Source organism: Telmatherina bonti (genome assembly GCF_933228915.1).
Source record: "Telmatherina bonti genome assembly, chromosome: 1".
NCBI classification, from domain to species: Eukaryota; Metazoa; Chordata; class Actinopteri; order Atheriniformes; family Telmatherinidae; genus Telmatherina; species Telmatherina bonti.
The window spans coordinates 39694807-39766895 of record NC_136619.1 but is presented as its reverse complement, the minus strand read 5'-3'; the positions used below and the strand labels follow the sequence as shown (position 1 = coordinate 39766895).

The window sequence follows — 72089 nt, the reverse complement described above, 5'->3', positions numbered from 1 at the left end:
GCGACCCGCCACAAGCCGGGCGGGAGGAGGGGGTCTGGAAGGAGGGACGAGAGGACTAGAGGAAACAGGCTTGAGTTGGGAGACATGGAAAGAAGGGTGGACTCATGGAACTGGGGAGTTTCAGTTTGACCACGGTGGGATTAATGATCCGCTCAACCTCAAAAGGACCCAAAAAGCGGGGGGCCAACTTCTTGGCATCAGTACGCAATGGAATGTTCTTTGCTGATAACCAAACCTCTTGGCCAGGTGCGTAATGGGGTCCAGGAGTCCGATGACGATCCGCCATGCGGCGGGTACGTACGGAGGCATGAAGGAGCGCAGTTCGAGCCTTCCTCCAAATCCGTCGGCAGCGGCGGATGTGTAGCTGGACCGACGGCACAGAAACCTCCACCTCCTGTGCTGGAAACAGGGGCGGCTGATATCCCAGGGAGCATTCGAAAGGTGATAAGCCTGAAGCAGAAGAGGTAAGGGAGTTGTGAGCATACTCTACCCAGTCCAGATGGTCACACCAGGAGGAGGGGTTGGACTCAGCCACACATCTCAGGGCAGTTTCCAGATCCTGATTAGACCTCTCAGCCTGGCCATTGGTCTGGGGATGGAAACCAGACGACAGGCTCACAGTGGCCCCGAGTGAGTGACAAAACGACTTCCATACCTGGGATGTAAATTGGGGTCCTCTGTCTGATACTATGTCTGTGGGCAGACCATGGAGCCGAAAGACATGATGAACAAGTAAGTTGGCTGTCTCCTTGGCAGTAGGAAGTTTGGGAAGGGCAATAAAGTGAACAGCTTTGGAAAAGCGATCAACAACTGTGAGGATGGTGGTGTTACCTCTTGAGGCTGGAAGACCAGTGACGAAGTCCAGAGCAATGTGCGACCAGGGTCTGCTTGGAACAGGTAATGGACGAAGAAATCCCGCAGGTGGCTGATGCGATGACTTACTGCGTGCACACGTCGTACAGGCTGCAACAAACTCCCGGACATCTTTATCCATTGTGGGCCACCAGAATCTGCGTCTCAGAAAAGAAAGTGTTCGCACAGAACCAGGGTGGCATGCTAGGCGGGAGGAATGTCCCCACTGGAGGACTTGGGAACGTACAGAATTGGGGACATAAAGGCGGTTACAGGGACCTGTGCCAGGGTCAGGCTGTTGCTGTTGGGCCTCTCTAACCCTGTCCTCCACCTCCCAGGAAACAGCGGCTACAACACAGGTTGCAGGTAAGATGGTATCAGGTGAAACTGCAGTCTTGGGTGGAAATTGGTGAGAGAGAGAGTCCGGTTTCTGGTTTTTGGACCCAGGTCTGTATGACAGCGTGAAGTGGAATCGATTGAAGAAAAGAGACCAACGGGCCTGTCGGGGATTCATTTGTCTAGCAGACTGTAGGTATTCCAGGTTCTTATGGTCAGTCCAGATGAGGAATGGCACTTTGGATCCCTCCAACCAATGGCGCCACTGCTCCAGGGCGAGTTTGATGGCTAAGAGTTCCCTATCACCGACATGGTAGTTCTGCTCAGCTGGTGTTAGACGTCGAGAGAAAAAGGCACAAGGATGTAACTTCTGAGACTCTGGGGATCGTTGGGACAAGACAGCGCCAACGCCGACATCAGAAGCATCAACCTCCACCACAAATTGATGGTTGAGATCAGGGTGGAGGAGGACAGGAGCAGTGGTGAATAGATCCTTTAACTTGACAAAAGCCTGAGCCGCTGGCTCAGACCAGACAAATGGGACTGTAGGCGATGTAAGTCTTGTCAGGGGAGCTGCGATGCGGCTATAATTGCGAATGAATCTGCGATAAAAATTAGCAAAACCCAAGAAACGTTGCAGCTGCTTGACAGAAGTTGGGACTGGCCATTCGGTAACAGCTTTGACCTTCTCAGGATCTGCTCGGACCTGCCCACTCTCAAAAATGTATCCGAGAAAAGAAACAGTGTTCTTATGAAAATCACTTCTCGGCCTTAACGAATAGGCGATTCTCCAGAAGTCTCTGCAGGACATGTTGTATATGTTCGGTGAGGTTGTGGGAAAAGATGAGGATATCGTCTAAATAGACGAAAACAAAACGGTTCAGGAAGTCTCTCAGCACATCATTAACTAAGGCTTGGAAAACAGCAGGGGCATTACAAAGTCCAAAAGGCATGACTCGATACTCAAAATGGCCGAGTGGGGTCTTGAAGGCTGTCTTCCACTCATCTCCCTCTTTTATCCTGACCAGATGATATGCGTTGCGGAGATCTAGCTTTGTGAAGATTGTTGAGCCATGGAGAGAGTTGAAGGCAGACTCAAGAAGTGGCAGAGGATACTTATTCTTTATGGTTATAGCATTTAATCTCCGGTAGTCAATACAAGGCCGAAGAGAACCATCCTTCTTAGAGACAAAGAAAAAACCTGCGCCAACAGGGGAAGAAGAAGGTCTAATTAAACCAGCAGCTAGCGAATCCGAAATATATTTCTCCATGGCCTCAGTCTCTGGCTTAGAAAGATTGTACAGACGACTGGCTGGCAACGGAGCCCCAGGTAACAAGTCTATGGCGCAGTCATATGGTCGGTGAGGAGGAAGAGAAAGGGCCCTCTCTTTACTGAACACCTCAGCGAGGTCATGGTAGGCTAGAGGAATGTCTGACAAATCCTTAGAAGTGGGACAATGACTGGTAGTGGTTATACCAGATGGGACGGCAGAGTGAAGACACGTTGCATGACAATAAGAACTCCAGTTAATAATCCTCCCAGTAGTCCAATCCAGATGGGGATTGTGTAACGATAACCAGGGGTGTCCTAAAACCAGGGGTGAATTTGGTGAGTTTACAACAAAGAAACTGATAAACTCCTGGTGATTTCCCGAAACAATTTGTTTAACCGGAACAGACTCTTGGGTGATGGAGTAAAGAATGCTGCCATCCAGAGCCCGGGCAGAAACAGGAGGGAAGAGAGATTCCAGGTCTAGATTAATTCTTGCAGCCCATTCCTTGTCAATAAAGTTTGCTTCAGCTCCAGAATCCACTAAAGCCTGTACTGGATGAGAGAAACCCTTGACATATAGCACCGCTGGAATGAGTGTCTTTGTGTGGGGAATTACCTTTGGAGTGGTGGTCGTCAGTACTCCCACAGCTACTGACGACCCAGATCTTTTGGCCGTTCTGTGCAGACAGCTCTCTGGTGTCCTGGTCTTCCACAATAAAAACAAACGCCGGTGTCCCTCCTCCTCTGTCGTTCCTCCGTGGACAGATGAGCTCGGCCCAGCTGCATGGGCTCCTCGGACTGTGTTGTGCTAGGAAGGGAAGGGCGGACCGCTCCGATGGTGGAGCCGGGAAAATACAGCTCAGAACGAGTCTGCCGCTCTGTCTCTCTCCCGTAAGCGGTTGTCCAGCCTTATTGAGAGGGAAACCAGGTCGTCCAGGGAATCTGATGCATCACGGGTGGCAAGCTCATCCTTAAGCCGGCTGCTTAAACCATTTGTGAAGATTCCACAAAGAGCCTGATCATTCCAGCCCGAATCCGCAGCCGCAGCCCTGAAATCCACAGCAAACTCAGCAACACTCATTTTTCCTTGTCGGAGATTAATCAGCCGCTTAACGGCATCGCCCCCTCTCACTGGATGGTCAAACACCTTATTCATCTCATCCATAAAAGCTGGATAAGACATGTGCCTGAAACCCTGCCGTTCAAACGCTGCTTCTGCCCATGACAAAGCCTTGCCCTCCAGAAGTCCGATGACGTAGGAGATCTTGGATTTGTCACTGGCATAAGTGATGGGCTTCTGGTCAAACACAAGTGAGCATTGGAGTAAGAACCTTCTACATTTACCCAGATCCCCGGCATAAGGTTTGGGGTCCGAGATGTGTGTCTCTCTTACCGGGGTGGCAGAAGCGGTAGGATGCCTGGATGAGTCCGGAACCTGTTGCTTATCGGGAGCAGGCTGTACCAGACCAGCCACATGACTGGTGAGTTGAGACAACTGCGTAAGGATGGTGTGGTAATTCTGGTCCAAAGTTAGAAGCATCTGCTCATGTCAAGCTAAGTGAGCATTCTGACCGGATAGGGCTTGCTGAAGTTGTCCGGCGGCGCCTTCTGGGTTAGAATCTGCTGGATCCATACCTGATGGCCTGATTGTTCTGTTGTAGTGTAGGACAAACAAGGACCCAAGTGCAGATTGGATGTGGATACTAGGACAGGTTTATTGTTCTCCTGGGCAGAATGGTAGGTGGCCAGGCAGGTTGGCGGGCAGGCAGGCAGGTTGGCGGGCAGGCAGGCAAGAATCATGCACTGGTGACAGAACAGACAGTTGTGAAACAAGCAGTTTAAATTCTTAAGCTGAAATGCTGCAATGGCCGAGAGCTGTTACCGCAGATGACACAACAATCAGGCGATGACTGGTGAACTGAGCTGGCCTTTTATCTTGCTGCTGCTGCTGATTACCCGATGAGAACCTGGTGTGGACTTGATTGCCAGGGAAACAGGCACACCCACTGCAGCACAGGTCAGAGCAGGAACCACAACAGCTGGACAGAGAAGCCTTCTGTTTGTTTTCCATCATAAAATGATGTTCCTGTTCCTTCCCTTCGCCTTCAGTCCTTCATTCTGTCCGGCTCAAACCGGACAAGACATGAAAACACCCCCCTGCTGTGCGTCAGTCCAGCTGTTCCTCTAAACGTGCATTTATTTCTGTTTTAGTGGCACGTTTGCTTATTACTGTCCTCCTGAAACCAAAGACATGAAAAGCTCATTTAACTTCTTAAATATTGCAGAAGCTTCCAGTTTGAATGTTTCTGTGTGACATTTCTGTACAGAAACGTTAGATTTTATCACCTGCCAGCTTCATTTCTTCCACCTGAGCTTCCCTGATTGCTTCCTGTCCTCTCCTGTGCCTTGGCCTAACTAAACCCTCTCCAGTCGGTTTCCTTCCCAGATGGTTGACGGCACCCGCTTAGTTGAGATCCGGTGTTTTTCTGAGGTCCAGCCCTCAGGTTATCCACCAGGTCACGTCTCCTCTTCTTATCCATGTCAGGTCCTTCTCACCTGTGTTTGCCTGGACATCAACTCCTCTGATCGACCACAGATTCTTGCCTGCTCCTGTCTGGGAAGTAGTCTGATCTCTGCTTCTCTCCATTGCCTGTCTCCTTGACTACGGTAATGGATATTGGACTTTATCCTCTGCTTGTTGGAGTGTTTTCAGATTCCAGAGTAATGTGTGTTGGCATCGACTTCTGGCCCTTCTCCACCGGACCGCTCCAAGCTTTCTCTATCAAAAAATTTTCATAGTTCTCAATGAGTCCTCTTCTGTCAAAATGTTTCCACCTGTGAGGCTGAATTCCTGGGTCTTCAGTGCTACAAGAAACACTGAATCTGATGTCTTGTCCACGTGTAGCAGGTATCTCACCAAACGGGGACATTTTTCTCCGATTTTGGCCTGTCGTCCACATGAAAACACAGATTTCTGCAATAAACAAACGATTGTTTTAAAACCTTCGACCAACGTGAAGATGGACAAAAAACCAGGGTTTTATGTGTTGAAACATCCCCGTCTGCGACAGAAAATCCCATGATGTCACATGTGCGACCTTTGTTTCCAACAACAGGAACATCCTCAGAACTGTGTTGGTGTTATCCTTTGGTGTGTGTTTTCACACTGCCGTCAGCACCGCTCCACGTAGACGACCAGCGGCGAAGGACAAGATGGACGGTTATTTTTCGTTATCTAACCAGATTACTTTGGAGGCGCGGTTCATGTTTTGTGGAAATGATGTCATGAGATGGAAAATTATTCTGATTGGATATTCTGATCGCATTGCCCTGCGATGGACTGGCGAGCTGTCCAGGGTGTACCCTGCCTGTCGCCCAAAGCCAGCTGGGATAGGCTCCAGCTTCCCCGCGACCCTGAATTGGATTAAGCGGTTTAGAAAATGAATGAATGAAGGATAGGATTAGAGGCGCTACTGCCGCCTAAAGGTTTGAGATGCGCATGAATGTGTTTAACAATGCGGTTGGATGGGTTTGTTTTTGGGAAACGAGGTCGTGGGGACTCTTTTCTTTTACTGTCTGGGAGGGGGGGGGTATTCAGTTTTCCAAAACGCAGCTACGTGTGGACAAGGTCTTACAGAGATATCCTGTATATACAGCACTGTGGAAACAGAATTTCTCACTTATTGCAGAGAAAATAGGAAATGGATCCTAAAAAACGTTCAGGTGCTGAAGGTATGTGAATTCAAAACCAGAATCATAATTCTCATAAATCATCGTATTGATCGCAACAAAACACAGAAAACAACTTTTGGATCCACTGCAGAAGATTTTTTAACAAACGTTGCAGTTGAAGAAGCAGTTAACGAAGATTCAGTCTGTTTTCCGTCAGCTTTGACGCGGAGATGATGATGATGATGATGATGCTTCTGAATCCTGTTAACATGTAGTTTCTTTTCAAAAGGAACTATTTCTTGAAGTGTCCCTGAACCTGTGCAGGTGTTTCTACGATGGAAATCAGATTAGATCAAAACCTAACGAACTGAAACGGTTTCTAAATGACCTACAGCAGGCAGAATGACTTCATCCATCCACAGGCTGCACAGCGTCGGGCTAAATGAGTCCAATCAGATGGTTCTGCTCCAGCTGCTGCATCAACAGCCTGCAGGCCTCCGTTTTCCTCGTCTCATCAGAGACGCTTCCGTCAGGCTGAGACGAAACAAACGCCTGAAAACGTTCAGGCGTGACTGAAGCCAGGCCCACAGACCTGCAGGCTGGAATTAAAGTTTTTTTTTCACTTTAGATGAAAGATTTCAGTTGGAAAAATGCAGAAAAAAATACATATACAAAAAATAACTTGGGTTGCAGGGAAGCTGGAGCCTATCCCAACAACTAGCACATGAAGGCAGGGTTCATCCTGGACAGGTCACCAGTCCACACAGAGAGAAAAGCAACCATTCTCACTGAGTCCTACACAGAATAGAGGGACCAGTTAACTTAACATGCATGTCTTTGGACTTTAGGAGGAAGCTGGAGTACCTGGAAGATCCACTCATACACGCAGAGAACATGCAAACTCCACACAGAAATGGCAGGTTTGAGCCCTGACCAGCTGCCGGGCTGACCACCGCGCCACCTTACTGTCCTAATTATTTACAAGGAATTTCCACTTTTAGTGTTATGTGATAGTTCTTTTTTAATTGGAATACTTCTTTCATCAACATCTAAGATGGGATGTTTAAGTGTCCCCTTTGTTTTCATGATGGAAGGCTCAAAGTCTCCAAATGTAGCATATACATTCTCTTAGTTTCTGTTGAGCTACAGCAGCAGAAACAAAATGATGGATTGGGTTTGTAAGAAGGTAAAATGACGTCTTACTCTGACCATTATGTTCCAAACATCCATTAAATGCAGTTTACCAGCACTCTGGAATCATTTCACCTCAAATTTCTCCTGATGTAATGATGCATAACTCCATTCAGCCTTTTCACATCTACTGAATGTGATACTGAAGATCACACTGCAAATTTATTTGCCTGCCTTTTGGTTTCTCTTACATGAAAAGTTTTATTTCTCTAAGTCTGTAGGAAAATTTTCTCTTAATTTGCTAGAAGTCAAATGTTTTCCTGATGAAGTTGAGCTGTGATGCAGCCCATTGTTGAATTTTGTGTGTTTGATATTCAAATGACTGCTCTGAAATGAGGAGCTCAAAGTAAGCAGGCATCCAGTTGGACCCAGTTTGGCCCATCAGGCAGCAGGAGTCGCTTACCAAAGGCAGAGTAATGGACCAGGACAGGTCCGTTCTCAGGCGGCATGGTGATCATTTGTAACGCAACAAACGGCATGTTAACAGCCTTCTTCCTCCACAGAAGAAGAATGATGAGGAGCAGTCTGTCAAGAGTCTTTCTCCTCCTCATCCTCAGCACTACTGGGTCTGGACTGGGATCAGTGGTGTCAAGATGGTACACATACAAGAGTGGATGGTACACCTGGGAGCAGGCACAGCACTACTGCAGAGGGTGAGCTTTTCTATTTATTATTATATTCATAGATACCATTCACAATGATTATAAACAGTGAATTACACGCATTATTCAAATAAAAAAAAGTTATCCAACAACGTGTTGCCATCTTCTGCACCTGCCTGTTAATGAGACGTTGATTTGGGTTGGGTGTGTCACAGCAGGGAAACACTAAAACCTGCAGCATGGATCGAAAAGAAGAAGAAGAAAGAAAGAAAAAAACTGCCAACAGTAAATTTATAACGGAGGAGCAGAATCAGAGTAATGGATGTTCCAGGGAGCAAATTAGTACAAACAAAAGATGGAAAAAAAGATCTGGAATAAACAATTAAACCCTTAAAAACCTAATCCACGAAAACGTGTTTAAACAAATCTAGTTTTTTTAAATATGTCTTTATTTGTCCCTTTAACAAAAATGTAATTAGCACATCTGAATTAATTACCTTGCGATAGTTCAAAATTTGTATGGTGTAAACTTCTTCTTTCTGGTGTCCATTAAGGGGCAGAAGACAAAACTCAGATTGTGTTTTACTCAGTTTTGAGCAAAGTTTGCACAATAAAGTGGTGCCAAATGACTTAGAAACGGTTTATCATATCTGTCACGCTGGATTCTTATGGGTTAAAACATGTTTGTACCACACAGAGGGTGTCTATCTAGCTGTAGCATGGATTTATGCAGATTCAGAAGACTTTATTCATCCCAAAGGGACGATTCAGGTTGCGGACCTGAGTTGTAAGGAGAGGACATTACACACAGATCAGCTGATGTACAGGAGCTCAAGGAACCAGCTGTTAGCGCAGCGATTTCATCGTCAGGCATAAACAAATAGATAAAGTGGATTTAAACCTAAAATAAACATGTAACATGACAGGGGGGTCGGATCACGTCCTCACAGCAGCATCAAGCCTCATATAAGGAAACTGGGTGTGTTATCTGTATGAGTGTGTGAGAGATAATGGTAAAGATGTGAGAGGTGTGTGTTTTAATTCAGTTAAGTTACGTACCTGTTTATGTAAAGCCTTGTTTTTAATTAAATGTTGAAATAATTTTAATTCTATATTTAATTGTTAGTTTTCTGTAAAGCTCCTGCTTTGCCCTCAGAAAACCACACATGCTCCACATGTTCATGCACATGTGTTTTCGGAACATTTCCACGTGATCCACATGTGAAGAACATGTAAATCACATGTGGGTGATATGTGGAAAAACTCTGAAACCACATGTTTTGCTCGTGTGTCACGTGAGAATTGCAAGCAGTCTACTTGTAATGCACATGTGAAAAACATGTAAATCACATGTGGAACATGTGTAGTCCACATGTGGTTTTTCTGTAAAGGTGAAAGTGCTACACTATAAAGTCTGATTTGAATTAAGCTGGAAAAAGAAAAGCATCACCAGTCTCTGCAGATAACCGCTAACTGGCACATGAGGGTAACCTATACATTATCAGCAGCTCATGCTTATTAATGTATAGGTATGTTTGATAAATACAGATTTATGTGTTCTTGCTCATTAAATTTAACTCATTAGAATACATTTAGAACATTTCCTACAAAGGGTTGATCGATGAGGACCCTTGACTCTTCCTGGATGATCTGATTCTTTCTTGACATGTTAACACACAAGCAGATGCTTCTACAGAGGTACTCACACTTTCTGCTGACACTTCCATCGAATGCACTTGATCACCTGGCTGCGTCTTAGCCTGTAAAGTCCTAATGCAAGCTGTCTGACAGAACATTCTGCATGTAAAAGTGGCTTTTTTTGTCCCGGTAGCACCTCCTACTACACCGACCTGGCCGTGTTCTACACTCAGTCAGAAGTGGATATCTTGGACTTGCAGCAGTACTTCGCCTGGATCGGTCTGCACAAAGACACAGGATTGTTGAAGGATAAGTGGGTCTGGTCTGATGGAGGATACTACAACTTCACTAAGTGGGGGGAAAATAAGACCAAGGGCGAAGACTGTGCTGTCATTGACTACTTTAACAAAAAGTGAGACTGTTCTTTAACTTTTTTTTTGTTGGAAAATTTAAATTTAAATAACTTTTAAAATGACTCCATTAAGACCCAGCTGATATTAAGTCTTTACATACTGAACCTGGAGGCTGAGAAAGCTGAAAAAGTCACTTATAGATCAGTATTACAACTAGAAAAAGTTCAATACATACACTTAACTGTCTCTAAAGGGTCGTTTGGTTTGGTCTGAAGTGCTCTCACGGCCTTGACAACATTCATACACAAAACAATAACAAGCCACTGTAAGCTACATAGAACCAGTGGTGTCGTCCAAGGTATACGGGGGTCCATGGGGTATACCTACTTGTTGTTCAGTCAGCATTGAGTGTACCCACTCTAAACCCCTGCGACGCTGCTTTTACAGTTATAAACGTCCCTACAAACGTGCGCCAACCAGCAGCTCAACTAATGGTATCAATGCTTCGCTGGTGGGGTTACCTACTAGCTTTGTTTAGCCTGAACATAAACATAATAAAGATATACATTTCTACCAGCCTTTTTTTTTTTTTTTTTTTTTTAAAAAAAAAAGCAAAAAATTTAGAGTATGCCCACCTCTTGAGGAACCACTGCACCAGGGAACCCCAACCCTGGTTTTCCAAGTGTTCCTGCTGGAACACACCTGACTCAGACTCAGACAAGCTCTGCACATGTCGATGCTAAATACACATTGATTTGAATCAGGTGTGGTGCAGCAGGGACACTTGGAAAACCTGCAGGACTTCGGTCCTCGAGGACCTGAGTAGGGATCATGTTGCATTATAATAATTTGGGAAAAGTGTAGAAGATAAACCAAGATGCTATTGTGCAACCACAACAGCTCCAAAAGAGACATTGCACCATCCATGTGGCCGTAAAAGATATGATTTAAAATTTTGATGGAATTGGGGATAAACACATTTTTTAAAACAGTTCAGTCAACATTTCAGAGCTTGATACCTTCCACCATCTGAGTTTGTCTTGATTAGAGGGAGATGTTCCCAGTTTTCCCAGTCATGACTGGGAGATGAAGCAGTTTTATTTGGTGCATCATGTGGACATCCTGTGAAAATATAAATATTATTTATATATGGAGATATTTCATGAATCTCTTGTTTGTCTTTCAAGGGGTTGGACAAGACATTGTGAAGAACATTTGTTCTTCATCTGTCACAAAGAGAAAGGGAAACATCTCGAGTACACTTTCATACCCGAGTCAAAAACGTGGTCTGAGGCCCAGCAGTTCTGCAGGATGAACTATGACGACCTGGCGAGTTTCACAAACTCGGATCTGGACACAGCTTTGGAACAGCAGGAGTTTCCTGTCTGGATTGGACTGCATAGAAATGGTAAAGACAAAAAGTTGCAACCTGCAATTCCTATGTTCCATAAATCATTTACTGCTACCATATGTAGCATGTGGTACGTCAACCATACCTGGTTAACATCTGTTTCAATAAGCTTCTCGGGGTCAGATTTTATGATTTTTGCAGCTTCATGACCAGACTGGAGGCTGAAAGTGCAGGTGGAAATATCTCCTGCTGATGCAGCCACAAGCAAGCAGAATATAAGCGAGAACTCACCGTCAATAAAAGCGCTGATGTGCTTTCGGGTTTCATCTTGTTCAAATATTCAGGATTTGTTGCTTTTCCTTCCTGCCTTTGTCTCAACACAGTCCAGCCTGTTTCCTTCTGTAAAGCAGGCCATGTGATGGATATTTGTCTTTCTTACAGCAGACTGGAAGCTCATCTGTGTGGCTGAACTTTTTCCACATGTTCCGCAGGTGGAACGTGGAACTGGAGCTCAGGATTCTCAGACTATTCAAACTGGAAATCGGATGAGCCGGGAAACAGCGGCGACTGTGCCTCCATCTCCTCCTTAAAGAAGGAGATGGCTACCCAAAGTTGCATCAGCTATTTTCCCTTCATCTGCATGTTCGAGAACGTGGTCCTGATCAGAGAGAGCAAGACGTGGGAGGAGGCGCTGGAACACTGCAGAGCCCTGCACTTTGATCTACTCAGCGTGCAGCCCGGCGAGGAGCACGACTTCTTGATGAGCAAGATGCTGCCGGCTCACACGGAGGAGGTGGGTTTGGGTTCGGATTCAACCCTCACACACACTTCACGGCTTGACTTGACACATTGGAGGTTCTCTCCTTTAATTAGTTAAGTTTTTTTTTCGCATAGTCCTCTATGCTTCGCACCATCAGTCCTAAACACAAAAGAGTTGTAGATCAGACCATCTGTGTTTTCAGATCAGAAGCATTTATCTGCATTTTCACAAATCATTTGAGGAGGCATCTCTTTATGAAGCCACCACTTTACCTCTAAGGTTCCCAAGTCATACTTGCTGTGTGTGGACCTGGTCCTTTAAAAAAATGACCGTTGAGTGAAACAATTATGCTCTTTTCTCACCGGTTAGACTAAGTATGCATTCACATCAGGATAGTCCGCTAGACTCTGTCTGATTGGGGACTTGGCTCAGTTGTTGGGGGGTGTATCCATGCAAACCAAGATCGTGTTCATTCACCAGCTAAGCCATTAGAATAATATATCCCCATTCCCACCAGAGGTGGCGCTGCACTAGTATTCAGCAAAAGAGAGGACAAGACCGGCGTGAAGAAGAAAACTTGTTTCCTCCATCTGCCAGTTAAACATGGAGGCAAAACTATGGCCGTTTTGGGTTTTTATTGTATCTTATGCAAGTATACTGCATAAATCCACTGCAACAATGGACGCAGTATGAACACCAGACGAGGCAGAGGACCCTTAACGCCATCGCGATGTATTTACCCACAATGCAGTGCTACGCCAAATGCAGGAAGGGACTTTTTTTGTTGTCCACTTCCTGTATTTGGTCCACTTGAAATGGACCGAGACCTGTGTTTGTTGGCGGATCGAGTCTTCTTTGCGTTCACATTTACCCAAACGAAGCGGACTTTGCGAGCAAACAGACTAGAATTCGGATCCAAAAGGCTGATGGGAACGTGCTCCTAATTCCCTGGAGTCTTTATATAATGAGTGTTATGTTACAACCCCAACTCTGCTGGGGGAGAGGGGCAGCACCATTAAAAGACATAAAAGAATGTTGTTTATTACCCAACAAAAAAAACAAATAAGACCAAGGACAAAACGGGCCTTAAGGTCAGAACAGCTAAAACTACAGAAACACCACAAGACCTTCCAAAAGGTCCACTACAATAAGTCCTAATACAGTTCACTACAAGAACTCTTAAAGGCAGCCAACACAAGAAACCAAGCTGTTCTAACCATAACCACAGCTGCCCTGAATCTTCTTCACCAGCTTGGTTAAATAATGGCCGACAAGTGGGCCAATCGCAGGCGAGGTATCCTAGATACAGCCAATCGCAGACGGGTGATGGCACAGTTGGTTGAGTTCTGATGGAGTCGGTCTGCTGGTTTTTCCAAATAAAACAAAAGGCCAAGACCTCCTAAAGTCAAAGCACTGCACAGAAACACTCAACCAGGTCCCTTTTTTATACATGATTATAAATATCAAGGCAATAATTGTAAATATTTTGGCACTATTTTCTTTCCGTGTCTCAGCGGTACCTGAGGAGATCAGTATTCGAGGTGGGATTTTTGTATCGACAGGTTCTAACAGTGTGGGATTCACTGACAAATGCAGAAACCATGTATAAGTTATGTTCATTTTGTATATTTTTGTACGTTCCATTAGAATGGAACCATTTTTGTTGTAAGTAATGTATCATCTATCCTGCTGTGGAAAATTTTGTCAAGTTTTCAATAGTTTTATAATATTTTTGTCTTTTATATTTCATAGTTAAATTGACTATTTTAGGCTCATTCTGACGTCCTGCATAAAAGACAGTGGAGAAACAGCGCGCTTCGGAGTGTGCATGTGAGCAGGACGAGAGGCTGCAGTTTTTCTGACCGTAAATAGAAGGAAACATTCTTGTTTATATCTTAAGTAGTCGCTGCAGTTTTGTGGATGCAACACGTTGTTTTTTTTAAATGCTTGTTTAATAAATGGAAATAATTTTTTGTATCCATTAGCTTCGTTTTTTGTCACGAGTTAGAAACCTCACGTCCTGCAAGAACTTAACGTCTGGCCAGAACAGGTTTTATTATGTTTAAGTTACGTTGCTACAACAACGATGAATAAAACGATGAATAAAACTCAACTAGAAAATAACTGAACAACAAGTTAAATTTCTAAGCTGGGAAATTAAACATTAAACAAAGACATGTCAGAGCATCATAACATAGTTTTTCTTATTAATATTAAAGCTGAAAGTCAGAAGTAAAACCATTTCAGGATAGCATTTCTGAGGCAGGTGTGGAGCTAGAGAGGGATGGTGGGGGGGGCACTGGTCACCTCTGAAACTGGACTGAACATCCTGGGACCAGTTCAGGTGATTGACAGGTCACTGGAGGAGACCAGAAACATCTTTCCAGACACAAATTAGTCTCAGTGTTTCTTTACCAGTTTCAAATAGATGTTGGTCATCTTTTAATAACATTTGGTTTTGTCATTTCTGGAAGAGATTTCTTTTATTAAACTTTTTTTTATTTTAAATTCTTTCTAGAAACATTCAGAAGTGAACGACTTGTGTTTTCCTGCAGGTGTGGAGCGGCCTGCGTTTCCTGGCCGGTGAGTGGCTGTGGGTGAACGGGGCTGATATGTTGCACGCCAACCTGACTGTCTGCCCCATCATGGGCCGTCACTGTGGCGCCCTAATGAAGAAAGACCCCGGCCGTCTGGAGGCCAGGGACTGCATGGAGAGAAAGAACTTTCTGTGTTACAGCCCATAACGTCGCTGTCATCTGCAGCTAGAAATCTACACTTTCACATGTTCTTCAGATGCTAAACTAAAACTACATGGAAGGCGTTGGAATATTAAATCGTAGTGGTTACATAATTTAACTTATATTTTAAATGTTTAAGCTTAGTAAATGCTTTGTAAGAGATTATAATGTTATAAAGTTACTGTTTGTGTGAATTAAAAGAGAAAAATGCTAAACATTGTTTTAAATAGTGTAGGATTGCATGAAAAATAAGCAATGCTGTTTTCTGACTAATGGAGCAAATATTGGTATCAATCCGATACCAAGTAAATCCAGAGCAAGTATCACCGATACCAATACAGATACTTATTTTCTTGGAAACTTTTACTTTAATCATTTTATCACCTTTCCCCAATTACCATTATTTTCATTTTACTGCTGTACAAACTCTTTAATTCAGCTGAAATACATTTATAAAACTACTTACTAAAAGAAAAAGTTATTCTTTTTAGCCACTTTTCACTCAGATTAATGCAAAATAGATTAATAAAGTGATTAATATGGAAATTCTGACAATGACAGCTGAGCGGCTGTTGTGAGTGATTTCTGTTCAACGATAAGTTGTGATGAACGTTAGCAAGCTAACACACACACACACACACATAAGAGCAAGGCATGACTGGTGTAACAGATGTGTTGGTGTGCTGAGAAGCTGCTGGATTTAATGCTGCAAGTGAAAAATGTTTGGATGTAAGCTGAAACAAATCCAATCATATGAGAAAAGTTTGAGAATTGGGATGAAGGATGGAAGCTCGCTGGGATCAAATCAGTCTGCTCTCTGCTAATCCCTCGCCGTGTTAAACAAAGCTGGCTGCTTTTCACTCATGAATATTTCCCAGATGTGTCACCAGTTTGTTAACTGGAAACTGTGGAGATGCTCTGAACAGGGCGGAGGATTACAAAAAGGCCTGTCAGGTTTAGTGTGAAACTTTTTACAAAGTGTGATTTTGTCCCTTTAGTGCAGTCGTAAACTATTAAAAGCTGGTTTTGTGGTCTAATAAAACTAATTTCATTCAAAGCAGGAGACCAATGTTTTTTGGGTTTTTTTCTGCAACCAAGACAAAGAAAATGCCCGAAGAACTGGTTCATTTAAAAAAAAATGTTAGTTTTCCTGAACGTGCTTTGTGTTGGAATCGTGTAAACATTTGTTTTCAGAGTGAAAGGAAACACCAACGTTAGCTGTCTGGAATGAACGTTTAGCTGCATGCACCACAGATCTCCATTTAAACAACTTTCACCTGAACATCTTGCTTTGTTTATATGTCAGAAGCCGTGCAGAGCTTTTAGGTAGCCATGTGTTTGTCATGGAGAGATCAACGCAAACCAGATGCACAGAGCCTGAAATGATTTCCGTCTGTTTTTAACAGCTTTTACCTGCAGCTTAGCAGCTCTGTGTTTTCCTGTTGATTGTGCACATGCCTGTGAACACTGTGCACATGCCTGTGAACAAGCTCGAGCTTCTCCACTTGGAGCAGGATCTAACTCCAGACCTGAAGAGGAGTGAGATGTCACGGCCTCACGGTAAAACATCTTTGCCTCTGATGCATGCACTGAGCTCTTTTACTAATGTCGTCTTGTTTTTCTTAAAAAGTGATCAGATTCCAGTTTTTTTCTTGCATCTTTTCTCTCAGATTGGTGGAAACCAACCACTCTGATCATACAGACAGACCCGTTGGCCCCACTTTGCATTGGTAGATGCCTAAAAATGCCCATAAAAGGTCATGAGACTGTAACGTCATGTGCAAACACAGACAGATGAAGAAAAATAACAAACCTAACGCTAAAAGAATGATTGAAACTGCATAATAATTATGAAAATGCACATTAAAACCTAATTGTCCTAATTTTTAAAGTGATTTACTTGATTATAAATAATGACCGGAACGATTCAGGTCGTATAAAAGTAGGTTTATGTACAAACATCAAAATGTGGTGGCAAAAGGGAGAAGTCGTGCTCCATCTCTTTCCTCTTACTTGTCAAACTCTTGTAAAAACAGAGGTTTCTGTCCTTGGTTTAGCAGTGGCTCAGCGATGGTCTGGCGAGGCAGATCTATGGAAGGCCACGCAGACCTGCATGTGCTACTCAGAGGTACCCTGACTGCCTGAGATACCAGGATGAGATCCTCAGACCATTGTCACCGGAGCAGGGCAATGCTCTGCCTCATGTGGCTGGATTGTGTCAGCAGCTCCTGCATGATGGAGACACTGACGCTATGGACTGACCGTTCACCAGACCAGACCTGAATCCAGTCCTGCATCTCTGGAACATCACATCTGGCTCCATTCACGTTCCACCACATGTCCAGAGGTTGCCTGATGCCCTGATCCAGGTCTGGCAGGAGATCCCTCAGGAGAACATACGTGGTGCCCTCAGCAACATGTCCAGATCAGTGCTTTAAGTGGAACAAAATAAGTGGTGGTACTCTCTTAATGAATTGCTGTCAGTTTGTCGTGCAAATACGGGACAAAAACATGGCTGATACTTATATGTAGCTCTATAAATTGATATATAGATTAATAGTTTTATTGCACAGAAATGACTAAAAACAAACACAGCAAGTTCTAAATCAAATCCACATTTACCAAATTCAGAGTGTCATGGAGACATTTTTATGAACTTCAAGCCTCATTGCTGGACATTAAAAATAACACTGAAAAGTAAATACATAAACATAAAGTTTATTAACCCTTTCATGCAGGAATACATAATAAAAACAATGCAACATTTTTGTAAAAAAAAAAAAAAAAAAAAGGAGCCACTGAAGTGGTACAATAATACCCTTCTCACTCATGAATATGCAAGAGAAAAGCTTGTAAATGGGTCCCCACTACAGGGTCACTATGCATGAAAGGGTTAAAAACATAAAAAAGTTCTACATTTATACTTATTTAGCTCATTACCAGACTAATTTAACAGTGTAGTACTACTATTACTATTGTTATTGTAGTACTATTACACTTTTCCTCTGTGAAATATGTTTTTCCCAGCATCAGGCCACTTAGCAATATTATCTTTGATCTAGAAATAATCTTCAAAAACTCAAAATACTGACCAGTCGTACACTTAGTCTGCAGCATCTGACCTTCATTGTCTGGCGTAGTAAATGGTTAATTAGTACTGCTGTAGTAAATGACTGTAAGTAGTACTACTGTAGTAAATGACTGTTAAGTAGTACTACTGTAGTAAATGACTGTTAGTAGTACTACTGTAGTAAATGACTGTAAGTAGTACTACTGTAGTAAATGACTGTTAAGTAGTACTACTGTAGTAAATGACTGTAAGTAGTACTACTGTAGTAAATGACTGTTAAGTAGTACTACTGTAGTAAATGACTGTTAGTAGTACTACTGTAGTAAATGACTGTTAAGTAGTACTACTGTAGTAAAAGACTGTTAAGTAGTACTACTGTAGTAAATGACTGTTAGTAGTACTACTGTAGTAAATGGCCGTTAAGTAGTACTACTGTAGTAAATGACTGTTAAGTAGTACTACTGTAGTAAATGACTGTTAGTAGTACTACTGTAGTAAATGACTGTTAACTAGTACTACTGTAGTAAATGACTGTTAAGTAGTGCTACTGTAGTAAATGACTGTTAGTACTACTGTAGTAAATGACTGTTAAGTAGTACTACTGTAGTAAATGACTGTTAGTAGTACTACTGTAGTAAATGACTGTTAAGTAGTACTACTGTAGTAAATGACTGTTAAGTAGTACTACTGTAGTAAATGACTGTTAACTAGTACCACTGTAGTAAATGACTGTTAAGTAGTACTGTAGTAAATGACTGTTAACTAGTACTATTGTAGTAAATGACTGTTAAGTAGTACTACTGTAGTAAATGACTGTAAGTAGTACTACTGTAGTAAATGACTGTAAGTAGTACTACTGTAGTAAATGACTGTTAAGTAGTGCTACTGTAGTAAATGACTGTTAAGTAGTACTACTGCAGTAAATGACTGTTAAGTAGTACTACTGTAGTAAATGACTGTTAAGTAGTGCTACTGTAGTAAATGACTGTTAAGTAGTGCTACTGTAGTAAATGACTGTTAGTAGTACTACTGTAGTAAATGACTGTTAACTAGTGCTACTGTAGTAAATGACTGTTAAGTAGTGCTACTGTAGTAAATGACTGTTAGTAGTACTACTGCAGTAAATGACTGTTAGTAGTACTACTGTAGTAAATGACTGTTAAGTAGTGCTACTGTAGTAAATGACTGTTAAGTAGTACTACTGTAGTAAATGACTGTTAAGTAGTACTACTGTAGTAAATGACTGTAAGTAGTACTACTGTAGTAAATGACTGTTAAGTAGTGCTACTGTGGTAAATGACTGTTAAGTAGTACTACTGTAGTAAAAGACTGTTAAGTAGTACTACTGTAGTAAATGACTGTTAGTAGTACTACTGTAGTAAATGGCCGTTAAGTAGTACTACTGTAGTAAATGACTGTTAAGTAGTGCTACTGTAGTAAATGACTGTTAGTAGTACTACTGTAGTAAATGACTGTTAAGTAGTACTACTGTAGTAAATCACTGTTAAGTAGTACTATTGTAGTAAAAGACTGTTAAGTAGTACTACTGTAGTAAATGACTGTTAGTAGTACTACTGTAGTAAATGACTGTTAAGTAGTGCTACTGTAGTAAATGACTGTTAGTAGTACTACTGTAGTAAATGACTGTTAAGTAGTACTACTGTAGTAAATCACTGTTAAGTAGTACTATTGTAGTAAAAGACTGTTAAGTAGTACTACTGTAGTAAATGACTGTTAGCTAGTACTACTGTAGTAAATGGCCGTTAAGTAGTGCTACTGTAGTAAATGACTGTTAAGTAGTGCTACTGTAGTAAATGACTGTTAGTACTACTGTAGTAAATGACTGTTAGTAGTACTACTGTAGTAAATGACTGTTAAGTAGCACTACTGTAGTAAATGACTGTTAGTAGTGCTACTGTAGTAAATGACTGTTAAGTAGCACTACTGTAGTAAATGACTGTTAAGTAGTACTACTGTAGTAAATGACTGTTAAGTAGCACTACTGTAGTAAATGACTGTTAAGTAGTACTACTGTAGTAAATGACTGTTAAGTAGTACTACTGTAGTAAATGACTGTTAAGTAGTGCTACTGTAGTAAATGACTGTTAGTACTACTGTAGTAAATGACTGTTAAGTAGTACTACTGTAGTAAATGACTGTTAGTAGTACTACTGTAGTAAATGACTGTTAACTAGTACTACTGTAGTAAATGACTGTTAAGTAGTACTACTGTAGTAAATGACTGTTAAGTAGTACTACTGTAGTAAATGACTGTTAACTAGTACTACTGTAGTAAATGACTGTTAAGTAGTACCACTGTGGTAAATGACTGTTAAGTAGTGCTACTGTAGTAAATGACTGTTACGTAGTAGTACTGTAGTAAATGACTGTTAACTAGTACTATTGTAGTAAATGACTGTTAAGTAGTACTACTGTAGTAAATGACTGTTAAGTAGTACTACTGCAGTAAATGACTGTTAAGTAGTACTACTGTAGTAAATGACTGTTAAGTAGTGCTACTGTAGTAAATGACTGTTAAGTAGTGCTACTGTAGTAAATGACTGTTAGTAGTACTACTGTAGTAAATGACTGTTAACTAGTACTACTGTAGTAAATGACTGTTAAGTAGTACTGTAGTAAATGACTGTTAAGTAGTAGTAGTAAATGACTGTTAAGTAGTGCTACTGTAGTAAATGACTGTTAGTAGTACTACTGTAGTAAATGACTGTTAACTAGTACTACTGTAGTAAATGACTGTTAAGTAGTGCTACTGTAGTAAATGACTGTTAAGTAGTGCTACTGTAGTAAATGACTGTTAACTAGTACTACTGTAGTAAATGACTGTTAAGTAGTAGTAGTAAATGACTGTTAAGTAGTGCTACTGTAGTAAATGACTGTTAGTAGTACTACTGTAGTAAATGACTGTTAACTAGTACTACTGTAGTAAATGACTGTTAAGTAGTACTACTGTAGTAAATGACTGTTAAGTAGTAGTACTGTAGTAAATGACTGTTAAGTAGTAGTACTGTAGTAAATGACTGTTAAGTAGTGCTACTGTAGTAAATGACTGTTAAGTAGTGCTACTGTAGTAAATGACTGTTAAGTAGTAGTACTGTAGTAAATGACTGTTAAGTAGTAGTACTGTAGTAAATGACTGTTAACTAGTACTACTGTAGTAAATGACTGTTAAGTAGTACTACTGTAGTAAAATGACTGTTAACTAGTACTATTGTAGTAAATGACTGTTAAGTAGTAGTACTGTAGTAAATGACTGTTAAGTAGCACTACTGTAGTAAATGACTGTTAAGTAGTGCTACTGTAGTAAATGACTGTTAAGTAGTAGTACTCTAGTAAATGACTGTTAAGTAGTGCTACTGTAGTAAATGACTGTTAAGTAGTAGTACTCTAGTAAATGACTGTTAACTAGTACTACTGTAGTAAATGACTGTTAAGTAGTGCTACTGCAGTAAATGACTGTTAAGTAGTACTACTGCAGTAAATGACTGTTAAGTAGTAGTACTGTAGTAAATGACTGTTAAGTAGTAGTACTGTAGTAAATGACTGTTAACTAGTACTACTGTAGTAAATGACTGTTAAGTAGTACTACTGTAGTAAATGACTGTTAAGTAGTGCTACTGTAGTAAATGACTGTTAAGTAGTAGTACTGTAGTAAATGACTGTTAACTAGTACTATTGTAGTAAATGACTGTTAAGTAGTAGTACTGTCATCACTCAGCTCTGCTCCAGTTTGTAACTTTACAGCCGCCATAGTTTTTTCTCCGCCTTTCGTCTCAGTCAGAGAACGTCCACTTCAATGTAAACACAGAAGCGAGTGAACAACGTGACGTGCGGTGTGACGCTGTCGGCTACAGCCAGTGTTGTGCGTCTAAACCGGCCTTAACAATACATTTCTTTTGAGGCGACTTTTTTCATTTTTTAAATAAAAATCCACAAATATAAGTTGTAATATGTGGTGAAGTCGTAGGAGGGTGTACTGATTGCTGAAGAAAGCCGGTAAAACTCCCGGTATGCACCATATGCTGTAAAAAGTACCAGTACGCAAAAGAATAAAATTAAAAAGTGCTGGTACTGCATACCGCTGCCTACCGGCCCACTTAAAGCACTGGTCCAGATGTTGTAAGGAGAGCATACAGGCGTGTGGAGGCCACACACACACACACACACACACACACACACACACACACACACACACAACTCCTACTTGTTTCTACAGGAGTTAGGTCAGCCTGTGATCAGATCTTTCCACTTTGCTTGCTTCTGCTGCATCCAGACCTCCATGCGTTACCGATCTCAACTTCCATCCGTCATTCTTGCTTTACTGTTCTGACGACATTCCACTGTGTTATAAACAAAGATGTGGAATATTTCATCCACAGAGATCTAAGATGTGTCGTTTCAGTGTTTCCTTCATTTTTTTTTAGTAGTGTTTGCATCTGCTTGCATGCATGAACGCTTCATGTGCATGTATTGATGAGGAGGAAAGTCTGAGTTTGAGTGAGTGACTTTAAAGCCATGGGGCCAACTTAGAAAAGAATTTTTCACCCTCCCACCTGCTCCAGTAACAGACTGGTGCTGTCAGAAAAAGGATAGCTTTGTTTTAGGTTTTATCTGAGTTTAGAGGAGATAAATTGTTATTCTAAGATCTTCGTGAGCCATCAGAGATTTCTTTTTTTTTCTATAAGTGCAGGCAGACGCCAGTCAGATGTTGTTTCTCTAAGCTTTCACTTATCTGTCCTGGAGTTCTCTGTTTTTACTGGGATCAGCTAAAAAAAATTAAATGACTATTTCTTATAAACTATCATTTTAGCAAACAGGAAGATGGAAAAACAGCGTTCACTTTATCAGGGGGGTGGAAAGAGGAGAAGACTAACTGATTTGGCAGAGTGGGAACGTTTTTCATCATTTTTAATCCAAACCTTGTAAAATAAAACACTGACATCTTTCCACAATTTTATTCATTACAAAGACCCCCCCACCCCCAGCTGTAGAGTATCTGTTTGTGTTTTTTCCTTAGCATTAAGTCCATCAATAACTCATTACGTCGAAACAAAGACAAAGTCCAGAAACAGTTTTTCTTTACCTCCAACAGTCTGTAATAACTTCGACTTTCTTGGATTAGCTGCTACATGCTCTGTGTTGACGTCATTCACATTGAATCTCTTCCCTCATTTGCCTCATCAAATCGGCAACGGCTGCTTTTCTGCTTTAGATGCCGTCTTTACGGCACAGCTGGCAACATTTACTGCAAGCAGAGTGGTTGCACTGGGAGTTTGGACCAAGAGCTGAGGACTGAGCTGAAACCCTGAGGCCAAAACTCAGACGGACTCTCCAAACTGTTTGGTAAACTTTGAAGAACCGTAGACAAACAAAACCAAGTTTGTAGGTTAATCTGGTCAGTCTAGATCAATCCTGTGTTCACACCTAAGATACTTGTTTGGTTTAATGTTGAGAAGATAAACTTAAGGTTTGCCATATACCAAAACAATTAAGATAAAGAAAATGTCTCTGGGCTCTTATAATGAACCAAATCAAAGTTAAGAGACAATAGTAGAAAACCTTTATTCGCACCAAGCAGGAAGATTCCGGTGAAACAACCCAGAGAATTCAGTGGGAAAATGAACATATGGAGATAAATGAAGAAGTTGAAGTGAAAAGTTTAGTTCATTGTTTGTAATATGTGAAATATTATTCAGGACATCTTGTTTTGTGCATCGTGTTTTTAGCCTACTGGGAGGAGGGTTCGTTGGACACTTCAGCAGGTCGTCGGGACATTTTTGGGAGGAAATTATGGCGTTGTTCTGGAGACGTTTGGCCATGTTTCACTTCCATGTTTCTGCACATCTCTGTCATGTCCCACCAAAGCATTTACTTTGTGTCCTACATCGTGTCCTACGTCATGTCCTACTTCGAGTCCTACATCATGTCCTACTTTGTGTCCTACATCATGTCCTGTGTCCTGTCCTCTGTCGCGTCCAATATTGTGTTCTACTTTATGTCCTGCGTTGAGTCCTACATCATGTCCAGTATTGTGTCCTATGTCGAGTCCTACTTTGGTCCCTACATCGTCTCCTACATCATGTCCTACTTTGTGTCCTACATCATGTCCTGTGTCTTGTCCTCTGTCGCGTCCAATATTGTGTTCTACTTTATGTCCTGCGTTGAGTCCTACATCATGTCCAGTATTGTGTCCTATGTCGAGTCCTACTTTGGTCCCTACATCGTCTCCTACATCATGTCCTACTTTGTGTCCTACGTTGAGTCCTACATTGAGTCCTACGTCAAGTCCTACAACAAGTCCTCTGTCAAGTCCTATGTCGTGTCTTGCATCGCGTCCTAAGTCAAGTCCTATGTTGTGTCCTACGTTAAGCCCTACTTTATGTCCTACGTTGAGTCCTGCATGGCTTCCTGTCTTTGAGACCCTGGACAGTCAGTTTGTTTTCACTCTGCACCGGGATTTACTTGCAAGGGAACCAAGAACCAGTTCACAAGTGGACCAGAGTTTGCTTCACACCATCGTGTAAATGTGTGTTCATACGACTCCAAACAAACCCTGCTGCGTTTAAAAACCATCTTTAAATGTTTAAAACAGCAGCAGTGTGAATGCATCCATAGTTTTTGGTCCGATCAAGCTCTAGAATATTCTGGTGAACAGAGGAATTTGTTGTCAAGATCTCCTGGTTCTGTGTCCACAAAACAAGCCAGCCCCCACCACTGTGTTTGACTGGCATCATGAGCTGTTTGTTCATTACAAAACCATAACAAGACAAACATGCAGCAAAACAGAAAGCAGAACAACTACATCTAAAATGTGGCATCTCGTACCACTGCAGTTGACGGCCATATACTGGACTGGGAAGAGGAGTGATCCGCTCAGAAAGCAAGAAATACCACCGGTGGATCAGAGAGGATGTAAGACGATCAACAGGTATGATGGTCGGACACCTGGGATGTCGTCTTCCACGGGACACCAGACAGCAGTAATGTCTGGAAAAACTAAGATCCTACAAGACACGGCAACGTCATGTGACCCTTCCTGAGGAAGGCTGCTAAGGTAAAAGTCCATGGGCCTTCTTTCCTAACTGTCTTACCAACAGGAACCTTCGTGTGATGAGGTGTTCGTTGCGGTGGGACAACATGCTGCTGCACTTTGTAGCTAAACGTCTCCACTTTGGTGGGCTCAGTCCAGACATTGTTGCAGGAGTCCTGCGGTTTGTTCAGATGCAGCTTTGCAAACCTTTTTTCACTGTTTCATCTCTGACATGTAGCTCTTTCAGTTTTCACCTTTTTTGCTGAACATTTCATGGTCTGGCTTACTGGGAAGACTGGGAACTGTTCGGTGTGTTTGGTGCTTGTTAATAATCCTTCTCACAGTGGGAATATAAACTTAAAGCGACCATGTTTCTGCATTCTGGGTGAGTTTTTATTGAAAAAACAACGGAACGGTGGAGTATGCCACGAGCTCTTCACATGATGTTTGCTTCTTTAAAAAGTCTGCAACCTTCGCTTTCCGTGTTTTAACCATCACACTGTCTGCATGTTAGAGCACTGAAATGCTGAATATTCTGAGAACAGGTTTTAGTTGAATTTATCAGCGTGGACGAAGTGAGGCCAGCTAGCTTTGAACTTCCGAGAAAATCAGTGACTGCAGCTGGAGGTTTTCTCGGGACAACAACGCCGTGTGCGTGTTGTGTTTTAACCCCCTCCTTTGGTGAAACACTGAGGAAAGTGTTGACATTGTCAACTCGGGGTGGGCGGTGACTCCGTCCGCCACCGTAAGCCTCGCACTGAGTCGTTGCTGCAGTCAGGACTGTGTTAAGTGCTGTGGGAGTGTTGCCGTGACAACCGGTTTGTGGAGTGTTTGTGAGTGTTTCAGGCTCCTTCAGGACTTTGTGGACGGGGGAGGGAACGTAAGAAGTAACTGTGTGTGTGTGTGTGTGTGTGTGTGTGTGTGTGTGTGTGTGTGTGTCTACACATGTTTAAATCAGTGTTGGCAGGAGTCGCCTGGGTGACCTAATGCACATCTGTGTGTGTTCGACCGATAGTGTTTCTGAAAGAGAAAAGTTCCACCAACGTCTCAGCAGCAAAGAACGACTCTTAGGTTCATGTTGCAACACAAACATGTAAACAAACAAACATCAGTGGCGATCTTACGGCGGTGTGACTCAGATCGGCTTGTCGCCTCCAGCAGCTGCTCCTGTTCTGAGCTGACATCTCTAATTCATAACCAGCAGAACTGAAACCAGATCCAACACACTCGTTAGTCGTCCACGTTCGCAGGCGCTGCTCATATCTGAGCTTTCAGCAGAAAGTTTTCTTCATTTCACGGTTCAGAAGACAAACGTATCTGATTATGTAGCATGTTTATAGTGACATATCGCTGCAAACACTGAGTCTGAATCCTTTTGGAGTCTGAAATGAAGAGAAGATTAAATTAAAATTGCACATAATATAAATGTTCAGGATGAATATGAATATCTGTTTGAAAGGATGCAGCTCTAATGTGAGACCATACAATGTGTCATGCAGCAGCCAGACCATCATTCTGCCTGCTATCATGCTAAATAAGTAAAAAAATATCAACTAATTTTAAAAATTAAGCATACTTAAGCATCCAAGTATCGTATTTTACATATTATATAGACTGCCAGGAGTTTTCTAGAGGTCTGATTGGCAGCTCTCCAAGTTTATTAACATGGAAATCACAGGTAGCCAAAGGAAATGTTAATCCTCTTGCTTTTTTTTTTTTTTTTTTTTTTTATCACAATCTGTGCTGTTTTAGAATTATTTGCAGCTTGTTTGTTCATTTTAAATATATAAACAGTTTTTTTTTGTTTGTTTTTTTTTAATGTTTTCTTTTTTCAACCCTGGATTTGATGAATAAAACCCCTGTGCTGGAGTAGATATTTATCCAGAATACTTTTACTGGATCCTTCCTGATGCAACAGGACTGTTTGTTGCAGCATCATCTGCTACAGTGTGGTTGCAAAACAAATTGCTTTTGCGACTAATCCATCATCAGTGTTTAGTGAATTTACATTTATAACTGTAGCCTGGATGGTCTACATCACTCACATCTCAAGAATTTTACCTTTTTCAGTGGTATATAACGTGTAGGATCTTGGAAGGGAAACTAAGTAAAGTCCATATTTATTTGTCACATCTTGCCTTCAGGACGTCTGGTACCAACACCTTAAAGCGCTTTGAGTTATCCTTATGTATTTAATAAAGTGCTAAAAAACATTTTGGAAAAAAAAGCCAAATTGAATAAATTGTCATGATATAAAATTTGGTTGTTTTTTTTTGTTTGCTTTTTACAAGTGACAGAAGATTGCTACATTTTCTTAGAGCTGAACAGTCATGCAAAGATTGAGTTATATATTTGCTTTCCAAACAAATATATCTTAATTTGTACCAGGTGTTAAAAATGAACATGAAATTTTGTAAAGCGGGAGAGGTCTAATGATGTTTTCCATGTGTTTATCAGAGCCAACGTTTCATCCGGTGTGTGAAATGAAGGCAGACATGGGACGAGAGTGGTGGGGCTAACCTTCTGTTAGCTAAACTGAACTAGTGTTTACTGGTTGATCAGTGATCTGTGTGCATGTTTATTCTGCCATATAAGTATCACTAACAGCTTTACTTTCCTCTAAGAGATAAAGTACTTTGTGTTGCTCTTTTTCAGAATTCATATTTGAGAAATATTCAGTAAAAAGATGTAAACAGTGTTTAGGCTTTGACACTAGAAGTGGCTCAGAGCTGTTATTTAGGTGTTTTCAGGCACCCATAAATCTCATATTTCACACATTCATTCAAACCAAAATTAGCAGCAATCCTGCTGGACACTAAAATCTTTTGATTGGCCACCCCACTCAACTGGTGTCTTCTTTTGGCCCCCCCAGTAAAATTCCTGGCTACGGCCCTGTCTTCCGGCTACTAACAGTCATCCTGCTGTACAAACAGCAGGATGATGCTCGTATGTGGAAGATTTAAACACAGTTTGATAAAATACATGAAACAGACAGATCCTTTGTCATGTTCAGACATAAATTTGGGTTTTGGACATACTTATACTTTGTTTTGCTACACCAAGAGGTATAACTTATCTTTATAGGCTGAACTTGACATGTCCAGTTGTTTTCTCTGCAGCTCAGAAAACCGAGAAAAGAAATCTCATCAATTACAGAAAGTCAGCTTGACCTTTGACATCTAACACACATGCTGCTCTGGTTTGTTGGAGTGAAACTTCCCCCCTCATGCTTTTTCAGGGGGTTTGGAATCACAGAAGTTAATAGAACAATCAGAAGTGTGTATTTCAGACATTTCCTGGTAAAACAAATATATTAAAAATGTTCTAAACTTTTTCCCTAAAAATAACAAAGAAAATGATCATCTATCAGTATTTAACAGAATGTAAATGTATCAGTAAATATAGATGGAAACAGTCGATCTCTGTTTCCCCATCGCTCTTTCCTCACAAAACACAACATGCATGCACACAATATTGTCACCGATCCACTGTAATGATATCATCTTACTTCCCCCATGGGAGAGTCACATGACCTCTGTTAGGATGGGGGGGTGGGGGGTCAAAACGCTTCAATGAAAACCACATGGAGGGAGGGGAGGACTGCCTCTGAACAGAGAAAAAGAGAGAGAAGCCAACATGAGCAACTGACAGAAGAAGAAAAGGAGAGCAGCAGACACAAAGGACTGAAACTGTAGAACCAGGACCAAGAGAGATCCAGGACCACAGAGCAGGAAAAAACTCAGTCCACCATGTCAGAGCCCATCAGGAGAAGAAGCTCCAGCCGGCAGCTCCTGCAGAACCTCATCAGGTGAGAAGAAAAGCCTTTTAAGACCTTTAAAACCATCATTTCAATTATCACAGGTTCACAACCTGCTTGCAAAATGTAAAATTCTGACTTTTTAAAAAAAAATAAAATACAAGAACACAGCCTGAATGTCGTTTTCACGAGCTAATAAACATTACAAATGAACAAAATAAATGTAATTAAACATTAATCGATCGTAGCACAAACTTTGACAGTAACTTTAAATATGTACGGGAACAGAAGAGACAACACTTGATGAAATATTTAACATAAGAATGTAGATTTATTTTAGCCGGAAAGCAGGAAAAAGCAGAAATTCACCACAAATAATATCAAGATCTTTGTTTTTTACAAGAGGAGTGTGATTTCGGAGAAGTTGTGTAAGGGAGGGTAGCTTCTTGTACACAAACCCATCATTTTTTCCGCCTCCATCTTAAACCTGCCAGTTTTTCCTTACAAAAGATTTTCTGCCTTACTGAACTTAAAATATAGTTAAAAATACACAGTAAAAAAGTACTGAAAAGTGTAAAACATCGGCTCATCAACCACCTCTGCACAGTTGCTTCATATATTCCATCATGTCTGCATTTTTACAGCATATGCTGTTCGATTTTTAAAGACACGTTTGGAAATACAACACATACTTTAAAAAGTTAAGTACTGATGTCATAACTGGCGCATGCAGTACAGTACAAAGTGTAGCCTGCAGAAGTGGCCTTAATGATACACGTTCCTCATTCCCAGATTATTAGAACCACCTGTGAGTGGAATGAAATTGTGTACATCACTATCTCTGCTGATGACCTCAGTGCTAAACAACTTTAATGAACAGTGTCAACAGACACTGTGCGTTACAGGCGCCATAAAAGCAACATTTAAGGAAGAGTTTAATTAGATCCGCTCGTGCAGATGTGCCACATAAAACGAAAAAATATCTGTGTGGAGAGATCATCACCTGCAAACAGCATGACATCAGTATTTGTTCTGTCAGCTGCGTTTTAAGCCTATAAAGCCCAAACTTACAGTTTTTTCAGACATTTTGAATCATTTTATAGCCAAAAACGTCACTAATAAACCTGTTGACCTCAACCTTTTACTTGTCTTCTGCCCTTAATCGATACAGGAAGCAAATAAAGACATCATATTTTTAATAAAAGCGACTTTGATTACCATTTTTCATATGTAGGGCCTTAAAAACACCAGATTTTCATAAAGATGGTCACAGAATTGTTTATGGGATCATAAGGCTGCTTTTATAGCTTGTTTTTTTCCTTTTCCTCCTAGTCCTAGACTTCTACTTCAGTTCAGGCCTCATTTTACTCTGCAGTACTCGACGTAAAACAGTGTTTCTTCTTCTTTTGTCTTCTATTCAGTTGTTGGAATAAAGTGATTATAACAAAGAAGTAAAGAAAGAAAAATCCCTGTGACAGGGATGTAGGTAGTAATGAAGGAAAGGGAGAAAACTATACTTCTGGAAATCTTAACATCTAAACAGGTGTCTTTGTGACACATTAGTAAAGGGAAAAGAAACGTTTTAGAAACGTTTAAAAAAAACTAGAAAAGCAGAAAGAGTGCAGACCTCCGCTGAGCAGCTTGCTTCCACACTTATTGTTATTTTCACCCCATGTTATAGTTAATGCAGTTACAGGATGTGTTACTGTAGCTTTTGATACGACAATGATATTTTATAAAATCATAAATTATATTTAAAAAATTAAAAGCAGAATGAAGTAAAAGTTACTGAGCAAATGTTCTGCAGGCGCATGAGAAAAGAGATGTTTTTAACCTGGAAGTAAAAGTTTCTACATTTGGTGAAAGTTTCATCTCCACTGGTCTGGACTCTGGTCTGGACTCTGGTCTGGACTCTGGTCTGGACTCTGGTCTGGACTCTGGTCTGGTCTCTGGTCTGGACTCTGGTCTAGACTCTGGTCTGGACTCTGGTCTGGTTTCTGGTCTGGACTCTGGTCTGGACTCTGGTCTGGACTCTGGTCTGGTCTCTGGTCTGGACTCTGGTCTGGTCTCTGGTCTGGACTCTGGTCTGGACTCTGGTCTGGTTTCTGGTCTGGACTCTGGTCTAGACTCTGGTCTGGACTCTGGTCTGGACTCTGGTCTAGACTCTGGTCTGGACTCTGGTCTGGTTTCTGGTCTGGACTCTGGTCTGGACTCTGGTCTGGTTTCTGGTCTGGACTCTGGTCTGGACTCTGGTCTGGTCTCTGGTCTGGACTCTGGTCTGGTCTCTGGTCTGGACTCTGGTCTAGACTCTGGTCTGGTTTCTGGTCTAGACTCTGGTCTGGTTTCTGGTCTGGACTCTGGTCTGGACTCTGGTCTGGTTTCTGGTCTGGACTCTGGTCTAGACTCTGGTCTGGACTCTGGTCTGGTTTCTGGTCTGGACTCTGGTCTAGACTCTGGTCTGGACTCTGGTCTGGTTTCTGGTCTGGACTCTGGTCTAGACTCTGGTCTGGACTCTGGTCTGGTTTCTGGTCTAGACTCTGGTCTGGACTCTGGTCTAGACTCTGGTCTGGACTCTGGTCTGGTTTCTGGTCTGGACTCTGGTCTGGTTTCTGGTCTGGACTCTGGTCTGGACTCTGGTCTGGTTTCTGGTCTGGACTCTGGTCTGGTCTCTGGTCTGGTTTCTGGTCTGGACTCTGGTCTGAACTCTGGTCTAGACTCTGGTCTGGACTCTGGTCTGGTTTCTGGTCTGGACTCTGGTCTGGACTCTGGTCTAGACTCTGGTCTGGACTCTGGTCTGGTTTCTGGTCTGGACTCTGGTCTGGACTCTGGTCTGGTTTCTGGTCTGGTTTCCGGTCTGGACTCTGGTCTGGTTTCTGGTCTAGACTCTGGTCTGGACTCTGGTCTGGTTTCTGGTCTGGACTCTGGTCTGGTTTCTGGTCTGGACTCTGGTCTGGACTCTGGTCTAGACTCTGGTCTGGACTCTGGTCTGGTTTCTGGTCTGGACTCTGGTCTGGACTCTGGTCTAGACTCTGGTCTGGACTCTGGTCTGGTTTCTGGTCTGGACTCTGGTCTGGACTCTGGTCTAGACTCTGGTCTGGACTCTGGTCTGGTTTCTGGTCTGGACTCTGGTCTGGACTCTGGTCTAGACTCTGGTCTGGACTCTGGTCTGGTTTCTGGTCTGGACTCTGGTCTGGTTTCTGGTCTGGACTCTGGTCTAGACTCTGGTCTAGACTCTGGTCTGGACTCTGGTCTGGTTTCTGGTCTGGACTCTGGTCTGGACTCTGGTCTAGACTCTGGTCTGGACTCTGGTCTGGTTTCTGGTCTGGACTCTGGTCTGGACTCTGGTCTAGACTCTGGTCTGGACTCTGGTCTGGTTTCTGGTCTGGACTCTGGTCTGGTTTCTGGTCTGGACTCTGGTCTAGACTCTGGTCTAGACTCTGGTCTGGACTCTGGTCTGGTTTCTGGTCTGGACTCTGGTCTGGACTCTGGTCTAGACTCTGGTCTGGACTCTGGTCTGGTTTCTGGTCTGGACTCTGGTCTGGACTCTGGTCTAGACTCTGGTCTGGACTCTGGTCTGGACTCTGGTCTGGACTCTTGTCCGGTGTCTGGTCTGGACTCTGGTCTGGACTCTGGTCTAGACTCTGGTCTGGACTCTGGTCCGGTTTCTGGTCTGGACTCTGGTCTGGACTCTGGTCTAGACTCTGGTCTGGACTCTGGTCTGGTTTCTGGTCTGGACTCTGCTTGGTTTATAGTCTCTGAATATATCCCAGATCTATTCTGGTCCAGAACCATTCTCGGATCCTGTAAACAATCAGCAGAGTTTTGACATCTATCCTGTGACTGACTGGAAACCAGTATAAACTGGAAACCGGTGTAAACTGGAAACCAGTATAAACTGGAAACCAGTGTAAACTGGAAACCAGTATAAACTGGAAACCAGTATAAACTGGAAACCGGTGTAAACTGGAAACCAGTATAAACTGGAAACCGGTGTAAACTGGAAACCAGTGTAAAGATGTTAAACCTGGTGAGATGTGTTCAGACCTCTTAGTTCTAGTTAAAGCCAAGCAAAAAAAGTCCCAAAGGGTCAAAAAGTAAAAACAAAACAGTAAAGAGGAGAAAAACTAAAGTTAAAAACATGAACTGTTTTGATAGAAAACAAAAACGGAGTAAAAGGAGATTTAATCTTGTTTAAATATTCACTTTCTGCGTAAAAAACACAAACATGAAGACATATGTTTGGAATTGATTTTCACAACTTCGCAACATCACATCAAATAATGTTGATTCTGTCCAAGATGGCAGAAAAAGATGGCAGAAAACTGGTTTATCTGGTCCGGAAGATCATTTTTGGTGGTTCATGAAAAGTTCTGCAACATTCAGATGAATCTGAAATAATGTTTGAAGAAACAAAGAGCTGCAGGTCAGAGCAGGCGGCAGGAATAACCTGCTTCACGCTTCGTTCACACAGAATGAAAGGAAAAGAAATCCATTTGGTTTTCTCTTAAAGAAAGAAGATTTATCGCTGGACTGAATGTCTCCAATTAAATATCCATCATTGTTCCAGTTGCTTCCAACTCCTCCGTCCAGTTGGGGTTTTTATTGCATCCTGTTACCATGTGGAGCTGAACTTAATGACTCCTCCTCTTCATATTCACACCTCCTCTTCTCTAATCAGCGCTCCTCTTTGTGAATGATTCCCAGTATGAGTGGCGGAGCAATGCTGTGTGACACTGAGCGCTTGCATTCAATGGCTTCTTTTATGGCTACAACTCCCTTAATAGCCATGACATCATCTGGCGGCGTGCTGAACCCCCTCCTGCTTACACGCACACAAAGAAAACGCCGTTCCTCGGGCCTCCATTGCCTCATTGTGTAAATGGTGGAAAATGTGATGCGAATCAGACACATCTCCTCCATAATTTTCCTGTTTTAAACTAAAGCTTCACAGGATCATATAAAATGTCCCAGCTGATCCTAAACACACCGTGTCGTCCAGACTGCGCTGCAGAGGCGCTGTACGGGTTTTCACACACATGTCCAAACCAGTCAGACCAAAGATTAAACGGAGAATTTTGTGCTGGTTCCACCATGAAAGCTGTTAAAGCAGCAGATAGTCTGACAATGTGCAGACTTTTACCGTGCAGCTGATTGAAAATGATCATTTCACGTCTATAGAAAGCAGAAATAAAGTAAAATCTGACATTTAAATAGAAGCTTTGCACTAAAAAAGTTGCATTTTATTTGTGTATGGGGAATTTAGAAGGTAAAATAACATTTTTAAAAAAAGCATTAATTTAATCAGTAACTGATTATAATGTTCTTAATATACTGCGGTAATTATGTTTAAATTGCAACATTTTAACACATTTTCTGTCTAAATTGTCTATTTTGAATAAAACTATCACAGCTCTGGGGATGATGCACAGCTGGATTAATAACCAGCATCTGCATCCGGTAAGGCTGATGCTGGTGAAATGTAAGCTGACCTCATGATAAAAAATAAGAGATACATCACATTTGTTGATTTCTAAGTTTAACCAAGTAGTTTAGAGATGTAAATCCATCCAGAAAAAAACTGTGTCTGGAGCTGAAAGTTGGACTGCTTCCCTCTAAATAAGCAGTTGTGTTGAATAAACAGGAGAAAAACCAATAAAAAAAAAAAAAAGCTGCACATCAGGGTAGGAACAAACGTTTGAACATTCATCTGTGGACATGTAGGCAACACGGTGGGGTCATTTTAGAGCTAAGTCGACTTTCTTTTCACTTATGTTGTTATAAAACAGAAGAAACACATTTTCCTTCAGCGTTCACAGAAACCACAAAGTCTCCCTGAGCTTAACGCAGCGATGATGAGTAAACCCTCCACACACTCCGCCCCACGTGGCATGACGAAGGAAGAGACTTCACACCAAACTGAACGGTGCTTCTTAAATGCTCTGTTCTTTATCAAGTAGTCCAAACAGCAACACAACAACACTGTGGTCTTTTTTTTCTTCTTCTCCAAGTTCAACACGATAACACTGTAGAAAGCTTAGAAAACTGAAATGACGTAATAGAGCCTCTTTAATGAGGTAAATGTCGAGGTGTGCAGCGGTTCAGATGTCTTCGACGTTGTGTTGCTGCTTGGCATCACATGCAACTCATTTAATTCACTTTAAGGTCTTTGAATTTAGTCCAGAATTACAATAAACATAAAATTGTTTGATAAATGATGTTTTCTAAACTTTTCATGACAGAAAGTGTTCAGATGTTATACCGATGTTATACAGCAGTGCTCCTGCCAGCTGCAGAATGGCAGTAAAATCTGCATCAAAACAAAAAGCTTTCTTACTTTCCTCACCTGCTCGCATGGGGAATAAAAGCAACAAGCTCACATCGCTCTTGCAGACATGGTTTATGTCACAAAGCTGCAGTTGCTGCACGGACGTGTGAAATGCATCATGGTCCTTTAAGACGCTCCTGCTTCTCCTCCAGTTACACCAGACTGCAGTGATGAGAACCAGTTCAAACCTGATCCCCAGTTGAGTCATTTTCCTCCAAAGAAACGGCCTGACGGAGGAGTTAAAACAGCCCTGTCACACATAAAACCCAGTCGGAGCACATTTCAAGGTTGACTTCTGCCAGTTTGTCTTCTAGATGTTATGTAGGTCATTTTCCCACATAATTACCTCAGTATGGTGTCCTCACCAACAGCCTCAGCCAATCAGATCCATTCGATTTTATACTTTTATTTTGTCCTGCAGGAGTAAAGATGTTTTCATGATGATTTCATCTGGACATGAATCAACGCGTTGACAGTTTAAACTTTAATGTATTTTAGTGTTTTGCAGGACTGGCCCAAGTGAAGATGAATCATGTCCTTCTTACACATTTTTCTTTATTAGGGACTAAAAATGTAGAAGTTTTGGCCTCTGATGCTGCTGAAGTTTTGCAATCCGAACTAGTCTCAGTCTGACACACCATATTTATGCAGCAAGTTTTTTTTTTTTTTTCATGATCTTTCCTGTAAAACATCTGTCTCCTGCAGGGATCGGTTGGTGGTGAGCCATCACAAGGACCTGGTTGACTTCAGCACGGTGTTTCCTCCTCACACTCAGAATAAAAGTATCTTTATTGAACACCTGTTGTTGTAAAGTAACTCATGTATGCAAAATCAAGCAACTCATTTCTGAAATGACAGTTTTATTCATATGGAAGATTTCATCATGTGAAACCATGGTAACCAGTTTATACTGGATATTTAACCTGACTTACAGCAAGTTAATGATGTTAGACAGAAAATTATATTTCAGGTTCACAGCGATGCTGCGTAGTTGTGTCGTAGCTGGAGCGCTGAGCTCGCAGCATCCTGGTCTGGACCTGGACTGGGGCTTTGCATGTTCTCCTCATGCCTGCAGGTTCCCTCCGGTTACTTCAGCATCCTGCCTTAACCTCCTGACTACCAGTAGTTCAATTTGTCCTCTGTGGAGGAACCCTAAATATTTTCATCTCCCTGAATGCTACTGAACTAACACCTTTTGGTCTTTAAAGAGGACATTTAGTGCTTTTAAATGGTACCTCATTCTGCTTTGTGAACTTTCTTTCTCTCTTCAAGAAAAATGGCCTCCATTGCAACAAGCATGATTTATGGGAAGAGCAAAAGTGCAGAATACTTTTCTTTGTGCTGATTTTTACTTGAAATTTTGTAGTTATATTTTCATTGAATATCTTATAAACACATTAAATCGTTTCTTAGATGAATATAACTATATTTTACCACAATATTTAAAAGTTTAAGCAATGTCGTCCATAGTGGACATTTGTAGTTACACTTTTTTTTTTCCTGGTAGTCGGGAGGATAAAAGTGCATCCTGGGTTGATGGTGTCTCTAAATTCTCCCGATGTGTGAGTGGTTGTTTGCTTGTCTGTGTTGGCTCTGCGATTGGCTGGCGGCTGCCGCTGGTCAGGGTCAGTGGAAGTAGTAGAACCCATCCTAAACCATACTGGATTTTTATTTATTTATATATATATTTAGTCAAAAACAACAGCGCTGTACTTTGGAGAACATTTTGTTTTCCAGCTGAAATCCAGAAGTTGGTTGTCTGTATTAAGATCCCAACCAGTCAGTTATTTAAAAATGACTTTTTATTTCTGATTCTCTGCTAGATTTTCCGCAGACCTCCTTTAGTTCAGCGAGATGGGACAGAAAGGTCTCTTGTTTGTCTCTTCTTCCTCTCCTGCTTTTCTCAAGCAGCTGTCAAGCTAAACAGGACAGCATCTGGCTCAGCCTCCTCCAGATGTGCTCAGACAATAAAAAGAGTTATTGTTCCTCATTTCCACCCACTGGAAAGCGAGACAGGAGAAAAGAAGCAGGTTAAATAATAAAGAAGAAAGAAAAAAAAAGTCCTCATACATCAAGTTTTCCGTGTTGCATCACACACCTGCCAGGAAACGTTAGTCGTAGCTTTCTGACAGCATGGATGCTGTTTTCTTTTGTTGTGCTTGATGCTTGTAGATCCGTTTCAGAGAAATGCATCAACAACTAAATGAAAGAATCATGCAGACTGAGAGTATAAAACAGGCCGCTTTGCGCGCTGACTGCAGGGTGACGGCGCAGCGGAGCCAGGAGGATGCTGAGGAGGTGGAGCGGGAGCGAAGGAGGAGGGCCAGGGAGAGGCACAGAGGAGAGGGGAGCCCCTCCAGGCCAGAACCCACCCAACACAACAACCTCACGCCCAACACAGAGTAAGTCAGTTTCATAACAGCAGCTTTGCTCCTCTGTTTGGTGAAAGTTTGATTTTCTGTAAAATAAAAAAAGAAGTGAAAAACTGGAACTTCAAGGCTAAAATCAAACACATCTCCTTCTTTAGGTAGTCACATGACGGCTCCCCTTCACTCACAGTTTGTGTTTATGGTGTAAATTGATGTTTTCCTGCTGTTGTTTATCATTAACATGTCTGGTGTGGAATTTGCAGATGAATAACTGTAAATCAGTTTCCCTTCTGCTGAAATTGGGACATAAAGTTGCAGCAAACATATTGATGAGAACGATGCACGGCTAATTTAGGCTCCAAAACCATTAATAATCGGCTTAACCTGGTAAAATAGCAGCGTAGAAGTTTCTGGCTGCTGTAGAGGATGACATACTGGGACTACTGTGGGAATCCTCTGACTTTAACTGAACCTATGAGCTCTGATGTATGTTTCAGAGAGGTTAATTACCTTATCTTTTTTATTTATCTCTTTTATTTTTTTTTATTCTTTTTAACCTGTCCTGTCTTGCATCACAGTATACAGTATGACTATCTGTGTGCCATATTTTATCCAGACAGATTAGCTCTGTCAAGACAGACATGTCATGTCTATGGTTGCCCTTGATATTCTGGATATCATTAGTATTATTTTTATTGAAATAATTATCATACTCAATATGGCAGTGCTGGACCTGACAGGGGAAAAGGAAAAGAAAGAAAAGAAAAGGAGAGGAAAGAAAAAAAAAGAGCTGTGTGAAATCCTGTTTATATAATGAAATCATATCATATGTAGGAAATTTAATGCATATTTGTTGTCTGGAGAATCATCAGCTTCCTTCTGCTGAGCAGGATTAATCAGCTGATCTAAGCTGGCCTGAAACAGGCAGCAGTGTTGTGTATGTTTGCAGTTTCCATGGTTCCCGTCTCAGTTGCCATGGAGCCTGATGGTGCAGGTCCCATCTGCCACCTGCAGCTTCTCATTCTGCACCTTTAGAAACCTTTTTGTGACCTCACAAGTACTCTGCTACCTGATGCTGCAGCGTCCGCAGCAGCAGATCATTTCATTTAGCCACTTTCATCGACTTGTTCATTAAATTTGCTCTGTTGTGATGAAACATAGATGTTTGTTAGTTTTAAAATATAAACAAAATGCTGTCTTGTATTGGAAATTGTCTTGGTTTAAAGAACCAGGTTTGAACTTTATAGTTGGAGAGTATGTAAAATCTCCACTACAGGTGGAAACTACACTTTTAAGATGCATCACGTAACTTTCCACCTTAAAACTGCATTCCTGAGCCGATTCATGACATTTATTATGAACATTTCTGGATTGATTGTTGCCCAGGAACATCCCAAGGCTGAGAAACCAACGGATACATGTTTTTTATCTGAGACATCAAGTTCCATTTTACACACTGCACGTCACTTGCTAGCAACCAGATATAAAAACACCTGCCATATTGAATGCTCTCATTGGCTGATTCAGTAAGAAGACATTAAAGAAAGAGAGTAAGAGAAAAGACAAGAGTCAATATAAGAGCTTAGTATGGGTAGGAAGCAAGATGGAAGCTGGATTAGCTGTAAATAAGGAAATATCAGGGAAAATCTGCTCAATCTGTTCAATAGTATGTCTTTAAAGGTGCAGAGTGCAATAAAATCAAAGGTCAATGACATGAAAAATGTCATTAAAAACTGTGTTTCTAATCTCTTCACCAAAATATACTGTAATGTTTTTATTCTCTTGAAATGAGACATTTATCTCTAATTACTGTGGCTTTGTCCGAATGTCCACCCTGTTCCCTACACGGTGCCCTACATGATGCTCACGCCATTTTCTAGGGGTATCCGAATGTCCAGAGAGAAAAAATTAGTGTTCTCAAAATTACCCACAAAGTATCTTGAAAAGTAGTGAGCATCGATGATCACTAGGCGGGTCGATATAGACCACAATGCATCGTGGGCAAGGCACTCAAAGTGGCACAAGTAACACAAACGTCAAAGCAGGTTAATAAAAAAAAAAAAAAAATCATTTTATATCTTTATTTGGTGAATAAATATGCAACAAAGCAATGATAAAATACAATATAAGAAAATAAAAAATTTTCACATGAGTTTGGATTTGATTTGGAACGACATGTGGTGGTTGCCGTGGTGACAGTCGGTAGTCATAGATCTGCGATGAGGAAAACATAGCTGGCTTTGTGTCCGAATCGCCAACAGAATGAGTGCACTGTGTAGCGTGCTGTATGGTGGAGCCCTGTGGAGTAAATGAGGGGTTAGGGAACAGTGTGGACGTTCAGACACAGCTTATGAGTCCACAGCACAGCTGCCATATTTGTGCCACCATTTTTACTACAGTATCCCTGCATGGACAAATAACTTTGTGTGTGAGGTGAAAACCTCTAAGCATTACAACTGCAGAACCTGCGTTGTTTGATAGGTTAAAGAGCCCCGTTTGGGAGAAATAATGTTTTAAATGGTAGCTAAAGTAGTTACTTATAGTGCAGTCATTGCTGCACCTGAGACCACTGGATTCACTCGCATATGAAAACATGTATATGTCTGGAAGAATTTTGGCCACTGAGGCCACCGTCCAGCAACAGTTCTTAACATTTTACGTCATTTCTATTGCACACTTTACCTTTAAATATTTCCTGAACAACTTTATTGTTATGTAAAGTGTTGAGCATTGCAGCATCGCCAGGGATGAACTCAAAGGAACAGATAATGGAGACAAAGATCTTCTTTAGCATCTGTGGCTTATTTACTTGTGCAGAACAAAATGTAAATCCTTTCTCGGAGGGAAATTCCTACAAAACTAAAAAAGGGAGGAAAAAATCATTTTCTTTGACGCGTTCTACAGACTCAAACGTGATAACACAGATTACGTCCTTGATTTGTAAAACAGCGCCTCACTGTGGCGACAATCACAAACATCCCTGTTGGGGACAACGCATAGAAATATATTTGCATCATGAGTACACTTATAAAGTCTCTTAACATAAAGAAATAAGGATTTCTACAATGTCTGTTTGCATGTTGACTTTTAGTTCTTGTTTTTATCGGGTCCCTGAACCAGAACATCCGGCTCTTCTCTGTAAGGCTCTTTGCTTCGTTCTCAGGTCGGACGAGGAGCTGAAGCCCAGCTGCTGTCTGGTCCTGGATGAAGATGAAGGATTTAGCGACTGGAGCCACAGACTGGAAAACCGTACCGAGCACGAGGTGCAGGATTTCTGCAGGGCAAAGGGGAAGAGAACTTCAACACCGCCAGACCCCGAAGAAGAGAAAGAGCAGGACCATAAGGAGGATGATAGAAGGGAGCTGGAGCAGAGCAGCTGTAATGATGCCTCGACTCCATCTCCAGACAAGGTAGAACTTTCACTTCTGATATCTGAAATACCATCAAACCTTGATTCATATGAAATCAGTCAGCAAATTAAAATATTCTTTATGCTCCTAAGGTGAATTGTTGTTACTATTGTTGTAATTTCATCATTTTATAGGTATTTTAGACAAAATCCTACCTCCTGTAGCACATTTCTTTTCTTATAAACTATGGAAAACATGGTTTTACTTTTGCTTTATTTCAGACACCACTGACCAAAAACTCAGCCAGGACCTCATACAGTTCCTCAGTCTTCCTGTCACAGGATGCCAGACTGCAGCAGGCTGCGGGCCGACCTGCAGACAGGACGTCGTACCTGGCAGCAGGGACGATGAGGCCACGGTGAGTCTTTCTTCTCTCCTATCCAGGTTTTCATGCTGTAATCTGGACTTGACAGATCCGGCAGGTCGGTTCCAAGAGTGCAACAGCATGAAGCATCCTTCCTCCTGGTTGATGGTGTCCATTGCCCACTTTGTGATTTCTGTACTTACTGAATTCTGAACTGATGATTTGAGCGCCGTCTGAGAGTGACAGCTGATTAATGACACAGCAGAGGTGTCAGATGATGCGTCTGAGGAAGTCTGCAGTTGACAGTCAAAACATGTCAAAATACAATACAACAAAACAATGAAATCTTCTACATAAATGAAATCTTCAAACACTTTCAAACGTCCTCAATAGTTTTATTTTGCCATAGTTGTTAAGTCAGTTTATCCACTAGGGGGCAGTGCTGAGTTCAGCGTTTACTTTTGTGCTTAGACACCAGTTGGTAGCGTTAATAAACCGCTATTAAGTCATTTATTACCGGTTGGTAGTGTAAATAAACCACTATAAAGTCATTTATTACCAGTTGGTAGGGTTAATAAACCGCTATTAAGTCATTTATTACCGGTTGGTAGCGGTAATAAACGACTATAAAGTAATTTATTACCGGTTGGTAGCGATAATAAACTGCTATTAAGTCATTTATTACCGGTTGGTGGCTGTAATAAACCACTATAAAGTCATTTATTACCGGTTGGTAGCGTTAATAAACCGCTTTTAAGTCATTTATTACCGGTTGGTGGCTGTAATAAACCACTATAAAGTCATTTATTACCGGTTGGTAGCGGTAATAAACCGCTATAAAGTCATTTATTACCGGTTGGTAGCGGTAATAAACGACTATAAAGTAATTTATTACCGGTTGGTGGATGTAATAAACCACTATAAAGTCGTTTATTACCGGTTGGTAGCGGTAATAAACGACTATAAAGTAATTTATTACCGGTTGGTAGCGTTAATAAACCACTATAAAGTCATTTATTACCGGTTGGTGGCTGTAATAAACCACTATAAAGTCATTTATTACCGGTTGGTAGCGATAATAAACCACTATAAAGTCATTTATTACCGGTTGGTAGTGGTAATAAACCACTATTAAGTCATTTATTACCGGTTGGTGGATGTAATAAACCACTATAAAGTCGTTTATTACTGGTTGATGGCGGTAATAAACCGCTATAAAGTCATTTAAAGCCATTCAAAACCACCAGAAGAAGAAAAACTGTTATGGTTAGGGTCTTTGCCGTTCTCAATTTCTTTTCGCTTTTTCAGGGGCTTTTTATTTCTCCATCGTCTTGTTCCTGTTCCTCCCTTTCTTTGTTTCTGGTTTGTTCCTTTCACCAGTTAGCTGCACAACTCAACACTGCCCCCACCATTTCTGGTGGGATTATTCTGTTTTCTGCGTGACAGATAGCTAAACTCATTGAAAACAAACCAGATTATGCACGTAATCGACCCAGGAGACGGACACAAACTGTCCGTCCGTCTGCATATCCGTCTCCATCGAGCATAAACAGGCCTTTTTTTTCAGGCATCTGGTGGTAAAACAAACGTATTTGATTCTAATTATACAGGAAAACAAGCAGATAAGCTACACTTATAAAGGTAACCCCCAAACTTTGGGTTTTTTCTGCCTTGTAAATTCCAAAAAAATGCATAAAATTTGTTAGCTGTTTAGTAACTATGTGTAAATATAGAGGTAAAAATGTAAACATCACAAAGCATCTTTGATGTATAATATCCACCTTACCCTCAAATTCCCTATAAAATCTTAGCAAATGCAGTTTTCCATGTTTTCCTCCCGGCAAAGTGCATTTTTTCCTATCTGGATGTGTTGCGTCACATCTTTTCACAGGCCTGAGCGGTTTGGTGAGTTCCACGGTTGGCACTTTTATAACAGTTAAAGTGCCAACAGTGGAGCCGAGTTGCTGTTGTTTGAAACCACAAGATGAGACACAGAACTGCATCTGGTTTGAGTTGTTTTTAATTAAAACATGAGATAATTTTTACGTACTCAACTCCAAAAAAAAGTTGGGATGCTGTGTAAAATATAAATAAAAACAGAGTCCAATTGTTTACTAATCCCATAAACCCATATTTTATTCCTATTAGGGCAGAAATAACATATCACATGCTGAACACAGACATTTTATTATTTATAAAATGCAGTCATAATTGTGCTCCACCTTGTCACATTCAAGGAAACTTTTCAACTTTTTTTAAATAAAGATTTGTTTTTCCCTAACATGATGATCTGCTCCACAGTGGAGGAGTTTGCAGAGTGGATGAGGAAGTGCAGCAGGAGTTACAGAAGGACGAAGATGAAGAAGAGGAAGAGGTTCAGCAAACTTTGCAAGGAAAGCTGAAGACAGCAGAAACTCAGCCAAACCTCAGAGAGGAGGAAGATCTGGAGGAGGAAGAGTTAAGCTTCACACACGAGGAGAAGGAAGACTTTCACTTCAGGAGGGAGCAGAGGTCTGGAGGACCGCAGGAGGAAGAGCAAACGATGCAGAATAAGGTGTGCCACAGCTACTGATGATAAACCCCAGTTCTACCAGTTTAACCATCTGCTCTCATTGTGTTCAGGTTGATATCAGGGCACAGAGATGGCTTTAAATGATAAAGGTTTGTTGTAAGTCTCTGGGGAGGAAAATGGTGAGTAGAAGAATGATGATGGCGTGAACGGTAGGCAGGATTCCTGACCGCGTGAGGGAAAGTGGTGCTGGGTGAACAAACAAGCTGGCGGTGACTGGAAGGCCAAGCGGGTCGAAATGCAGAAAGTCGAAAGTCTGAACCAAGCGGGGTTAAAAGTGAAACGCAGAAGGGATAAAAGTTGCAGTTCCCGCCTCATCCACTAGGGGCTCCAGAACAGAGCAAATCCCCATAGACCATCCATCCATCCATCCATCTTCTGCCGCTTATCCGGGGTCGGGTCGCGGGGGCAGCAGCCTAAGCAGGGAAGCCCAGACTTCCCTCTCCCCAGACAAATTTGCCAACTCTGCGGGGGGGATCCCGAGGCGTTCCCAGGCCAGCCGAGAGATATAATCCCTCCAGCGTGTCCTGGGTCTTCCCCGGGGTCTCCTCCCAGAGGGACGTGCCTGGAACACCTCACCAGGGAGGTCCAGGAGGCATCCTGACCAGATGCCCGAGCCACCTCAACTGGTTCCTCTCGATGCGGAGGAGCAGCGGCTCTACTCTGAGCCCCTCCCGGATGACCGAGCTCCTCACCCTATCTCTAAGGGAGAGCCCGGCCACCCTGCGGAGGAAACTCATTTCAGCCGCCTGTATACGAGATCTGGTTCTTTCGGTCACGACCCACAGCTCATGACCATAGGTGAGGGTAGGAACGTAGATCGACTGGTAAATCGAGAGCTTCACCTTCTGGCTCAGCTCCTTCTTCACCACGACAGACCGGCGCAGAGTCCGCATTACTGCAGATGCCGCACCGATCCGTCTGTCGATCTCGCGCTCCATCCTTCCCTCACTCGTGAACAAGACCCCGAGATATTTAAACTCTTCCACTTGAGGCAGGACCTCACTCCCGACCCGGAGAGGGCAATCCACCCTATTCCGGCTGAGGACCATGGTCTCAGATTTGGAGGTGCTGATTCTCAGCTGATTCTCTCCCCATAGACTCCCATGTTAAAAAGACCAACTTCACAGCAGAAAAAAACATGTTTACAGCAGGAATAAACATGTTTACAGCCTGGTACAAAAATCCATTTTAGGTTTTATAGGTCAGGTTTACCTTCATGACAACTGTCGGGGTGTTGAATGTTTTTCTTTCTAACTCGCCCGTTTAGAGTAATTTCATCTCAAAATTCAGCACTTTTAGACACATTTAGATTGACAGGTACCCGATCTCCCGCTTCAAGTAAGAAGAACAACCGCGGTTTTTAGCCGGTTAGCAACGTGACTTAGCTTTAGCCCGCTTACCTCCGTTAGCTGGTTAGCTCCTGTTATCTCCAGGTTAGCTTGGTTAGCTTTTAACTACAGAAAGCTCGGAGTTCACTCGATGTCAATCATCCACCATGACGCTCACAGCCCCCCTCCCAGCTCCACCTCTTTGCCCATATTTGTATTTTCCAGGCGAGACAATACACATGCCTCTGCCAAGATGGTGATAGTAGGAACCGCCCACCGAGCTCCAAATAATGTTTCCAAGCCACGCCTCCAAATAAGAGAAACATGCAATCCTTTTTCCTGAGGGTTTGCAGAACGCTAGCTAACGTAGCTAGCCAAGCTTTGGCTCTTGGTTTTTTTACAAGTGCTCTAAGAGGGAGGGACAAGTGAGAGTTGGGTTTGACATATCACCATCCTTCATTTAGAACAAGCTGGTTAAACTGATTGGATGGTATTATTTCAGTCCTTTTCATCTACATGTGACTAAATATTTTTATTTTGTGTAACAGCGTTGGTTGTTTCATTTGAAGTGTGAAGGAGATGTTAAGCAACACAGTAAAAATTCTCCTGGAAAACACCTCCTACCCTTCTTTTACTGACTAGAATATTGTAAAAAAAAAAAAACAACAGGATGTACCTAATATGCTAAAAGTTTCTCCTTTCTTTTGCACTCACATTAGATTCTGTGTTTCATCTGAATTTTTTTTCAGGTCTCGGTGCGTCAAAGCTGCTGCTTTTCATTTAAATCTGACACAACATATGTTCCGCATTTTTACCTGGACGGCTGAATATATCTGAAATATACGTTTTAAATCCCGTCCAACAATGCAGATTTGATTTTCTCAGACAACCCAGAAACCTGCCCCCTCCCCTCGTTTTCCCTTTTTTCTCCCATGTTTCATAAAAGATTCAATCATATGCAGGCTGATTATAAAACTCACGGTTGGCAGAATTTGGCTTTAAATCTGAAAGCAGTAAAGTGAAAGAATGCTGTTTTGGCTCACACGGAGCAGGAAAGAAATGCAGCCTGACAAAAGCGGCGATGATGTAAGATGCTGTAACAATGTCTAGGTTTCAGCGCCAATGCAACGCTTTGCCAATAATTCATTTGTTTTTTAATCTAAACAACAACGTTTTGAAAAGTTTGACATGATGCAAAGGAAAAGATTAAACTAAACTTGCACCATATTTTCTTCCTGCTAATGATTTGTCTTTGCACTGGAACAGCAGCTGCACAGTCATTTTGTTTTGCTGGTTTCTCAGAGATTTGTGGAGGACGGAGGCAGGAGGAGCGAGGAGGTGAACAGATCTCCGGGTTCTCTCTGCAGCAGCTCTGAAGGCGAGGAGTCGTTAAACTGCTACGGCCCCATGAGCCCCACGTTCAAGGTAAGTCGTAAAACTGGAGCTGCTCTGCAGAAGTCAGAAGACGTAAGACGATGAAATGCCTCCATGTGCTGAATTCATGATTCTAAAACCTCCTTCTTTTTCTTTCATGCTTCCTGCTTCCACCAGAAACTCCTCATACAGTTTTACCCCGTAAGTACCGATCCAACCACAGCGCGTGTCCAAATGTTTTGTTTTTTGGGCTTTTAATAGTGGTGGTTTTGTGGCTTCAAGCTCCCACAGACAAGAACTTCTCTCAGGCATAAAGCTGTGATCCGACCGTTGCTGTAAATTAGGACAATTCACAGACTTATTCAATCAGCCAATCAGGTGGCAGCGCTGTGCTGCAGAATCATGACAACGCAGCCTCTCTGTTACTAAATGCTATTTACTGATCTGCACAATTACATTTCTTTCCTTTTTAGAAAGCATAAACATGAAATTAACTCCCAGAAGGAGGAATTAGCACTTTAAAAGGATTAAAAAGTTTGTGTTTAGAGGCAGGAGTATGTAGAACTGCAGTCACACGTTCATCAACAACAGTTTCTCCTTCGAATCTCTAATTTCTTCACTTTATTTAATCAGCTCCACTTTTGTTTCTGATCATTTTACTGAAATTTTCACTTTTGAAAAAGTCCATGTTTGGAAAACATCAAACTTTGCCTTTACACACTCCAATCCAATCTACTGTATTTATGTGGCGCATCATAAAAAGACATTGGTCGCCAATGCCCTGTACATATCAGACATAACATAAAGAGCACAGGTGTTAAACTCAGATCCTCGAGGGCCGCTATCCTGCAGGTTTATGTTGGATTCCTGCTTGAACCAAAACTTTAGCTACATTTCTGTCAAAGCTAAAGAAAAGAAAGTCTGTCCCAGTGTTGCTGGATCCCAAGATGGCGTCCTATCCTGTATTACCTGGATAGGTAATACCACATGCATCATGTCATAATATTACTTATGACATGATGCATCCAGATGACGATGCATCTTGTCAAAAGCCGTCTTCATAAGCTCCCAGAAGCATCCCAGTGAGTTCAGCGATCTCTCCAGAACACCTTCAGTGTTTTGGTAAAGCAGGAGCCGGTGCTGCTGACACATTTACAGAGGGTGTGATTAATCATGTCAACATGAAGCAGAATCTCTGGTGTCTGGTGGAATCCATGGCGGCATGACAACTAAGGCTGTTTATGAGCACAGGGAGGCCAGATCATTAGCAAGTCGTTCCATAGAAAGCTCTGAGTGAGAGTATTCTCCGTAACATAAAGTTTTACTTCAGTTTAGTTCTTGCATTTGTGAGAGTGTCTGTAATTTTACTTATTTACTTTATTTACACACACACACACACACACACACACACTTGTGTTAACGTACAATGTTGACTACACCAAGGATCCCCAACCCTGGTCTTCGAGGACCGGAGTCCTGCAGGTTCCTGCTGCAACACACCTGACTCAGACTGACTCTGCACATGTCTGCTAAATACACATTGATTTAAATCAGGTGCGTTGCAGCAGGGACACTTGGAAAACCTGCAGAAGACCAGTCCTCGAGGACCAGCATAGAAGATCCCTCATCTCCACGCGTCACACAAATTTATGAAAAGGATAAAAGGTTCATGTTTATTCCTGCTGCAGGATAACAAATATTTGCAACAAACAGTGTCTCAGCTGAGTCCGTCTCTTCTCAGGACGAGGTGAACAGTCGAGTCTCAGCGGATGGAAAATGCACGGTGAGTGCTGCTGCTGTACAGTCAAGGTCAAAGGTCGCTCTTTGCTGCTTCAATTTTCCATCAAGTCATGTCATCCAAAGCCAAGCAAAGAGGCAGACCCTGAGTCGCCCTGCAGCTGCACTGCAGAGAAATGAAACGTGCATCTGCTGGCGATTCGATCTGCTCCGGGAGGTCTGGAAACCTCCTGCCGTTGCACGTGTTTGCTCCGAGTTAGGAGGTTAACAGGATTAAAACTGAAATCTAGGGATTTCTTTCATATCAAGCATGACTCATTCTCAAGACAGAAGTGTCTCGTATGTTTTGGATATTAAAATTTATTCTTGTCTTCTTGCTTTATTAGAAATTACAGATAGATGTCTCAGATGAGATATGCAGCTGCGTGTTTTAGCTTCAGATTTGTTATTTTCATGTAATATGTTATGTTTAATCATGTATATTTCTGTATGTAAGTACACAAAGCAAGATGATTAGCAAGAAAGAGTTATTTTTTTTGTGATATTTAAACACAAATTGTGTTTTCATGCAGATAACAGAGAGAGCAGAGTCTCTGAAGAGAAGGTAAGTCAGGTATAACATGGACTCCACAGGAATTGAAGCAAAAAGCAAAGCTGATGGTTTTAAGAACACTTTTAAGAAAACTTTCTTTACAACCCCCACCACACACACACACACACACACACTTTAAATCTCAGTCCTATTAATAATCAGATGATTAAATCCTTCTTTCTTGAAGCACCAGCGGTATAAAGAAGACACAGCTGCCTGTTTCTGTTTGTAAGATCGACAAGAGGCTGGAGCAGTACACACACGCTCTGGAGGTAAAACCACATGCAAAGTCTGAGACTTCTTCACGTTTTGTGTTGTTTTACTCAGTTAAACTGAAATCAGTGACTGTTGGGGTTAAGAGGCAGTGCAGGGTTTCATCCTCGCACTCTGTTATGACAGGATACATCTTCTAGACGATGCATCTTCCTCACTCGTAGAATGATTTTTAATGGTAATTTATAAAAAATATTTCCAGATGAGGATGGAGAATTGTTTGTTTAACAAATGAGGTCTCTTATTAAGGTCCTGAGGTGTAAAAACATGTAGCTGGCTGATGTTTGTCATGTCTAACCTATCTGAATCTCATCTTATTGATGTAAGGTTTCCTCAAAGGAAAGCAGATCGAGTGGCCAGACGCTGACAGATCTGACGACTTTCTCCGAACCAGTCGCATCCAAAAAGAACCTGTTTGAAGCTGGAGAAGCCTGGAACCAAAACGTCGCCTCTGTTACGCCATCTAAAGTAAGTATGTGGCTTCTCTTTGTCTTGTCTGGACATGCTGAGCTGAACACGCGTCAGTTAGAGGGTGGATGGCAAGACTGGAACGGCTGGAACAGTTAAACACGTTGTTGCCGCCTTCATTCATTAATCCAGTTAATTTGATGTTTGAAACAGTTTCCAAATCATTCATGAAGCATGTGGAGAAACCTTCTCGTCTATCATGCTTTGCATCCACAGACAGAAAGAAGGACAAAGTTACCTGATAAGGTTTCATGACTACTTTGAACTGAAGATAATGCCGGTTTTGTAGAAACAACAACTGGGAAGGTTTGATGCACTTTGGGCTCCATGGAGCTGAGAATAGATTTTATTTCATTGTATTTTCTTTATTTTTACCTTTGTTTCAGGATGCAGATGGTTTCAAAGTTGGTGTGGCTGATCTCATTAACCAGTGGGTGAAAGGAGGTGAAGACGGAAGCAGGTGCACCTCTCCCTCCAAACCTGCAGTAAGATGACTTCTTCATCCTGAGTTCATGACATAAATGATAAAAAAGCTAAAAACTTAGATTAGAAATTAGAAACTGAGCTGATGTTTGACTACATGACATAATAAGTTACTCTACATTCTCCATATTAGTTCATTTATGCTTTTAAATCATCCAGTGCATGTTGCTCGGGTGGTGCTTCAGTTTAAATTAACCTAAATGTCCATTAATCTTATCATTATAAACCATCAGAAAGTCAACATTCCTCATGAAGGATCTTGGAAGCCTGTTTTAGACGAGCCATGATCCTGCAGCTAACATTCTCACACATGCAACCGTTTGATGCTGTGCATGTTTGCAAGGTCTCTGTTTGAAAATCACATACTCAGAAAGAAACGCAACCACAAGCTCTACGTTAAAGGGAACTCTTGTTGTGTTACTGGTGAAGATGGAATGAAGGCGGCATGTAGAACGGAAGAAAAACAATGAAAAATACTCACAACACTGACAGAAAAAGAGACTAATTGTTTTATTCTTTTTATTTGCAGAAAAAAAAATGATAGTAAACAGATAAACAAATCTGAAATATGTTCACATGTACAAATACTTTCAAAACCCAAGCACTAGTATAATATTTGAAGTCTTATTCACACCGTTCCATTAAAAGGAGCTGAATCCACAATTATCCCTCATAAAAGACAATCTGTCCAGTAGTTTTTGTGTAAAGTTGTGATGAAAACAGACAAAGAAACAGCTAAATGCTGGCAAAAACATAACCAGCTTGGTGGAGCTAATTAGAGACGTTTCCAAATTCCAAAATAGCCATTTTAACACAATTTGGCAACTTCTGTTCTTAAAGGGTTTTCATATGAATGTACTACCAGAGACCTCAGAGGTGTATTGTTTTTAACAGATATTTCCATTGCAGGAACATGTCTTCTTCTGTGTTATACACTCATGATCACACACACACACACACACACACAAACCTAAAAAATACCAGACTGTTATCCTGTCTGATCCGTCTCTTGTAAATGATGTCTGATTGTTCTGATTCATGTCATGTCTCCTCCTCCATCTGGTGTAAATCATTCATAGCTCAGTCTGTGGAAGTTCGTCTCCCCGGCAACCTCTGCAGCAAAGTTCAGGCCACTGAAGAAAGACTCTACTAATGCTTCCTTAATGTCCTTGTTTCCAGGAGATAAAACCTGGTGGTGTTTTAAACAAGAAGAATTTATGGGAGAGTCTGGGTGATACATTATCTACACGAGACGGAAAGGTAATCCTGCCGAGGATTTGTTTTTCCCGGAGTGTCCCGTTAGGATCAGGTGTCATTCCTACAAATAAACTTCATTTGTCTGTTATTTAAGCTCATCTAATTAAAATTTGTTCTGTTTGACTTACAGTTTTGTAGAGAGTAGTATCTGTATGATGCGATTGCAAAATCACAACTATGTATTTTTAAACCTTCCACCCTCACAGTTTACATTTGATACCTAAACCTGATCAGTGAGGTGGGAGTAAAGTAGAAAATAAAAAGTTAACAAAATGTCAGCTCAAATGGTGCCAAAGCCTGGCTCTATGACCCGTCAGTTCATCACAGGCTGTCTGATTAATGCCATCCATCATCTCCACCGCCATGCTTGCAAGTGTTTTTGCAGATGTTAAATGTGGCACACATGGATTTGGTGACAGTTTTATGCATCACAGCACTATACTTTCCACCGGCATAGCAGTTGCATTTATTTATGGATCAATTCAGATATTAATTTGCTTGTTTTTTTCTTTACTATTAATTGATCTGTCTATATCTGTCCATCTTTCTACGTATTTTCAGGAAGGCTCCGGCAAACCATATAAATATGTGGTGACAGGCCACGGTAAGTACGAGAAGGTTTCCGTTGGCAACGGCTGCAGTGAAGATGTAAACTGCCAGGCAGGTGAGAAAGATTCTCACCCGTCCCAATATAATGAAGCAAAATAGAAATACAGTTTGCTTGTTTGTTTATTGCACTGATTTCACACTTGATTTCATCATAAAAGTGCTGAACTGGGTGTAAAATGAAAATTATTACAGTTAGCTTTTTTAATATGTACATGCACAATCTGATAAAGGTTTAATCAGATTTTACAGGGCCTCGTGTTTTAGCTTGTTAAATAATAGCAGCATTAAGACACAGGTACGTCCCCACTCACTGTTAAGTACAATCTGTTTTACATATGTCAACTAAAAACCAGTATCTGCACCAACGATTGGATAAAAAGGTCTGCGGTAGCCTCTGTAGCTTTTGTTTCTACTGGAAATCGGTGAGTATGTTGAGGCAAAAAGCACTCAAATTGGCCTGTTTCTTATGTATTTTACACATAATTGAACTAATCTGTTGAATTAAATTAATTACATACATTGCTAATGAAGCATGCCTGCTTCTGGTGATAAAGGAAAATGCAAAGTCTTGCTTGCTGTGAAATGTGTTATGACTAGAAAGAACTATCACCAAATAAAAAAGGACATATACGACGGAAAAGTTTTACAACACTTTATCCATTTTTAAAAATCACACAGTGAACAAAACATGTTAAGCATCAGTGTAATAAATAGGGCTGTATTCAGTTTATGGGACTTTAGACCCCTTCACCAAAATTCCTCTAGTGGTAAACAACAGTTCTCAAAATCCAGCTCAGAGACAAAAAGAACCATAACGACTTGCTAATACCTGCTTTGGTAAAAGCAGAATTCTCCATCCTTAGAAACATAAACTCCCCAATATCTATGCTGTTTTTTGTTTTATTTTTACGCTATCGCTCCATTTCATTCAGTAAATTTTCTCACAATTCCTTCTTTACCATCTTAAACATTCTTAAGAAGCATTCACATGTACGTTTCATCCTGGTTACAATCAAAACTTAGCTGTAGTCTTCAACAGCAGTGGACAATCCACTAAAATGCAGGTGGGTATTTTGACACTCAATAATTCAACCACACAGCTTCTGAATCGGAAAAAAACAAAAAAACACCATCCTCGCATTCATTAACTGCATTATTGTCGTAAGATACTGTGGCGTCAAACTTAAATTTTGTTTGGACTTGAGGAGTGAAGTAAAATTGGGATCTTGCACGTACACAAACAGCATCTACTGTGATGTGAATGTCACTTTGGGTAGTTTTCGACAGTTTTAAAGAACAAACTGCTAGCTAGCTGACTAAAAAAGAGGTGCAGGATAGCTAACTAACTAGCTAGCTTTAATCAGAGATTGAGTCAGCAAATGTCATTAAGATGAAGATCAAACCAGAATTTTTCCCATACAAAAATGAAATAAGACCATTTTCAACTGAAATCTGAAGACATTTTTAGACACTACACCACTGAGGACTGCTAAAAATGCTAATTTGAAATGATAATATTTTAATACGATATCCCCTATTATTTTTTTCTTGTGTTGTTCTCACTCTCAGATGTAAGTCTCTTTGGAGAAAAGCATCTGCAAAATGGTTGTAGAATAGGATCATTTTAACAGCCAAGGCATTTACCTTGCTAATGTGTTAACATGTTATTACATAATAAAAAACTTATCAGTAAACAACTAAAGTTGATACTACTTCTGATTTACTTCCATAATTATTTTAGTGCATGCTTAGGTAATAAAAATGAAGTTATTGCCCTTTATCTAAGGAATATCCAGAAAAATAGCCTAGCATAGCAACTTTACCGTGATTGATGTCACTACTTTATTTTCCCCAAAACTCCAAAACATGAGCATCTTAGAACCATCACAATAATTAATAGGATTATTTCCAACAAGTTTAGAGTTTCCAGCATGGCTGAAAACATCAACCAGACACCTGCAGTTCTTGTAGACATAATTTTTCCTTGTTACCTAAGCCTCCTTTGGTCCAGCCTGTGTGGTTGAGTTTTCTGCTCATATTGACGTGCCACCATCTTTAAATGCATACCTGACTTTCATAAACCTTATACCATCCATTCAACTGTTCTTTTAATTTAAAATCCATTTTCCCTGTTGCTCCAGGAATGTGAAAGCCCTATTTATTACAGAGGATAACATCTGCCTGCCTGCAGTGTATGCTAAAAGCCTTACTTTGTTTAAAAAAAAATAGAAAAAGGGTAGACCGCGACAAAAACTTGCTACTTACTACTGCAGCTACACAACACTTTCATTTTCAAACAAAAAGAAAATTCTACCAAGATTCATTTGCGGAGTAAATTTTCTTCCTCTTTTTTATTTATATACTTTTGTCAAGTCAAATTCTAATTGACTATTATCAAAAAGTGCAAATATTTCACTCCTGCATTAAAGCTGCATCATTAATTTAACTTTAAGTGCTATGTCTTCTATTTAACAAATTAATCTCATTATATTTTTTTCTTTTTATTTCAGTTATATTTATCAAATAGAAATAATACTGAATCAGGTGAATCTCTCCTTTCACAATAGCGAAACTCCAGCATTGGGTGAAGTATTTGATTAGAGACTCATCCCTTTAGTTTTTCTTAGTCTCCGTGTTGCAGTTGTGACAAATTATATAAAGAGGAAATCTCTAAGTATCCTAATTTTCTCTGCCGCTCCAAATTATCCAAGAAAATGCATCTTTATGGTAAATCACGTCAGATAAATCAGTTTTAAATCTTCATTATGGGTCAGCCGCTTCAGGAACATCCATAGCTTTCTTTGAGCCGAATCCTTTGGCTGTTCTGTTGAAATCCTTTCGTTCATCCTCTTGTGATTTGCGTTTTATCAGCCCCATCTCAAATGCTGCTGCTATCTTCGTGAGCGGTTTCTCTGCTGCTTCTTTCAGCTTCCTAGCATCAAATCGAGGGCTGTAAAGTAAAACTGGCAGGCGATTGACAAAAGAAGGAACCTCTGCTTGATTGTCTTTGGGGGCCTTTTTCTGTTCAGGGTCTTTCTTGTTGGAATTGATCTGGTGCATTATTTTCTCTTTGGTAGAGAACATTTGAAAGAGAAGTGCATCCCACATCTTCAGAGCTTTGGGACCTTCTTTGTTCTGGATGACTTCCTGATTGGCAGGTTGGTCTACGGGCAACTTCTCGCAAACTTCATCAGATTTCCCGTTGCTGCCAGTGGAATTGGCCTGAGGTTTGGCCTCCACCTCTGGAAACTTTGGTTCATCTGGCTCAACGACCATGTGTTTCTTCAGCCGTGTCCACCCGCTGAGCTTACCCTTCAGACCTTTCAGCTTCTGGGTTGCTTTGGGCTCAGCGGATGCGGGAGGTGCACCTTCTGTAAGAGGTCTATTGTCAGTAGTTGAAGATGCAGTTGATGTCGCTGACTTCATGGAGGGTTCGGCTGCTGGCGTTTCCATTGGTGCAGCTGTTGTTTTGGTCTTCAGAACATCCTTGCCTTTGAGTCCAGTTTTTGGCTGAGATGACGGTGACATTCCTCTGTTTGGAGATGGAGGTTTGACAGAGACTGAGGCCTGAGGCAGAGAGGCAGGAGTGGTAGAGTCAATCACAGCAGCTTTAACTACGGGCGGTTTCATGACAGTATCTGTTGCTGGCTTTGCAGGGGAATCAGTCTCTAGTGGCTGTTCTGTTGCTGGCTGAACATCATTTATATGTGAGCTAATCTGGTTTAAAATGGTGGGAGACTTTGAGTATTCTGTATTTTCAACTGATGGCTTCATCTCTACAGTGGCAGAGGCTGCTATTGCTTCTACCTGCTGAATGGGAAGTGTTGTTTTTAGAGTTGTTGCACTAGTTAAATCTGATTGCATTTGTTGGGTGGCCATGCCTCCTCTGGTACCCGAGGAGAAGAGTATTCCTTCTAGAAATGGATTTGGTGACATAACTGTCTTTGTGTGATGCTTGGGGGAATGTACTTTTACCTCAGGTACGTAGGTGTCTTGAGCTGCAGGCAACCTTATTTCTGGATTTAAATTATCCTGTGTGACAGATGGAGCTGGCTGCTGGGTGGCCTTACTTGGTATATCAGTCTGAAAAGAGGTCAGGGGGTGTTTAACCTCGTCTTTCATTATGAATGATGAAGGTTTTGTTTCTGTCAAATAGTTGAAAGAAACAGGAGTTTGAGAGGACTGGGGTAAGGTAGGAGTATAACTTGTTTTAGGTGTGTGCAACACCCTTGGCTCTAGTAGAGGGGAAGACCTTACCGCAGGCCATGGCTTAATTGCAGTTGGTGGGCTATGTGGACCTTTCAAATCTGTCATGGCTCCACTGAGAGGCCGATTATTTTCAGGATTGGGACTACTTAAAGCAACACATGGGACAGATTGAGTATTTACAGCGTGAGCATTAGTTTCAAGAGTTATTTTTGTTTCACTGATAGAGCCAATGGAATAGTTCGCTGAATTGACTAAACTGAGAGCATTATTTCCTGGCAAAGAGGTTTGATTTGGTTTAATTAACTGTGTGGTTTTCTGTTCAGCGCTAATGCAAGATGTGGTAGCTTCAATATGCTTTGAAGAGATGGAAACTGTTGATTCCACAGTAGATATTATGGAATTTTTATTTTTTATGGGTGGACTTGCTAAATGTTGATTGTCTATGAATGACTTAATGACAGGGAGGTTCTCTTTTATGGTAGAATGAGAATTAATTTTGTGCCTTGGTATCTCTGGAGATCTGTTCACAGCGAAAAGAGTTGGAGTCAGTTTGCCATGAACTGAGCCAGGAAATGATGCTTCATCCACAAGGGGCTTTGCAGCAGATAATTCATCAGACCTGTCTGATTTTATCTTTGGGCTTTTTGGTGGAATATGCCTGAGGATTGGGCTCAAGGGCACCATTGGTTTATTGGGTTGTATAGTATTAAATGGTGGTTTAGCACTCAGTGTTGGGTCTGTTGTTATAGGCAAAGCTCTTTCTCCGTTAAGTGTGATGGGGACTTTTGTTTCAGAGGTTGGATCACTGTAAAAATGACCTCCTAAACCAAATTTATTTGACTGTGTAATTTCACGTTGAATAGACTCTTCAGATTGCCTGTATGAAATTGTGTCTACAAACGATTTATGTTGGTTCGCAGTTTGGTCATTGGAAAGTTTGGCTTCACTGGTTGATAGGTTTATATTTCCTTTTAATAGATCAGAAGTCAGTTCTTTTTGGCTGTTTTCTGTTTTGAAAATTGTGGTTTCCATTGCTCCGATTACTCCTGTACCTGAGTAAAAATTTGCACTGGAACTTGCTTCTTGCACAACTTTATTATGTTTATTCAATCCTATGTTTATTTGAGTGTTTACCGGTGCATTTGCACTGATTGGGTTTAGCTTTTCTGGCTCTTTTGGTGGCATGTGTGATGGTTCTGCCGGTAAAAGGACGTTAACATCTGAAAAAGTAAATGGTTTGGTTGCAGTAAGATGTAAAGCAGGCAGTTTAGTGTCTGTGGTAGGTTCATGTGGTAAAATAGCATTTACATCAGGTACATTTGGTATAGGCAAATGCATTTTGCTTTCTATTGACTTGTTACTTTTGCAAACTTGAGTTTCGGATCTGAGTGGATGAATAAATTTGGGGTCCCTCTCAGGCGAACATACAGATGCCTTAACGGGTTTGTGTGAAAACACTGAAGTGGCAGTGATATCAGGTTCTTTGATGAATTTTTCTGATAATTGTACTGTTTTGTTTCTGTTGTCAGTAGGATGTTCTGTATTAGTCAAAGACGGCAAAATGCTTCCAATGTTTGTCTTATTTTGTGGAACAATAGCACAACTTGCTTTAATTTCATGGTTAATATTGTTTAGTTTGTCTAACACAGCTTCACTGGCCACTTTTCTGGTCTGTGAGGTTTCTGATATCACTTTGGTGGATTGTTGCATTCCCAAAATGAATTCATCATTCAAAGCAGGAGTCTCTGAGAATCTGGGCTGAAGCTCCTTGATGGTAGATTGAGCAACAAGGCTTTCACTTTCAGCGATATGGTTTACAGGCTTGCAAGTGTCTTGAATATTGACACCATGATCTGTAAAATGACTCCCTTCAAGTGGAGCCATTTTTATTTGTCCCGACTTGTCTTTTATACATGTAACTCTGGTTTCTTCAATGCAGGTTTCATTATAAATCTGAGGTGTTTTAACAGGATTGGAAGCTTTGTTTACATCTACCAGTTTTGGTTTATGCTGCACATCAGGATTTGCATTTTTCACTTTAGGTGAGGGAGAAGCTGACAAATGAGAGCTACCAGGTGAAGATTGGCCCATTTTTAGACCTGCCTCTGTGGAAAACTGTGCCGGACTTTGCATGAGCCCCTCACCTGTTTTAGGTATTGGTATTGGAGCCTCAGAGTATGAGGCTTTTGGTGTTGATACATCAGTTGTGGATTCCTGCACTGTTTTCTGTGTCAAGCCAGAGGGAAGTTCAGGTTTTATTCTGTCCACATTGGATGTTTTAAGTGACTGTATTTGAGTACTCTCAGCTCCAGACCAGTTTTCTTCAGTGATAACTTCACTATTTGGGACACTCCAATCAGCTGGGAGCTCCTGACACTTGGGAGATGGTAGATCCTCATGTCCATTGAGCTGTTTTTCATGTTTCGTAGCAGGGGATCCGTCTGTAGATATGTCTGAGAAGAACTTTTCTGACAAGGTTTCGGGGGGGCTGTGGTGTAACGGAGTTGTCCTAATTCCACCATAGGCAACATACTCAGCTGGAGTTAGCCCATAGTATGTAGACCGTGATTTGGGCTTTGAGGTTGCTAATGACATTTGAGTCTCCAATAGTGATGACAAAGATTTGCGTGCCTCAAGCACAGGAGGGCGATGGTTTGAGACCATTGGACTTTGATTTGGTGTTGTTTGTGTTGAAATCGATGGTGTAGGGTTGATATTCTTTGGCGCAGAAAGGAAGGATGGAACTTGTGGCAAAGATGAACCTCTGTTGTTTGGTGCTTCTGCCGTCAGCTGCGAGTTGACAGATGCCATTAGCAAAGGTCTGGCCACAGGAACATCCCCTGTAGTTATGTTCTCTCTGTGGTACAACTCCTTATTCGCCATGCTTAAATTTATGGTACTCCTTTGTGTATTTGGGATCGCTATTTCTTCGTAATTGCTGAATTGTCCAGTGTAAGTCATGTTAAACATGCTAGGCTGCTTCCATTCTTCTGATGGCGTTGGAGGATTACTTATGAAGTTAGTTTGACTTGCTGATTTGTGTTTCAGTTCATCTTTCATAACAACAGGTTCTTGTAAATCTTGGTAGTTGAAAGCAGGACTTGCAGTAAATAAAAATGGGGCGGGTTTTGCGATTTCAAAGTTAGGTGTTGATGTTTGAGTTGTTACGTAAGGCGTCTGAGGTCTCCCACTATGGATCCTTGTCGAAGACAGTCTGAGATCAGTGTCAACTACCGTCAGAGCCGTTTTCTCCCTGTATTCAGCTGAAAATGATGCTCCCTGGTCGGCCGCATATATTGCTGTGAGGTCCTGGACAGAGTAAGGTTTAGAGATTTCATAAAATGTTGCTTTTGATGTATAAATCTTAGCTTTTGTGGCTTCAGACCTTGCCTCTCTCCCTGCTTCAACAAGTGATATTTTTGAGGCAGTTATTTCAGAGGGTATCTGGTGAAGAATACAGTTGCCATTGCTGCTTGGTCTGACGGTCCAAGATGATGTCTGATTCTGAAGGTCATCCTTTAAATAAGGGTTTGTCTCCCTCTGGCTGGGAATAAAAGGTTGTGTGCTGGAAACTGATAGTAGCACTGGAACAGAAGGTAGCTCTGAAACATGAGAAGGTGTCAGGCCTGGGCCAGAGTTGGGGATGACAGAGGATAGTGTCAGGCTGTGCGTTGATATTTTAGGACTGGACTGCGACATAGCAGCTGGAGACACTGTTTTGACTGACCCATGGGAATTTGAAGTCATGTTTGACATGAAGGCAGTGGGAAGGCATTGTGCTGGAACCTGTCTGGGTGGTAATGTCGAAGGTGGCATCATGAAAGGAGTCGCATCATCAAATAAGAAAGAGGAGCACTCATACAGAGGGGCCACCTGGTTTTCAGAGGTTCTGATCTGGGTTGTGTGGAGCTGAGGCTGAAAGCTGCCAACTTGTCCGTGGGGGTTGCTCGGAGGCGGAGGGAATGCAGATGCAGAGGGATTGTAGAAGGATCCGAAAGGGAAACTGGATACTGAAGAGTCTGCAATGAATGCTGAATCTGGTGTCCGGGGTGGGCTGGACTGGTCGCTGTGCTCTAGGTCTGTGCTTGCTTCATTGACAGGCGACAAACAGGATCGGAACGGGATGGGAGTCTGAGAAAGGCTGCCTTTTTTCTTGGCTCTTTTCTTCTTGAGTTTCTGGAGCCTTGCATTGTCTTTTCCCGGCTTTGGCAGTAAGGGCGGTGGATACTGCTGGCAAAAGTCAGGATCCAACCCGTTACTGTAGCAGATGTCCATCAGCATTTCACACTCCTGCAAGATGGATGGCACATATCAGCTCATTCATCAATAATTGAGATATTGGCAAACCAAAGTTCTGTTATTCATGAGTCTCGTCATGTTAGAAATAGTTTAATTGTGTGATAAACAGAAAAATACTTAGTTGAGTCTACAACAAAATCAAAAGAAGATAATACATGTCACCATATGAAAGACAAATTAATAAATCTTATGACTGATAGCTTAATAACTTGGTCATTAGTAAGTCAGATAATGATTTTGATACGTCTTTTAGTGGCTGGAAATATTGGTGAGTCTTTTCCTACTGCAAAGTTGAGCAAAAATTAAAATTTTCAGTGACTTGTAGTCTCGGGAGCTACTGGAATATTCTCTGCTTTTATTCAGTATATTCGGCAGATAATTAAAGTCAATAATTTGACAAGTATAAATATTGATTGTTCCTTCTTTTTCTCTTTTCAGCTGGACACTTTTATGAAGATTTGTGAAGCACATATTTGGGTTATTGAGGAAAAGCCACTTTCACTTCACCGTTCTCTGTTTTTCAATAAGCTTCCAAGCTTATTTCTGTGAGACTCTGTAATTCTGCAACTAGAGAAGCAAAACGTTTATCTGCAAGTCATTTTCATATATTTTGGGAATGTCCAAAGTTTAAGACTTACATGGTGCAAGTGGAAAAACACCCTTTTTTGCATTTTATGCATACATCAATCTCACGACTGCTTGTAACTACCCAGTGGTCAGAAGAGTTTATTCGCATTGTATTTTCCCATTAAACACTCATTATTTTTTTGGTGAAATGGCTAACATGGAGGTGGATTTGAAGAAGCTTAAGAAAAGAGAATTACTAGAGATTGCCAGAAGTTATTCTAACCTGCCCAAAAAATCTCTAAAACTCCTTTAATCACAAAATATTGGCTAAACCCGCCCACCTGGTTTACAGCAGGGGTAGACCCCCTTCCATAAGTAGGCTTTTTCTGATATCAACAGACTAAAAACATGTTACTTTTCATTTGATGTACACTGAGAAAAATATTTATATGTCATGTTCTGCTCATGGAACGTCTAGTACAAAACAGCCGAAGAAAGAAAATCGATCCTGTCATTTTGGCCCAAACTGTTCCATTTAACCCCATCCACAGTAACAGACTGGACATCTGGCACAACAGTCATTTTCCTGGTGGTCTGACATCTTTCTGGGGTCGACAGTGTATTGATTGGTCTTGCTGGTTCATAAAAGTCAGATCGGTAGCACAGCTAACACTGAACCGTCTGCTTCATCTCTAAACTTATTCCAAGTTGACGAGACATAAAACAACTCTGCTATTTTTCTCATTTTCCTGGTAAAGACGACTCTTTCTGAGATTCCAACAGATATCCGAGGTGTCGGACCTTCTTGGGTAGTTAGAAGTAGCTACGAGCTGCGACGTCTGCATAAATTATGAAAACCATCTGTTAATAAAGTTACTGGATCGGAACTGGGTGTGAACTTTAATATTATTTATTTGGGCAATATACTAGAAAACATGACAGGAAAAAACAATATGACAAATAAAAAAAACTAAATGGATGTGTAAAGAGAACCCATTGGAAATAGTTAAAAAAAAAATGTTTGTCATGGAAAATAACAACATGTTGTCTTCAAAAATGGGTTAAAAATATTAAAGATACTGGGATGACTGGATTCATTTCGTGGGTTTAGAGCTTATGTCTCAAAAATGAACAGTGAACAAAGGCAAAAGTTTTGATTGTGGCAGGTCTGTTATGGAAATGGACTTTTCTATGGTAGGCTCCATTTGTTTTTATCCCTGTCAGCCTGGTTTATGTATTTTGTATTGTTTTATTTTTCTTTTCTCTCTTTATGTTTGTCTTTTTTGATATATTGTATGCTGTTTTTTTTCCATGTGATCTGGAAAGTTATTAAAAAAAAACATGATCCAGAGAAGCAAAATGTGAGATTTTTTGTGTTTAATCTTGGCAGTCATTTTTATGACTGATATTAAAAGGTACTTCATCTACCTTTGAATTAAATTAATCTAATAAAACCTTTTCATAATAATTTAACTGTGACACGTCTTCTATCGAATCCATTGCAGTACAGAACATTAAACTCCCTACCAACGGTACTGATATAACACATGCCAAAGGCTCTGGAACACGTCTTCATTTGGCTTCAGGAAACGATGAGCTCTTATAAGAACGGGCTCATTAGCAGGTTCCAAAACTCTTAATTGGGTCCAGAAGATGCTGCATGGTTACAAGAAGCCTCAACTATTGGAAATAGAAAGGCATGTAAAGCTGTTGCTTATGGCAAAGCTGCTTTGAAATGATGACAAACTGCTTATGAAAATAGTCTCTCAAGGAGACTGTTGAAATTAAAAGTGACCTCTGGAGGAAATAAAAGCAAATCTCAAGGAAGATGACACAAACAGGAGCGTGAGCAAGTCCAAGCATGGAAGTGGATGATAGTTTTCAGCTCATATCTGTGTAAAACAATAAGTTAACAGACTTTACACACACATTTCTGAATGTTTGAACAGAGAAAAGAAAGGAAACAGGCTGAAAAAGAGGTTTTATCATTTATCTTTAAATGTGAAAGTTTGTTGCTTTTACTACAACTTAGTTAACATCAGCTAAATTGTTCCCTTTCTCATGGAATATGAGTGCCTTGGCACTAGGAAAGATCCACAGTCTAATTTTAGACAGAGGGAAATAAGAGCAAACATCCTGACACCGAGCACCTGCTGCCTGCCGTCCTGCTCTCGCTGAAACACCCACAGTTTGCTGGAAATCAATCCCAGGCGCAAATCCCGCTCCAACTGGGAGCTTAGCCTTGTGTTTCCAGGAGACAATATCGCCTAAATTTTTCTTCATGTTGTACTTCAGTCACTTTGACTAAGGACAAGCCAGAGACGCTGACCTTGAGAGAAATTTCTGCCTGAATATTCCTGAATAGAGCTAAATATTTCAAATGCAGCAGAGAAAAACCTCTTCTAATCTCTTCTGCTTCTGATGTCTGCTCTGAAATCCCAACAACATGCGATAATTGGCGACTTTTAAAGGAATGTTTATCATAAATTCCTGCAGTCAAAGTGACTCCTGCCACCACGGTGACAGTCTGACACATGAGACATCCCCTATTTAAGGTTGTGGGGTTGGACATCTGGGAGGTTTCCACTGCAGCAGCTCAAAAGAGGAAAGTGTAAGTTTAGCTTTGTGATAAAACTGGGCCGTGACCTCAATCTGACCAGCTTTTAAGCACTTTGTTAGAGAAAACTGACAGATTCAGTAATAGCAGACTGGCACATTTTGAATCTGGAACACTTACTTGAGGTGGAAGTTGCTTGTGTTGTGCAGGACGGTGTGCAGAGGAAACACAAGATCTACAGTGAGAAGGGAGGCGCAGACATTTTACCTATTTAAAGCACAGTGGGTTCAAAAGCCCATGAAATAATAAAAATGTAATCACTGTGGTACAAGCTTGCATTTAACTGTCCTAATAAAAACCTGCAGGAACAGAATATGTTTAACATCTCCATACAAGCTTGTTAATTGCTGGATGTACCATAATGTTTATTATCCATCATGCATTTATGGTTAGAAATCCTGCACGTGGCATCAAATGCTACGCCATGTTTACAAGTCAGCATCTGACCAGTCAGTCAGCATCACAAACCACCAGCTTGTCAGAGTTTGACTGGTTTACCTTCAGCGAGCGGCTGACAGGGCAAGCTGCTCTCGGCTTGTTAATCCCGGCTCAGGGTGCCACAGGGCCGTCTCATCCTGAACTGAGCAGGAGTCTTTAGGAGCGAGCCGCGGTGCCTGCAGCCACTCCAAAAATAAAACCGTTGCTTTCAGTGTGTGTTGCAGTGACCGATGGGGGTTTCCAGGCCACCTGAGATGGCTGAGGTGCAGCCCCTACAGGCCAGTGGCAGCCACCTCCACCTGAGGGAAAGTAGTAACTCTGCACACCGAGAAAGCCAACAGACCCAATGGCAACTACGGACGAAGGACGAACTACTAGAAAACTAAAAGGGGGGGTTCTTACCTCTAACATGAAGCAAATCATATTCACCCAGATTTATCTGGAGAGAATTTAAATTTGTGACAGAAATGGATCTAAACAGGCTCCATCACAAGCAGCTGCAGCTGCAAAGTTCTGCTTATAAGCACTACATGGTACAATACTGAATGACAGGATTTTCTGCAATGCACACAGTACCATCTCACTGCAGATGCTGTTATCAATTCAGCACAGACTTTCTTCAAAATTGAGGGAACATGAAGCATGCAGAGAGGTTGTTGTACTGAATAGGTTTGCACCAGGCTTGTTGGCAGGGATCATGGACCGAGTCTCAATCAGATCAATCTGCACATTCATGACTGATAGACATGCTTATATTTGTTTTAATCTTGCACACAGAATGGGATCAGTGAGTACAGATGTCTGTAGTTGAAGTTGTAAATGTTACATCCATGTGTGGCGGCTGACTAACCCAGTGGTTCTCAAGCTGGGGGTCGGGACACCATTAGGGGTCGTCAGATAATTTTAAAAGATACATAACCTACATCTATCAAACAAATTTGTGATTTTTGACAGGGATTTTCATAATAAAACATTAATTTAGAGATAAATAGATGTGAAATTGGTTAACTTAATCCACCAAAATCCACTTTGTCCTAATTTGTGAAGATTTTAACAGTTTTCCAGCCCTGCATGTAGAGAATGGCTGCTTGCCATTCAAATAAATCACACAATTAATTATTCTGCCATCGCATGAGGGGTACGAATCGTAAACACCAATGGTGTTCATCAAAGGTTCGTTCATTCATTCATTATCCTAACCAGTTAATCCAATGAGGGGTCGCGGCAAAGCTGGAGCCTATCCCAGCAGTCTTTGGGCGAAAGGCAGGGTACACCCTGGACAGCTCGCCAGTCCATCGCAGGGCTATCTTAAAGGTTGTTGTTTAAAAAGTTTGAGAACCACTAGACTTATCAACAGTCTGATACCTTTAACTGTATAGTATAGTATAGCATGCTTGAAACCACAGCTGACTATGGGATAGCGATAGCATCAGATCAGTGGTGCTGCCTACAATGGAAAACCAAAAACAAAAGCAAGCCAAACTTTACCATAGCATACAATGGAAAACTACCACATCTGTAATAAATCAAGACTAGTACGTGCTTAAAAAGCTCAAAGCAGGATTGTGGTGATCCAAGGTATTGATAAAAAAAAAAACAGCAATCCAAGCCAGGTTATTATTGTAAATTTTACAGGCAAAAAGTTGTAAAACAGCCCTTACTTAATTAAATTAAGATTAAATGCAACGACAACAGAACATTAAAATAATAATAAGAAGAAAATCCTGCAGATCGAGTCATAAGATACTGTAATAGCCAAGAGGTATTTATATTAGATGACTGATCACTGACAGAAGCCTGTAAGGCAAGAGGCAAGGAAAGAAAAAAAAAAGAAAAAAGGGGACGTGCTTGCGATACGAGACTGGAGAGACATTTTAGCTACAATTGTAATCTAAGGAGGTTAATTAGTTTTCAAGACTTTAGGAGTAACTTATAGTCACCTTCCAAAGAACTTTGAAAACCACATGAGCCAAACGTCTGCTGGTGTTTAGTTGTTGTGTGCATGTTTAACATGGTGGTACTGTGGGCCTCTGAAGAACTCTATATTCTTTGTATGCATGACCATAAAGAAACTTGACTTAGACCAGAGCTGTCATTGGCTGGGTGATTACCAGTGAGTACAGACAGTAGTTACATAAATATAATTAAATAAGGATGTGTGGGATATCAAATGAGAGGGGCTCTAATTTGTTGAATTGATCTAAGTTGGTGTTGGTGTTTGGCTCCTCAGTCTGACTGGCACCATTTACGGCAGAAGCAACGAGTTAGCTCAGTTGTCAGCCATTACAATCAGGACATCCATGTGAGAAACCGATACTTAAAGTTTTCATTTCACTGTGTTTCAGATGAAAAAGAGCATAAAAAGGACATTTTTGTGTCTCGTTTTGAAATTATACTCTGTATTTTTGTACTGCAGGAGATAAACATCAACGTCAACTCTTTACATCTCGCATTCTACATAAATTAACAATCAAAGCTGTACTTTAACTTCCTGCGTGTCTGAGAACAGAATTAAGGGAAAAGCATCATGATTAGCCTCTATGATTAAGCTAGTTATGTTTTTCTACACTTATAATGTGGCAGTATTTTCATTTTTGTGTGTTTTCATTGCATCATTTTAAAGTTTTCTGACAATAAAATTATTTAGTTTAGTGGTTGATATTTTTAAAAAGAGTAGATTGAGCTTGTTGTCTGAAGGCCCATTTATATTTCCTTTTCTACATAAGTGGGATTCGGACGTCCATTTCAAATTCCTCTTTTACGTTGCCATTATTCATCCACTAGTGGACAATGTTGAGTTTAGAGTTCACTCCTGTGTTTTGACACTGGTTGGTAGAGGTAACAAACCATTATAAAGTCATTAACAACTATCTGAAAACACCAGAAGAAGAAGAAAACCACAAAATTGTGGATGTGTCTCAATTCAGGGTCTGCACACTTCTAAGTACGCAGACTACATAGGCTACGATGTTTTCTACGTCATCTGCACAGTCTGAAGTGGGATTACTGTCACTGAAACGAGACGGCCTATCCAGTGTACGAGAATTGCCCATAGTGCTCCAGTCCTCCATCGCCTAGCAACTACATATGCAAAGTTGATCTAATCACTGATCCCATTCTTCCACAAAAAACACAAAAATATTTTTAAAATTACAGAAAAGGATGCCAGTCATTTTAATTTTATTTATTTTTCTATTTTTCTTTGTGATTAAATGACCAACATGGAGGAGGCGGTTTAGACGAGCTCTCATCTGGCTGACAGTTCATCCTGTCAATCTGACGTTAACTTCAAGGTAAAATGATCCTTGTTAGACACATATACAGTCTTTTTATAGATATCTTTTACAGTGTATTCATCCCCTCCCATTGAAGAAGGAGAAAAACTGCTGCCTGGGAAATAAATTCAAATTGACAAAATTAATAATAAATAGAAGTTTTATGAAAATCATTACATTATTTACTAATTCTGGTTCAATAAAAAGATTTTTAAAAAGTAAACCATTATGATAAAATAACATATGTTACAACACTCATAAACCAATATTTATTTTAATAATCCTTTGATGATTACAATATAGTCAGGTGTTTTCTGTTCCTCTCAGTCAGACTTCTGCACCTGTTGACAGGTATTTTGTCCCACTGTTCATCAGAAAAGTGCTATAATTTGTCCAGGGCCAGTTTATTTGTTTGTTTGTTTTTCTTTAACTCAGTTAAATAACAAAACAGTGTATACTATCACTGAATGTAGATTTCCTACTGTCTTGTCTTTGTTTCAAGCAAACAGTTGCTTAAATAGAGCAATGAACTGAAGTGAACCCTCCTCTGCAGTAGGTGGCAGTGTTGTGCAGCCAGCTCTGGATTACAATCAGTGATTCCAGGTATGAATAGGATGCAGGGAGCAATGGTAAAAAATTTTTACAGGTGTGCAACAGGAAAGTTTGCTGATGAGTTTCCAGATAAATGGGGGTCTAATGGAGAATCTGATCTTCTGGACGGGGCGTGAACAGATGAGGTGGAGAACTAGTGCAATCTAACAGATGGTAAGAAGAGAAAAGGTTAAGCTAGCACTGTGAAGCATCACATCTGGGAGCAATGAGCTACACTGCAAAGCAACAAAATTAAGCTGAAATGGATGGAAATAAAACTGATAAATGCTCTGATAGAGAATTAAAGTATGACAAAAATAAGCAACAATCAAAAGGATATTTATTCTACTTGATCAAACTGGGAGTTGTATGCAGACTGAAATGTGTCAAGAGAAGAAAGAAACATTGATGTGATTTATTTAGTTGGTGTTAATTCAACATTTTGAGCTCAAAACTGAAAATCATTTGAGTTAAATGAGCTAAATTGAGCTAAAAAATTTTAATTTTAGCAAAATGATCAGATTTTTTGAGGTTATAGGAAGCAAATACGCAACATAGAAGTTGTGCAGAGAAATGCAGAAAAGAGCCACTAGACTGCTAAATAATGCAGGACTATGAGCTCATGCAAAGAAACTCTTCTGGGAAATACAAGCTCCAAAACTTCCAGTTTAGATGAAGTTTAAGAAATACTATTCAGAGCAAGAGATCATTTATCTCTGGATAAAATTAAGAACTTATTTTCAGAAATAAGAGGTGTAACTAAAGCAGAATGGAGCATGTGGAGCAACGAGACACATTTTTAGCAGATAAATTAAAGTAAAACTTTTACTAATTTATTTTTATATGCAAATATAAAATAAATATAAGTTTGAAGAAGAGCAGCTTGGTACAGTGTTTATAGTCAAATGTTATTTTCCTATTTTAAGGGGTACATTGTTTTACTTATCATTATTAATATTATTATTATTATTATTATTATTATTATTATCAATATTGTCATTTTTATTATCATCATCCTCATTATTATTATTGGCTGCACGGTGGCATGGTTGTTAACACTGTCACCTCACACCATAAGGTCACTGGTTTGATCCTCGACTGGGCGGGAGGCTCAACTGGTGGTCTTTCTGTGTGGCGTTTGCATGTTCTCCCCGGCTTCCTCACACCGTCCAAAGACATGCATGTTAGGTTAATAGGTTACTTTTAAATTGGCCATAGGAGTGAGTGTGAATGGTTGTTCATCTGTTTGTGTTAGCTCTGCGATAGACTGGCATATTGTAAATCTCCTTTATGGTTGTTGAGTTAAAATAAGAAAAAGAAAATCAAAATGCAGGATGGACGAAACCTTCCACTAAAATGTATTACTTTCAACATTTTGCTGGTTGGCATAGAAACGATGTGTTGGACAGGAGACTATAACATCCCTTTTTTTTTTTTTTTGAGAAATAAAGGCAATATTTGTATGTTTCTACAAACAACAATTGCAATTTGCAGGTGTTTCCACTGAACAGTGTTTAGCACATCGACCTCAGCTTCCTGAACTGGATGAGTTTTTACACGAATTGCAGCCTGTGCAAGGTAGCACAAGACATTATTTTGGTATCTTCTACCTGCTGCAGAGAATTACGGCTTTTCAAAGCTTTTCTGCCTCAATTTTTTCTCTAAAACTGAAATTTGCTGCTGTTTGTTCCACAATGCGCCATCTTTACTGGAAATGAACTGGTCTCATGTCCAGAGTCACATAAAAAAAATGTTTCCATTACATTTTCTGAAATATAATTCTATATGGAAACGTCAGGAAAACCACCTCATGAGAGCGGAAAACTTTTTAGCAATATTTCAGACTTTTTTTTAAAAATGTAGGTGTTTCCATTCGCTTTTTGTTATTGCGATATATTTAGGGGTTTTTGTTTTTTTTGTTTTTTTTTTAGCCTGTCCTGTCCAGCATTGTAGCATCCAGAATGGCTGTGTGCCAAATTTTTTTAAAATGTAGGTGTTTCCATTCGCTTTTTGTTATTGCGATATATTTAGGGGTTTTTGTTTTTTTTTTTTTTTTTTTAGCCTGTCCTGTCCAGCATTGTAGCATCCAGAATGGCTGTGTGCCAAATTTTTTAAAAATGTAGGTGTTTCCATTCGCTTTTTGTTATTGCGATATATTTAGGGGTTTTTGGTTTTTTTTTTTTTTTTTTAGCCTGTCCTGTCCAGCATTGTAGCATCCAGAATGGCTGTGTGCCAAATTTAGCCAGGCAGATGTACTCTACCAAGGGAAACAGGTCTTATAGATGGCTGCCCTTAATAATCTGAATATTTTTATTGTTTTTTTTTAAATTTCTAATCATTGTGTAGTAATAGGCAAAGCTGAACCTAGCAGGAGAGAGAAGGTAGGAAAAGAAGAAAAAAAAAGAAAGAAAAGAAACATGCAGAATTAAAGGTGCAGTATGTAAGATTTTCAATATTTTCTAAATAAATTAACTAATAAAATAACTACAATCATAATTAGATAGTTTTTTGAGCATGTAGGTTCCAGTCTGTCCATATTTGATGCGTTATTAAATTACAAGTTTAATTAATGACAAATGACAAAAAGCACTTTTTTTTTACTGGTAGGAAAACATTTAAGAAGGGTCTTTGTCATTAATTAAACTTATAATTTAATAACACATCAAATATGAACAGACTGGAACCTACATGTTTAAAAAACTATCTAATTATGATTGTAGTTATTTTTTTAGTTAATTTATTTTGTAAATATTGAAAATCTTACATACTGCACCTTTTAAAGTGTGAAGGAAAAATTTGTCTAAGCTGCCAAAATCACAGTATACACACACACACACACACACACACACACACACACACACACACACACAAACACACAAATTGCTGCAGTACTATTTCTTCCTACGTCTCCTCCTCCTGGGAGGCACTTGGGATGGGGGTGGTCGGGGTTGGGCAATAGACCAGGGCAATATTTAGTTTTTGCACAATTCTAGGTCTAATGGTAACACAGCTTGTGCTACAATATTATTTACCAGTATACAATATATCTACTGCTCACATTATACCTTATTATCTACTGTGTCTCAGCTCCACTCTGACTTTCAGACATTCCACTTTAGGGGATTAAGGACTAGTAGTGGCATTAGACCTTTAACCAGCTAATATAGGATCTCTTGGATCGATCGATAAGTACAACTTTATATCCCAACAGCAAAGGGACACCATTGTTCAAGCTAAACAAAAGGAAATGCAAAATAAAATTTTTCTTTTTTTAGCTGAAAATGCAAAAACTTCGCAAAGTTCAGCTGAAGGTTCTTCAAATCTTTACTCTGCCTTCTGTCTTGCTTTATACTTGCTTCTCTTATGTTTGCTTAGATATGTATGTATTTATTGAGTCAAAGCTTTTATTATGTGTTGTTTATGAATGAGTCGGCGTTCTATCACTTTATTATAGTATATCTTTGCTTAATGCACATGCATACTACTACTACTGCTACTACCACTACTACTACTACTAATAATAATGATAATGATAATAATAATTATAATAATAATAATAATGATAATGATAATAATAATAATGATATTATTATTTTTATATTATTAATGATAATAATACATTTGATTTTTATATTATTAATGATAATAATACATTTTATTTTTATATTATTAATGATAATAATACATTTTATTTTAGCGCCTTTCAAGAAACCGAAGGCTGCTTACTAACTGATGCAATAAGAACAAACAATGAAACAACCAAATTAAATTCGCTCAGTTAAAAGCAGCAAATAAAATGGTGGACAAATGATGGTGAAAGACTGTAAGCAAGTTTAAACAGCTGACTCTTGAGATGAGCTTTAAAAGCAGCAAGGGATGTGATGTTCTGGAGATCGAGTGGATCTCTGGCGTTCCAGAGTTTGGGAGCAGATCAGTGGAAGAGTCGTAGTCCTTTTTGCTTTGTAAGATACCGTCTTTGTAGAGCAGAACATGTTTGAAGTACATTTCTTGATGAATAGAAAGTCCAATTTTCTTTTAAAGGTGCTTCAGTTGTCGCATGCGGCTAAACGTATGACAGTTTACTAACGCTTCAGCGGCGGGACTTTAATTTGATGGACACACCATGTGGTCAGTTCAGGAGTAAAGACGAGGACGTAAAGAAGGAAGATTTAAAACAATCAGTAGAATAGAAAAGAAAGGCATAAATTACAAGTGTGTGAGGAAAAACTTGAGACTTTAATATATGTGAAGTCTCATAATGTTCAGAATTTGGCTTTTATTTTCTTTATATGATTGATTTGGTTCTGTGTTCAGTTGTTCACCTAAAGCAGGGGTGTCAAACTCCAGTCCT

At 40.7% G+C, this 72089-nt stretch overlaps 2 protein-coding genes across 4 annotated transcripts; one reads left to right on the top strand and one right to left on the bottom strand.

Moving 5' to 3' along the window:
- The first annotated feature begins 28546 nt into the window (after window positions 1-28546).
- Window positions 28547-62164, top strand: LOC306755347 (uncharacterized protein). 3 transcript variants are annotated; one of them, XM_079239705.1, is made up of 15 exons: window positions 28547-28692; window positions 37228-37368; window positions 40499-40745; window positions 40967-41103; window positions 43351-43603; window positions 46252-46374; window positions 46501-46524; window positions 48065-48106; window positions 48633-48664; window positions 48840-48924; window positions 49253-49393; window positions 49780-49878; window positions 51056-51136; window positions 51695-51797; window positions 60689-62164. In XM_079239705.1, the coding sequence occupies exons 1-15, from the start codon at window positions 28634-28636 to the stop codon at window positions 60712-60714; spliced, it is 1593 nt and encodes a 530-aa protein (XP_079095831.1). In that variant the 5' UTR covers window positions 28547-28633; the 3' UTR covers window positions 60715-62164. The 3 variants fall into 3 exon arrangements, with proteins under 3 accessions (XP_079095831.1, XP_079095830.1, XP_079095832.1); XM_079239704.1 differs by lacking the exon at window positions 60689-62164 and having other exon boundaries at window positions 51695-53154; XM_079239706.1 differs by lacking the exons at window positions 49780-49878; window positions 51056-51136; window positions 51695-51797; window positions 60689-62164 and adding an exon at window positions 49610-49693.
- Window positions 52381-64068, bottom strand: LOC306755336 (uncharacterized protein). The gene is made up of 3 exons (XM_079239693.1): window positions 63933-64068; window positions 63555-63609; window positions 52381-60241 (listed from the first exon to the last, which is right to left on the bottom strand). The coding sequence occupies exon 3, from the start codon at window positions 60230-60232 to the stop codon at window positions 54506-54508; it is 5727 nt and encodes a 1908-aa protein (XP_079095819.1). The 5' UTR covers window positions 60233-60241; window positions 63555-63609; window positions 63933-64068; the 3' UTR covers window positions 52381-54505.
- Window positions 64069-72089: the final 8021 nt, after the last annotated feature.

What these genes read in the sequence shown, in the direction of transcription:
- LOC306755347 (XM_079239704.1), top strand. Translation starts at nt 28,634, where the DNA reads ATGTCAGAGCCCATCAGGAGAAGAAGCTCCAGCCGGCAGCTCCTGCAG. An exon ending in TCCTCATACAGTTTTACCCC is followed by an intron (nt 46,525 to 48,064) that starts GTAAGTACCGAT and finishes GTCTCTTCTCAG; the next exon opens with GACGAGGTGAACAGTCGAGT. An exon ending in CCTCTGTTACGCCATCTAAA is followed by an intron (nt 49,394 to 49,779) that starts GTAAGTATGTGG and finishes CCTTTGTTTCAG; the next exon opens with GATGCAGATGGTTTCAAAGT.
- LOC306755336 (XM_079239693.1), bottom strand. Translation starts at nt 60,232, where the DNA reads ATGCTGATGGACATCTGCTACAGTAACGGGTTGGATCCTGACTTTTGC.